This window comes from Rattus norvegicus, chromosome 6 (assembly GCF_036323735.1).
Source record: "Rattus norvegicus strain BN/NHsdMcwi chromosome 6, GRCr8, whole genome shotgun sequence".
Lineage (NCBI taxonomy): Eukaryota > Metazoa > Chordata > Mammalia > Rodentia > Muridae > Rattus > Rattus norvegicus.
The window spans coordinates 117,920,301-117,992,389 of NC_086024.1; the positions used below are offsets into that span (position 1 = coordinate 117,920,301).

Consider the following 72,089-nt stretch of genomic DNA (forward strand, 5'->3'; position numbering starts at 1 on the left):
TCTATTCTCTGAACATTTCTTAGAACACAAAGCTTGCCAAAAACCACTGGAAACATAGCAAGGAAGCCAGGAGCAGAGAGATCAGACAGAAAGCAATTGGCTCAAGAATGGAGCAGGTAGTGGGAATAATGAGGTAGGAAACCTGGGAGATTTAGCAGCAGGTCAAGAGAAAGAGCAACACGCCTTCAGGCTGGTGTTTTCTTGGTGTCCTCTTTTTCAGATTTATATAACTCAGCTTTTGCTCTACTATATATCCTGCAAAGGATTTAGGAAAAGATAATGAAATTATGAGTGCCTGAAGCATTTTTATCTTCCTTTCAATGTATGTACACTTAAGGAATCCATAAGTTTGACATAACATTTACAGCTCTCTCGACTTTCACTGCAGCCCATCAGGAGGCCAGCAGAATGAAATATACCCAAGGAAAGTGCCGTGAGTATAGCCTAATAAATCTTAGACTCACAGACAGTTGAAACCGGAAGACCTGCCGAGCTCTGATGCAGGAGAGTCTAAGCCACTGGATAAATTGTTCCAAGAGAACTCATCCTTGGGAAAATATATTATCCTTATGACAATAGCGAGGCCATTGTCCAAGGCATTTTTTTTTTTTGGCTGCGCAGATGCCAGTATCAGAAGTGAAATATGCCAAGAGACTGAGTGTAAAGAAATAGGTGCTCATATAAAATGCACAGAGATGGAAAGGCAGGCTTCTCTCCTCCCAGTCTTTGATCTGACTGAATTGGGGTCACCCAAACCCATGTCCAGGTATATTTAGAAGATAACTTCAGGCACCTTCCACCATAGTAGTTTAATAATTTATATCAGGGTAAATCAAAGCTGGAAGTCAGAGCAAAGCTTATAGAAAACCATGACACAAAAGATAAATAAATCAAAATTAAAAATAGCAAGATTAAAAATAGATTCAGAAGATAGAACATACCACAGTCTTAGAAGGCCACCTTCCACTTTGCTTAATTTGATGAACACCATTTAAAGATAATTTAATAAAATGTTTATAAAACCATGATTCTCTTGCTTTACACCTAAATTATGTACACAGTGAATTATAAGTCGTGCCATTTTGTGTGTGTGCGTGTGTGTGTGTGTGTGTGTGTGTGTGTGTGTGTGTTTGTGTGTGTGTGTGTGTGTGTGTGTCTCAAAGAAAAACCTAAAACAAAACAACAAAACAGCTGCCCATTGTGGAGGGGGTAGAAGACTATTGAGGTAGCTCTGGGAGTGACCTCCAGTATTAAGATATAATGTTCACCTGCTTTACTGATTCACTGCCTTAAAATCTATACCAAGTGTAGGAACTGTTAACCCAGTTGAATTGAAAACTTGGGTTAAGCTTTAGCTATTTTCATACCTCTGTGAAAAATATGCACGAATCAAGATGGTTGGAGCTTCTTAATGCTTTTATATATATATATATATACATATATATACATATATGTATGTATGTATATTCATATATATATGTATATATTCATATATATGTATATGTATGTATATATATGTATATATATATATATATATATATATTAGCCCCAATAAGTGACAGATGTGTTTCACATGAAAACAAGAAGGTCACAGAGCTTTGCAGGTTGAGAGACCAGGACAGTGCCCTGTGTAGTGAAGTCATATGGTCAATGATGCTATCGGCTTAGCATCACAGTAGTCATTGTAATCTCCTTGACATGTTTGTTTACTAACTCCTCACGGGCAAATCAGCACTGCGACATTATTGAGTAAGGCATTTCTGTTCCAAGAGATTTATTGGGTGGTATTGAATGTGAGTGTGGAGAGTTTGTTCTGGATACTGAACAGAGGGCTTTATGAATGCTAGACAATGCTATTCCAGTGGAATATATTATCAGTCCGGGTGACATTTTTAGTTATTTTTAACTCTGTATATGTCACAATATATGAAGTTCTCAAGGAATTAGTAAAATATATTTTAATATAATATAAGTGATATATATCCACTCAGGTTATTTATAATATATGAAAATGAATATAAATAATATATTAATATACGCACATGATAGGCTTATAGTTTTCTAGACACTCACACATGAAAATGCATAGTTTAGTACAATACAATTGTTTTATGTTCCACATTAACATGATATAATGAACATTTTCACATGGTTAAAGTCTTTTACAGAATTTATAATAGCGTGATATTTTAAAAAATAAACTGTTTTCTTTTCCTTGTTATGACAATCAATGTTGTGTTGATTACTAAAGAAGGCAGAAGATATTAGGAGATCTCTAATAATTTTGGGAAAATATTATCGTGTTAGGCCTCTGGGTTAATGTTTATACATAATTTGATAATTTTGGTACAGCGATGTAGGTTGCTTTCCTAATGATTTAGATAAGTATCTCTTTCTACTTATATCAGATATTTATTTTTTCTTAATCATTCCATTCATTTACATCAGAAGTGACATCCCACTTACCGGCTGTCCCCTTCAACAACCCTCCAATCCCAAATCGGCCCTCCCCCTACTCTTACCCTGTATGAGAGTGCTCCCTCTTCCACCCACCCTCTCCCACCCCACCACTCCAGCCTCCCCCTACACTGCAGTATCAATCCTCGCATGGACCAAGGGCCTCCCCTTCTCCCCTCCTCCCCTCCCTCCCTTTGCTGTCAGGCAAGGTTATCCTCTGTTACATATGTATCTGGAACCATGAATGTCTCCAGGTACACTCCTTGGTTGACGGTCTAGACTCTGGAAGAACTGGGTGGTCAGGGCCATCTTATGCTGTTCTTCTAATGCGGACTCAATCGCCCTCCTCTCAGGCAGTACGTCTGCCAGCCTCCCACCAGGTTCCCTAAGCTCAGTTTGATGGTTGGCTCCAAGCATCCACATCTGCACCGGTCAGTTGCTGGCTGGACTTCCTCAGGACCTGCCGCACTAGGCTCCCATCAGCAAACTCCTCTTGACCACAGCAACAGTGTTGGGTTTGGTGTCTCTAGAGATGATGAATCCCCAGGTAGGGCAGGCGCTGTTTGGCCCTTCCTTCAGTCTCAGTTCCTTTTTTAATCTGTTCTTCTTTTAGACAGGAATATTTCTGTGTTAAAATTTTGAGATGGGTGGGTGTCACCTTCCCTCGAACAGGGGACCATGCTCATCTTTTGGAGGAGGTCTCTACAGAATCTATCTCCCCCTTCTCTGAGCACTTTGGCTAAAGATATCCCCACTGGGTCCTAGGAGGCTCAGGTTTCCCTGGTGTCTGAACCCTCAGGCGGCTATCTCCAGTTCCTCATCTTCCCTGCTACACATTTTTGCTTGATTTCCTGACCCGCTGTACCTCTCTCACATCTCCGGATCATGATGCTGCCACTCTTATTTCCTCCTCCTTTTCCCCCCTCCCTTGCCCCCCTTTTCTTCCACCTCCCATAATCATCCTGTTACCCCCTCAATGCAGGACTGAAGCATCTAAAACCTGGTCTTTCTTCTCTATATGCTCTGTGGGATGTATTATGGGCAATGTGGGCTTTTGGGCTAATAACTAATTATTAATTTGGGCTAATAACTAATGTGGGCTAATATTCTTATTAGTGAATAAATACCATGTGTGTTCTTTTGTGTCTGGGTCATTTCACTCAGGACGATAATTTTCTAGTTCAATCTTTTTGCCTAAGAATTTCATGAAGTCATTGTTTTAGTACTCTATCATGTATGTGTACCACAATTTCTGTATACATTCTTCTGTCAAGGGACATCTAGTATGTTTCCAACTTCTGGCTATTATAAATGGGGCTTCTGTGAACTTAGAGGAGCATGTGTCCTTGTTATATGTTGGAGCATCTTTTGGATATATGCCCAGGAGTGGCATAGCTGGGCTCTCAGGTAGAACTATTTCCAATTGTCTCAGGAACCACCAGACTGATTTCCAAAGTGATTTTACTAACTTGTGATAGCACCAGCAATGTAGGAGTATTCCTCTTTCTCTACGTTCTTGCCAGGATCTGATGTTACCTGTGTTTTTGATTTTGCCACTCTGACTGTTGTAAGGTGGAATCTAAGGGTCATTTTGATTTGCATTTCTCTGATGACTACGGATGTCGAACACTTCCTTAGGTGCTCCTCAGCCATTTGAGATTCTTTGATTGAGAATTGTCTATTTAGCTCTCCTCCAATTTTTAATAATGTTATTTGATTTTCTTTGTATATTTTGGAAATTAGCCCTGTATTGAATGTAGGGGTGGTAAAGATCTTTTCCCAATCTGTGGGTTGCCATATTGTTCTATGGACAGTGTCCTTTTCTTTGTAGCTTTGCAATTTTATGAGGTCCCATTTGTTGATTGCTGCTATGAAAGCATTAGCCATTGGTGTTCTGTTCAGAAAGATTTCCCCTGTGCCCATGTGTTCCAGGCTCTTCCCCACTTTCTCTTCTATTAGTTTCAATGTATCTGGTTTTATGTGGAGGTCCTTGCTATACTTCAACTTCAGCTTTGTACAGGGTGATCAATTTGAATTCTTCTACATGCTGACCTCCAGTTGAATCAGCATCATTTGTTGAAAATGCTATCTTTTTTCCATTGGATGGTTTTAGATCCCTTGTCAAAGATTAAGTTACTATAGGTGTGTGGGTTCATTTCTGGGTCTTCAATTCCATTCCATTGATCTACCTGCTTGTCTAGGTAATAATACCATGCAGTTTTTTGGTTGTTTGTTTGTTTGTTTGTTTGTTTTTGTTTTTTAAATCACTATTGCTCTTTAGTACAGCTTGAGATCAGGGATAGTGATAACCCACGAAGTTCTTTTATTGTTGAGTATAGTTTTTGCTATCCTGGGTTTTTTGTTATTCCAAATGAATTTGCAAATTGCTCTTTCTAACTCTATGAAGAATTGAGTTAGAATTTTCATTGGGATTGCATTGAATCTGTAGATTGATTTTGACAAGATGGCCATTTTTTACAATATTAATCTTGCCAATTCGTGAGCATGGGAGATATTTCCAACTTCTGAGGTCTTCTTTGATTTATTTCTTCACAGATATGAAGTTCTTGTCAAACAAATCTTTCACTTGATTGTTTAGAGTCACACCAAGATATTTCCTATTATTTGTGTCTATTGTGAAGGGTGTGGGCTCCCCAGTTTCTTTCTTAGACCTTTCTTTGAGTAGATAAAGGCTACTGATTTGTTAGAGTTAATGTTTTTATCCAACCACTGTACTGAAGTTGTTTTTCAGCTGTTGGAGCTCTCTGGTAGAACTTGTGGGGTCACTTATATGTACTATTATATCATATGCAAATAGTGACATCTTGACTTCCTCCCAATTTGTATTCTCTGATCTCTTTTTGTTGTCTAATTGCTCTGGCCAGAACTTTGAGTACAATATTGAATAAGTAGGGAGAGGGTGGACAACCTTGTTTTGTTCCTGATTTTAATGGAAGTCCTTTATGTTTCTATCTATTTATATTGGCTATTAGTTTGCTGTTTGTTGCTTTTATTATATTTAGGTAGGTACCTTGAATTCCTGATCTCTCCAATTCTTTAAACATGAATGGGTGTTGTATATTGTCTAAGGTTTTTGTCAGCAATCTGTGAGACGATGTGTTTTCTGTTTCTTTGAGTTTGTTTATATAGTCGATTACATTGATGGATTTTTAAATTCCTGGGAAGAAGCCTACTTGATCAGGTTGGATGATTGATTAGATGTGTTCTTAGATTATGTTTGTGAGGATTTTTTGAGTTTTTTGCATTGATATTCATAAGAGAAATTGGTCTATAGTTCTCTTTCTTTGATGAGTCTTTTTGTTCTTTAGGTATTAGTGTAGCTGTTGCTTCATAGAGAGAATTGGTAGTGTTGCTTCTATCTTTACTTTGTGGAATAGTTTGAGGAGTATTTGTAGTAGATCTTCTTTGAAGGTTTGATAGAATTCTGCACTAAGTCTATCTGGTCCTGGGCTTTTTTTGGTTGGGAGACTTCTAATGACTGCTTGCATTTTTGAGGGGTTATAGGGCGATTTATTTGGTTTATATGATCCTGATTTGACTTTGGTACCTGTTATCTGTCTAGGAAATCATCCATTTCATCAAGATTTTCCACTTTTGTTGAGTATAGACTTTTGTAGTAGGATCTGCCTAAGGGTTTATTATATTGTTGATTTTCTCAATGAACCAGTTCCTAGTATTGTTCCTTATTTGTATAGTTCTATTTGTTTCTACTTAGTGGATTTCAGCCCAAAGTTTGATTATTTCCTGCTATGTACTAACTCCTCTTGGCTGTATTTCCTTTTTTTTTTTTGTTCTAGAGCTTTCAGATGAGCTGTGAAGCTGCTATTGTATATCTCCAATCCCTTTATGGAGGCACTTAGAGCTATGAGTTTTCCTCTTAGCATTGCTTTTCCTGTAAGTTTGGATGTTTTGCGCTTTCATTTTCGTTGAATTCTTTTTATTTATTTATTTATTTATTTATTTATTTATTTATTTATTTATTTTTATTAGATATATTTCTTTATTTTCATTTCAAATGTTATTCCCTTTCCCAGTTTTCTGTCCATAATCCCCCATCCCTTCCCCCTCCCCTATAGGGGTATTCCCCCCATCCATCCCCCTTACTGCCCACCCATATCCCCTGCACTGGGGGGTCCAACCTTGGCAGAACCAAGAGCTTCCCCTTCCCCTGGGGCCACAACAAGGCTGTTCTCTGCTACCTATGTAGTTGGAGCCCTGGGTCAGTCCATGTATGTCTTTCAGTAGTGGTTTAGTCCCTGGAAGCTTTGGTTGGTTGGCATTGTTTTTATGGGATTGCAAGCTCCTTCAACTTTTTCAATACTTCCTCTAATTCCCCCCAAGGGGGTCCTGTTCTCAGTTCAGTGGTTTGCTGCTAGCATTGACCTCTGTATTGGACATGCTCTGGATGTGTCTCTCAGGAAAGATCTATATCCGGTCCCTTTGAGCCTGCATTTTTTAGCTTCATCAATCTTACTAGTTTTGGTGGCTGTATATATATGGGCCCCATGTGGGGCAGGCTCTGAATTGCCATTCCTTCAGTCGCTGCTCTAAACTTTGCTTCCATATCCCCTCCTATGGCTCATACCAATACTGTCCAAACTATTCCACAAAATAGAAACAGAGCACTACCAAGTTCCTTCTATGAATTCTAAAAAGTTTTTGATTTCTTTTTTTCTTCTGTGACCCAAGTTATCATTGAGTAGAGAATTGTTCAGCTTCCATGCATATGTGGACTTTCTGTTGTTTTTGTTGCTATTGAAGACCAACCTTAGTCCCTGGTGGTCCATGATATACATGAGATTATTTCAATGTTCTTGTAACTGTTGAGGTTTTGTGTGTGAGTATATGTTCAATTCCATGAGGTGCTGAGAAGAAGATATAGTGTTTTGTTTTAGGGTGAAATATTCTGTAGGTATCAGTTAGCTCCATTTTGTTTAAAATTTCTTGTAGTTTCACTGTGTCTCTGTTTAGTTTCTGTTTCAATGATCTGTCCATTTGTGAGACAGGGTTGTTGAAATCTACTATTATTGTGTGAGATTGTGTGTGCTTTGAGTCTTAATAGTGTTTCTTTTACAAATGTGGGTGTCCTTGCATTTGGGGCATAGATGTTCACAATTGAGTGTTGTACTTGCTGGATTTTCCCTTCTCCATCTTTTTGATAACTTTTGGTTGAAAGTCCATTTTGTTGGATTTTAGAATGGCTATTCTAACTTGTTTCTTTGGAAACAAGTTTCTAGTTCCATTTGCTTGGATAAATTTTGGCCAAACTTTTATTTTGAGGTAATAGCTGTCTTTGATTCTGAGGTATGTTTCCTGTATGCAGCAAAATGCTGGATCTTGTTTGTGTATCCAGTCTTTCTATTGAGAAATTGAGTCCATTGATGCTGAGAAGTATTAGGGACCGATGACTATTGCTTCCTGTTACTTTTGTTGTTAAGGTTGGAATTATGTGTGTTTCCCTTCTTTGGGGTTTGCTGTAAAAAGATTAATTTCTTGTTTTTTCTTGGGTGTAGTTTCCCCTCCTTGTGTTGGACTTTTCTTTCTACTATTCTCTGTAGGGCTGTGTTTGTGGAAAAATATTGTTTAAATTTGGTTTTGTCTTGGAATATCTTGGTTTCTCCATCTATGTTAATTGAGAATTTTGCTGGAGATGATAGCCTGGGATGGCATTTTTTTTCTTCTCTTAGGGTCTGTATGATATCTGTCCAGGATATTCTGGATTTTATAGTCTCCGGTGAGAATTCTGGTATAATTCTGATTGGTCCACATTTATGATACTTGACCTTTTCCCCTAACAGCTTTCAATATTCTTTCTTTGTTCTGTGCATGTGGTGTATTAATTATTGTGTGATGATAGGAATTTCATTTCTAGTCCCATCTGTTTGATGTTCCTTAGGATTCTTGTATGCTTATGGGAATTTCTTTAGGTTAGGACAATTTTCTTCTGTAATTTTGTTGAAGATGTTTGCTTGTCCTTTGATTTGGGAATATTCACTCTCTTTATACCTATTGTTCTCAGGTTTGGTCTTTTCATTGTGCCCTGGATTTCTTGAATGTCTTGAGATAGGAGCTTATGGTTTTTATATTTATATCCCTGGTATTTATATCCCTGTCTGTTTGTTAATGTTCTTCTTTTCTTTTTCTGCTACTGAGATTCTCTCTTCTCTCTCTTGTATTCTGTTGGTGATGCTTGCATCTGTGACTCCTGATCTCTTTCCTAGGTTTTTCACCTCCATGGCTGTCTTCTTTTAGTTTTCTTTAATGATTCTATTTCCATTTTTAGATCCTGGATGGTTTTGTTCAATTACTTTACCTATTTGATTGTGTTCTCCTGAATTTCTTTAAGGGACTTATTTATGTCTTTCTTAAAGTCCTCTATCAAGTTCATGGAATGAAAGTTTAGTTCTGAATCTTGCCTCCTAGGTATGTTGGGGTATATAGGACATTCTGTGGTGGGGAAACTGGGTTCTGATATTGCCAAATCAAATTGGATTCTTTTGCTTATGTTTCTGTGCTTACTTCTCACCATCTGATTATTTCTAGTATTATCTGGCCTCCCTGTCTCTGATTGGAGCCTGTGCTTCCTGTGATCATGTGATCCTATGAAGCTGGATGTGGCAGAATACCTGGGGAGTCCAGCTGCAACTGGGGTGTGGGCTGCATGAGATCTGGTCAGGCACAGGTATGAACACAGGCACAGGAGGATCTTTGGCTGGGACGATGAGTATCTGCTTCCCCAGGTTGTAGGGGTCCTGGTTCACAGGGTTTGAGGGCAGGGTTTAGGGTCTTACCTGTGAACCTGAGTGTTTCATAATACCTAGGAAGTCGAGCTGCAAGTGCAGTGTGGGCTTCTTGGTATCAATTGGAAAAGGCAGGTGCTCAAGTCTCTGACTGGGCAAGGAATCTGCTCACATCAGATCTTCATACTTAATTTCACATGCATACTTTATGCTTTTATTTGCTAAATAACAATCACAGTTCAATAAGAACATCATTGTAAATTGTTGTGTATTGATTTAAAGAGTAAAAATATTTTAAATACACACAGAATTACATAAGACATATATGTATACATATATGTATAGGAATGCACACATACATGTATAAAGAGGGAGCTAATCAAAGCACACTCAAATAAATAAAAATTATCACTGTACTGAGCCCAAGATTTGGGCTGAAATCTAACTTTTTCCAAGTATCATGCAGTTGTATTTCATGATGAATAGAAAGGTGTTACTCAGGTTCAGCACTCAATGATCAGTACTGGTGGATCCTGAGTGGGCAATCAGGGTGGGAATAGCCTGGGTTTAAGTGACCTCAGGCTGTGGTGACCTTGACAAGAACAGACTCTCAGGAGGCACCTCAAGAGAGACAGCTTATTTCAATGGCGTAGGGGACATAGGCTACATAACATTTGAGAGTTAAGTAGAGACTATTGAGGTTATACATCAATGTCCAGGGCCATGGTGTTGGGGATGTCTCATCAGCATAAAGAGTAATCCCAGGTGCTTGCTGGACATGACTTTATAAGGGGAAAGAAAGATTAACCTGGCTGCTGGCTACATGACTTTGTCTAATGTGGCAAAAAAATGGGCATAGTTCAGGCAAGGGTGAAGGCAGGGGTAGAATGGGGCTGGTCCTACTCCTGCTAATTTCAGTATAAGAGGATACATTTTCTCAGGTTTGGACATACCTCCCCACCAGTCTACTCTTATTTTAGGCCTGCTCTCCAGTTCCATGTTTCCCTGGCCCCAGAGAAAGGTACAATTACTTTTGTGTGGGTTTATAACTATGAACATAAAATTGAACAAACCAAATTAGCACATATTTTTAAGACAAAAAAAAAGCAAAGGTTGACATAGCAGAGGAGTAATGGGCAGTCTCAGGCATAGTTGGATACATAAGAGTATAAGGTGATAAAGTACAAAGTCACTTTGGATGACTTATCTTCAGTAGCTAGTAAAACAATAATGAAGATGCATTCTTTGATTCAGTTATTTGCATTCTAAATACCTACCCTGAATAACTTAAGTACATACACAAGGGGTATGTCTAAGGATAGATAATTCGATCTAAGAAAAAATACTAAACTTTCAATTATTGAACGCCCACACATGTGAATTATAGTACTGTATTACAGATATGACAAATGAGATATGTTGTTTGTTAAATTATGATAATGAGAGATTACATACATTTTTGCAATGTCTATATTGTTATTGATATATGTCAATTTACCACATCAAAGTTCATGCAAATGACTTTAAAAAGCAGCTTAGATTAGATGTTTCCAGTAATTATGAGGGAACAAACTGAAGGACAGGGATTTAACTTTGCTGCTTTGATGTCTACCTCAATGAAGATAAAGAGCAAATAAGCTGTCATACATGACAGATACAGGATGATAGCAATATGGGTACATCTTAGTATATTCTTTCTATACATTTGAGTGTGTGTGTGTGTGTGTGTGTGTGTGTGTGTGTGTGTGTGTGCAATCTATATAAGGCCATCAGCATGTGAAGACCAGAGGTTGACTTCTTCCCTGACTCTAACAATATCTTGAGAATGGTTTGCTCACTGAACCCTGAATTTAACAATTAGGCTATTCTGGTTGCCCAGCTCCTGGCTCCCCCAGCAAGCTTTAGGGATCTGTCCACATCTAGACATTCTCTTCTGGTTTTTGTGGCCCCTGCATTTATGTGTACCAACCCAGACAGCGACTCACAATGGTACAGTCAATTAAAAATAAAATTAAAGAAAAATAGATAATTCCTCAGAATTGAACGATTTGTTGTAATCTCTGTCCTATTCCCAATTAACCTCATAAGCATTATAATCTCAGCCTTCCGGTCTGTGTATTTACTGACTTTCCACTACTATCTATGTAAGCATCATGGAAAAAAAGGCCATTTCCTCCTTCCCCTCTTTCCTTTCCTTACTTCCATTCTTCCTTCCTCCCTTTCTTTCTTCCATGCTTGCTTGCTTTCATCTTGACTGTAGCCTTAAGACTGCTATCTTTAGACAATAAAACTAATACACGAAAATATGTGGAGGGGATGAATAAATGAATGAATGCATAACACATCAGTTGGTAATGACAATCGGTCTTGTGATTCCTAACAGAATCCACAGAGCAGCGACTTCAAATCCTTTCTTCCTTCGAAAACCTGTAGCTACAGTATTGTTGCCCTTGCTGTTAAGAAAAGAACAATTTAATTCATACTGAAATGCAAAATGAGACACTTTTTGTTTTTTCCCTTTCCTTGAAATGTTTCTGTCTTATGCCTCATATTCCTAAATTCTTGTTCTCAAGTAGATTATTGTTAGTGTTTTTTTCATTTGTTAGCATCAACCTTTCCATGACCTGAGAATTAGACACCACTCTATCCAGCTCATCTTTATTTTTTTCGTATTTTTTCTCTTGAACAAATGTGCTTAATCTAGTTACCTATTTATCTATTTACCAACACATTTCTCAAGAACTTCGTCATTAATACCTCTTCAAGCTTCATTCTCACTCACCCTTTCTTCTCTTGCATCTTTGATGATCACTTTAACTCCTCTCACAGAAAACCACAACTTAGGGTCACCATATATTCCTTGTCATCACATTCACTGATCTATGCTAAACTTTCAATTATTGAATGCCCACACATGTAAATTATAGTACTGTATTACAGATAAAACAAATGAGATATGTTGTTTGTTAAATTATGACTAATTTTTAAGTAAGTCCTTCCCTTACTGTTCTAAACTGTCTCTGGTGAACAAAAATTCTGAATATCTATTTGTAGGCTACAAGCCAAGATGTGCCTGCTTATATAGTCTTGCTCAATCATGTCTATAAGACAATGCAGTGAGCTAAAAAGTGGCAAGATAAGGAAGAGCCATAGATTTCTCCAGGAAGTGGTGCATCAATCCTCCTATTTTTTGGGTGGGTGATTTTCACAAAATTGCTGCTGGAATTTCAAATATTTATTATTGTTTTAATAGACTGTGAATGTCTAGTACAATATCATTTCAAAGACAGTGATCTTCTGTTTTGAACTCTGTGCTCAAGAGATACTTCAATGAAGTTTCTTTACCTGATTGAAATATATATATATATGATATTCACAATTGCCAATTCCCTAGAATTTCCTTGGACATTGTTTTTGCTTCTCATGTCTGCTCAGATTGCCTTCCTGGCTTTCAGCATTCCTGCAATCCTCTTTCATTCTGCTTCTATATTTTCACAGCCTCTTTTTCACCAGCTTCAACTCTTTCACCAATTCATGAACAACTCACCTTGTAATCTGCATAATTTGCTTTTCTTTTTAATATCTGTGTCTTTGTCTTTCTTTCCATGATCAGGTGGCTTGTATGCATTTCCCAGATTTAGGAGGATAAAAATCCATTTCCTTCTTCTGCATCTAGGTACTAGTTCTTGAATATTGTTTTAAGGTTTTGTAAGTTGTAAAGTTTTAACTTCTCTGGCAGACTTACCTTCTCCTAGCCTTGGCCTTTTGATCAATAATATTGAGATTTTTTCATTTATCCTGGATTCATACCACTCATCTCCCAATTACCCTGTATATACCTTTTATTTTTTGCCCATTTTTGTTTGTTTGTTTGTTTGTTTGGGACATGGTTTCTCAACATAACTCTGTCTGTCCTGAAACTCATTATGGAAAACGGGCTGGCCTTGAACTCACAGAGAATTCCTTGCTTCTGCCTCCCAAGTGCTGGGATAAAGGCTTGCATCACTACCACCTGGTCTCTTCCTTATATTCAAACTCAGTTCATCTTCTTGTTATCTTTTGAGCAAATAGTTTCATTGCCTCCAGTCATTTCTTCTTACACATTCCTCTTAATTGTCCCTCAAAACTCACTTCTGATCATGTAACTACCAACCTCAAATTTTTATAAAGTAACATAAGACTATAAATCAGAAATATCTATTCTACTCCTGACATTCAGTATATACTTTATACTTTACAAAATCAATGTGATATATCGATTAATTAGCATTATATACTTAAATCATGTTATTTATTTTCTCTCTAAGATTTGCCATTTAGACCCATATATTTGAGCACTCTAATTAAAATACACACTCTTTCTTTGTTCTGAGTGATAATCCCATTCATATGTCTTTAACTACAGATGTAGTCACGGACCCAAGTCTTTTATAAGATAACCCCAAAAGCATTTCACCATGGATAGGGTAGAGATTTATGAAGCTTTATTACTTCCTGAAGTACTATTAGTGGTTATGGGGTGTAATTTCTTTAGTAGTGTAGAAAACGATAAGTTTAACTTTTAAGTTCATTTTTCCAGTAAATAGCCTCTCAGCTATCTTTAGGGAATAAACTTTTATTAAACATAATGGGTCACAGAAAGAAGAGAAACTTATTGAAAAGAAATGTTCTATTAAGAAAAAGGAGGATGAGAGAAGGGAGCAATAAGTGAAAATGACAGAAATTTATCACAAAAAAAGTAGGCAAAAACTTAAAAAATTAACCCACTTTCTATGTAAAAATATCCTAGCAACTACTCAACCCTAATAAGATTTACTCCAACTTTGGCTAGAGTCCAGCTGTAACATATTCCTCTCCCTTTGGAGAACCTGTCTATGCATTGCTTTAAACACATGGATTCTCTTGCCGATTCTTCTTGATAGTCTGTAAGAGCCCAGTTCAAAAGTGAGTACTATATTTCATTTTGCATTCTCCTTCAATCATCAAAACAATAGGGGATGATTTTGGTTCTCCAAAATGCAAGCTGAATTGAATTCCTAAATACTCCGATCAATAGTCACAACATAGCTGCAGAGCTCACTGCATTTCTTTTGTGTCTAGATCCTTATGGTTTCATTGCTCTGTGCTACTCCCAAATCCTAGAACTACCCTCCTAAGATAAAAGGGAAACTATTCCTTCTTCCAGGTTTCCTTCAAATGTCTCCAGGCTACAAAGATTATCTCAACTATATAACTGTATTATTTGTACTTATCCATCCTTCTTTATTTTTCCTTTTTAACTCTTCCTTCTGATACCATATTTATTAATTTAGCCCAGATATTTTATTTATTAAAGCTTCACGTCATTGGAAAATAAATTCCCTAGAGATCTGATTTTTCTTTTCCATTGACGAATTCTAAGTGATTAATAAATGTTGAGTTGAAAGGTGTGGATACAGAGTAGCCATATTAAAATAAAATACCCTGTCAATTTTCAAGTTATTGTCAGGGGCTTTGGTGAATAGTGTGGCATTATGCATATAAGGAGCCCTGATTAAACCATTATCACTTTCTCTTACCACATTATTTTCTGGTTCTCACAGATTCAGCCTCTCTTCTATAATTGGAGTTGCTGCTCCCACTTGCCTTTGCGTCTCTTCAGAAAAATAGAAACAGGGAACTGACTTTTCAGAATTCTGATAAAAATGCATTGCTCCATGGTTGAGTGCACTTAATTCTCTTATATATTAGAAGGTAATGCTTGCATCCCACGTGAAGGCAAAACCGTATGTCAGAAAGTTATATATCCCTGGAGAAAGTTATCCAGAGTCACAAGTTAGCTTGCATTAAGGAGGCCAAGTTATCAAATTCTACTAATGAAAAGATGTTGACTATATTTTAAAAGAAAACAACCCTGTTAAGTTCTCACTGTGAACGCAGTTTTTTACAGTGAAGGTTTTAATGTTAATTAGAATCAGGCATAACATCAGCTATAGTTTAAAACTTTCACTAATGTTGACTGATAGATTTGAGAATATACTTCTACTCAAGTTATTCACACACATACATACACACATGCACACACACATGGTGGATTTCTGGAGGATAAAAAAATACAATTTTTTGAGTTTTATTTTTTAATTTAATTAATTTATACACTCCAGATCTTATTCTCCTCTTGGTCCACCTCCCCCAGGCAGTTCCATATCCCTCCCCCCTGTGTCTCCACAAGGATGTCCTTACCCTACCCACCCCACCCCACCAGACCTCTATGTTCAAAAACCTTAGTGATCAGAGAAATGAAAATCAAAAAAACCCTGAGATTCCACCTTATCAGTCAGAATGGCTAAGATCAAAACCTAAGGTGGCCACAGATGTTGGCAAGGATGTGGAGAAAGAGGAACATGCCTCCTTTGCTGTTGGGATTGCATACTGGTACAACCACTCTGGAAATGAATTTGAATATTCCTCAGACTATTGGAAATAGACCTACCCAAAGACCCAGCAATATCACTCTTGGGAATATATCCCAAAGATGGCCTACCATGCCACAGGGGCACATGTTCCACTATGTTCATAGTGGCCTTATTTATGATGGCCAGAAGTTTGAAATAGCCTATATGTCCCACGAGAGAAGAATGGACACAGAAAATGTGGTTCATTTACACAATGGAATACTACTCAGCTATTAAGAGCAAGGACATCTGAGTTTTGCAGGCAAATGGATGGTACTAGAAAATATCATCGTAAGCGAGGTAACTCAGATCCAAAAGTACATGCATGGTATGTTCTCACTAATAAGTGGATATTACCAAAAAAGTGCAGAATACCCAAGATACAGTCCACACAGAACTCAAAAAGGTCAAGAAGCAGAAGGGCCCAAGTGAGAACACTTCAGTCTCACTTGGGAGGGAGAAGATAGCAACTATGATGGGGGAAGGAGGAACAGTGGAGGGAAAGGGGGTGGGGATAGGGGGACAGGGTAATATGACCTGATATTGAATGGGGGGAAAAGGACTGAAGCCAGCAGAAAGAGTGGAAACAAGTAGCCTCAGGAGGAAAGAGGTCTGCAGGACCCTCCAAAATGCACCAGATACCTGGGAAGTGAGAGACTCTCAGTACTCAAAGGGGAAACACTAGATGAAAACCCCTACAGTAGGAAGAGGGAACTTATTAAATCCACCTCCAGCAGAAAGACAGGGCATCAAGGGAGGGGTGGGACTACTATCCCACAGCCAAAACTCCGATCCATAATTTTTTCTGTCTCAAAAAAAAAAAAATTCAGGGATGGAAGTGGAGAAGAGCCTGAGGAAAAGGAGGTCCAGCAACAGTCCCAAAGTGGGTTCCAGCTCAAGGGGAAGCCACGAGACCTGACACCATTATTACTGAGGCTATGGGGTGTTCCAAAAAGGGACCTATCATGACTGCCCTCCAAACGACCCAACAAGCAGCTGAAAGAGTCAGATGCAGATACACGTACCCAACCAATGAACAGACACTGCTGCCCCCTCGGGTTGAATTATGGAAAAGCTGGAAGAAGCTGAGGAGGAGGGCGACCCTGTAGAAGGACCAGCAGTATCAACTAACCTAGACCCCCAAGATCTCGCAGACACTGGACCACCAACCAGGCAGCATACACCAGCTGAGATGAGGCCCCTAACAAATACACAGCAGAGGACTCCCGGGTCTGGGTTCAGTCAGAGAAGATGCACCTAACCTTCAAGAGATTGGAGACCCAGGAAATAAAATCTTTATATAGCTTCAGAATAGAAAATTCATGAATTTCTGTATTGTATTGACAAGAAATATGGTATAGATAGAATAGTAGAGGGAGAGAAAAAAGAGAATGACCCTGACTCTGAAAGGCAGGACAAGTGCTATACTTACTCCTCAGTAATCAAAATCTACCCAGTTCCTCCTATGTGGCACACTGGGGACATAGAGTTTAAATTCATGGACTTTTGGAGCATCCTGATAGAAACTATAACATCCTGTTCCTACATTGTAAAATTTATTTACATTCCCACTTTTCTGTCTTTCCCCTCATTTTCTCTTTATTCTGTTAAAATGGCAGTGTATCTCTTGGTAAATCTGGTTCTGTATTTCCTTGTGCATGCATATAAAGTAGTGGCTTGCATATAAAGAGAAGAGACAGTGACTAAGATAAAGCCAGCTAATTTTTAAGGCATGTGGGTAGAGATCTATGGGATTGTGACAATATTTGTGGCAATGTTTCTTAATTGCTTCCTGCATCTTCTCTTACCCTGTTCTTTGCATTCTGTCTTTAAGTATTAATCTGAGTTTTCATCACTTTGGTATTTGGGTTGGATTGGTTTTTTAGTAACACTATAAAATACCTGAGAAATAGTTTTAAAAAGAAAATATTTATTGTGAGTCACAGCTTCCAGAGATATGTATTCATAGTTATCTGGCTTCAGTTCATTGGACGTAAGGTAAGGCACAAGATCAACATAGAAGAACCACAGTGGCATAAGTCTACAAATCCCTTGGTACCTGAGAGACATAAAGAACATGGAGGCAGACATAAGATTTTCCCTTCCAAGGTGTATTCCTGTGGCCAGTTTCATTGAAGAAGGAACCAGCAGCTCAACTCCACAGCCTGCCAACAGTGCTATCATCTTACGAATATATTATAGATCAAACCATTGGCTAGGCCATTTCCAAACTTTGCATTTGCTATGAAATTTTTAATAGAAACCCTTTATATCGAAGATGAAGAGTGAATTATTAAAGCCAATTCTCCCTAGTAGCTCAGTAGTTTCGCAACAAACAGTATGTAGGTGTGTTCTGGAAAAACAACTTCTTCCAATGTCCTATATTTTGTTGGGTCATCATTGTTTTAAAGAAAAAAATATAGTTGGCATCATAAGAAAAAACACTGCAGTATTCTTTGTAATTCATATTGCTTGAAAACAGATTCATATTCCATTTTTATAACAGTAATCATAGGCTTTAGGAAAATTTTTCCTTAGGATAAGTAGCGAACAACAGAGGAGAAAGGAGAGGGACAAGATTACCTTTTCATGTTCTTGTGCGGTTGCCATTGACATGCTTCTGGGGACAGAAGCAAAGTCTGCTTTGCAGTTTGTCCCCGAAGCCCCAATACTATAGTGTTGTCAGTATGATGGATGTGAACGGCAGTATGCAGACAAGCAAAATCAGGCTCGTTGCTTTACCACTGGAATTGTCAAACCGTGGGCAAGAGGGCACTAGAATATCTCTAGATATATTGTCTCAATTACCTCAAATGAGACTTTGTTTCATAGTGTTCATTTTTCTGCAAATGTTGTTAGGGAGATATAAAAAACTAGAAACAGGAAAGACAGGGACAGTGAACAAATGTAAACATGCCCTCAGTCAAAAGAGATTCTTATTAGACATTTTGATTAAAGATGTAATAAGCAGGTGGTGAAATCCACATATTGGGGAACTCTCAGATCTATGACCAACAGTTCAATGACTGGAGGGCACGTATTTATGAAGTAATATACCAAAAGCCTTGCTAGGTGTCCTCCTTGCTGACTAGGAAAAGCAGCATTCTCAATGCCGCACTCGCGGCACATTAAAGAGCACGGAAGTGGTACCAGTGAGATGGCTAGGAGTAAAGGCGCAGGATGGTTGCATGAGCTTGGTCCCAGGAATGTCCAAGGGGCAGAACAAAGCTAACTTCCAAGTTGATTAGCAAGGGAATACTGGCCTTCTGACATCCTAGCATGCACACAAGTTCTCTCTCTCTCTCTCTCTCTCTCTCTCTCTCTCTCTCTCTCTCTCAGAGAAATGCAAATGAGCTGGCTTAAAGGTTTTAAGACCCAGACAATCAGAGAATTTGCTGTGGGATTGTATCCCCTAATAGTGTCAGAAGTTATGCCCATAGTCTCACCCATATAAATGCCAACACACACATACATATGAGCTAAACAAGGACAGCAGCAATAGACAGGCTAAAGTGGAGGAGGAAGGAAATATTATGAAGCTTTGCCTCCACACAAAAACTACATTGAAAAATAAATGCTGATAGTGGGAGGTATATTTACCCCAAGGAAGAGCACATAGCAATTGACTATATAGAAATCAGCTCTGAAAATATATATAGCACAGTAATATTTTAAAGCCTGAATAAATTGTAATATTTAGGTACACACACATACAGACACACACACACACGCATGCACACACACACACACACACACACATACACACACACACCCGGGGGTGGAGAGAAAGGGGGAGAGAGAGAGAGAGAGAGAGAGAGAGAGAGAGAGAGAGAGAGAGAGAAAGAGAGAGAGAGACTAATATGCACACACACATGTTTGCAACAACAGCGAATGGAAGAAAGGCTATAAACTTAAAGAGAACAGGGTATGTGGAAGAGATTGGAGTCAGGAAAGGGAAAAGGGAAAGGTGTGATTATATTGTAATCTCAAAAATAAAAGTAATACAAATTAAAATTTAAAGTATCAGGGCATTTGAAGTATTCTACATTCTTCTTATTCCTTTTTTTTCTCATTTGTGTATGTCTAAAATAAAGCATGTTCTCTAAGGTAAGAAGTAAAGAGGATAAGTGAAAAAAGAAAAAGCAGGATTGAATTTAGGTGTTCTGATTGTTCAGATGGAAAAGGTTTTGGTTTCAATGTTACCTTCAGTTACCCAGGGAGTTTAAGGCCCCATATACGTGACCCTATTTCAAAAAAAACTGCAATTTAAAAACTAAGACGATAATTACAGGAATGTCAACACAAAATGGAAAACATACAGCACAACACATTACACTGAAAGTATTTCTTGGCAGACTCATAACATCTTGAAAGAGCAGAGGATGCTGACCACCCAAAACAAAGAAGACAGGCTTTTCCGAAGGGGATATACTATAAAGATTCATTACCCAAGCTTCTGTGAGAAAACCAAATTCCTAAGAATATGATATGTAGGGACAATAGAAAGAAATGTAGGGAGTTGGGTTTCCAAGTTTATTCAATGACATAATTGGTAAATATGGAATTATAATCTCAGGTGATGGTGCAAATGAAACAACCATGATGGAATCTCACTTCAGAGCGTAGTGAATCTATGTGTGCTGGCACTGGTACGGTTGGAGTGTCACCTTCAGGTACCCATGGAGTTTAAGGCCAGGTATATGTGACCCTATCTCAAAAAACTAAATTAAAAACTAAACGGACAATGAAGGAAATGTCAACACGCTATGTAAAACACAGCACATCACCGTACACTGAAAGTTTTTCCCTGTAGATCTGTAAAATCTTAGCAGAGCTAAGGATGGTGTCTCAAATCAGAGGGGACGGACCTTACTTAAGTGGACCAACTACAAAGATGTTATAGAAAATGACTTCCTCAAATATTTTGTTATAAATCTTTACTTCACCCAGAGAATTTATATTAATGTGGGATAGCAATTCAGTCTTTTTCTGATTTATTTTTATATTTTGTATGAGTGCCAATTTTAAGCAATTTTAATGTTTCATTTTTTTTCTGCTCATACAAAGTCTTAGATTTTTTAATTCTATTGGCAATGTTTTCACCAACTGATACTATGCAATTTAACTTTAAATAAAGCCTGTAGGAATTTTTTATTAGAATCAAGAAGTAACAATCTCTCCATTCTTAACAGAACACACCTTCATTCAAGCAGTAGCTTTCAGTTAGCCACAATACATGCAGAAACAAATTAATCTAAAATATTGCATATAGAAATTACCACAATGAAGTAAAGATTGAAATAACACAGCTGATATTAGCTTAAATCAGTTAATCTGTTCTCCCCTGTCCCTTATTCTTCTACTTTTTCTTCACAAAAACAGGTCTATTCCAGTTCAACATAGTGATTAAGTACTACGAATTCTCAGGGCCTCAGCCTGATATGTATGAACTCCTTGATGGTAATAAAGTCTATATAATTTTTGTAAAGTAATATATGTGTTCCCAACTAACAGATAATTGAACAAAAGTGTCTATCTCCAGCCTTTTAAACTTCAAAGACTAAATTTTGGTTGACAATTTATTTCCACAAAACTGTTGATTACACGTAAAGTTGTAGAAATTTTGGACTGAATCAAAAATTATTTTTTCATATTTTCAAAAGTAAAATAAGATCTTTATTAATGTTTTAGTTATGTTGTCATTCCTGATTAAAAATGTATCTTGCAAGGGTGAGGTAATTTTTGCATCCTAACACATCATTTGCATATTTACATTTTGTAATTTTACTTGTATATAAAGCAAAGAGAGGAGAAAGGGTAGTATCCTTTGAGATAGAGGTGACTTCTAAAAAAAAACATAGTGTAATTGTTTTTTGCTATATAATCAAGTTCCAGGATGAGAGGTAGGGAAATAAAAAGTCTAAAAGGAGTTTGAACTAGAATGTGTGTGTGTGTGTGTGTGTGTGTGTGTGTGTGTCTGCACGCGTGCACGTGCCCACATGCATGATGTACACACATTTGTGCAAGTCTCTGTCTCTGTCTCTCTCTGTCTCTCTCTGTCTCTCTCTGTCTCTCTCTGTCTCTGTCTCTCTCTCTGTCTCTCTCTCTGTCTCTCTCTGTCTCTCTCTGTCTCTCTCTGTCTCTCTGTCTCTCTCTCTCTCTCTCTCTCTCTCTCTCTCTCTCCACATGTGTGAATGCAGAGGACTCTGTTCTCCATCTTCATCTCAGAACATACTGTCTTTTAAAAAAATCAAGAATTAGTTTATTTTCAGGAAAATAAAATATTTCCCCTCTCAAGAAACTGAATAAAATTTCCAGAAAGTTTTAGATCTAAAAGCATGGGAATCACTGCTTTATAGTACTGAGATTCCTAATACAAACTGCTTGAAGAGATAAATTTAAAGTAGAAAATGTCATCTGTAGATTAGTTGTTAGGAGTATCTTGAATTTAAATAGAAGGCTTACACAGAGACAGAGAATGAAGGTTAGAAAAAATTCAAATCTTAGGGGAAGATATTCTCTGGGAACAGGACAGTCGCAATTCAACATAGTTTATATTTGAAGCATCTCCTTATAACCCATTTGCTAATGGCTTTATGGAATTGTGTAGCGTTTAGAAGAGGTGGTGGAGCTGGGACCCTGGGACAGGCTGTTAGGGAGGACCTTAGGACTCTGGTCCACTTCCCTCTCCCTTTGCTTGTTGCCGAAGGGAGAGGTTCCCTCTTCTGTTTCTGCCATCATCTTCATCCTCACCATTAGTCAAAACACCACAGAATTAAATTTGGAGTGAAACTCTTAAAACCCCAAACAAAATTAGTATTTCTTCTGTGTAAGTTGCCACTCTTGTCTTTTGTCTGAAGTCAGTTAATATACTGATGTATGCCGTAAATATCCACCGTGGTAGTCAGTGTTTCATTTGTCAACCCGACACATGCTAGAGTCATCTTCTAAGAAGAAATGTCAGTTGAGAGAACTTCTCTATCAGACTGACCTGTAGACAGGAACTAGGGACATTTTTTTTTGCTTGATGTGGGATGGCCCAGTCAACTGTGGGCAGTGCCATCTCTGGGCAGGTAGTCTTGGGTTATATTCCAAAGCAAGCTGAATAGGTCATAAGGAACAAACCAGTAAGTAGCATTCTTCCATGGCCTGTTTTGCAGTTCCTGAATCTGAATTTCTTTTTGAGTTCCAGCCCTGACATACTTTCATGATAAATTGTAAGCTGATAGGTGAAATAAACCTTTTCTTCTCCAAGTTGCTTTTGGTGTTTATAACAGGAATAGAAAACAAAACAAAAACTAAGAGAGAGATAAAGTGCTAAACATGAAAAAGAGAGCACAGCAAGAAACTTAAAAAGGAAAACTGAATGATATTTTTCTGGAGAGAAGATTAATTTAGCAGTAATGGATGGTGATCAGGCATTTTTATTTTCCTTCTTTTTAACTTAGTTTTCAAAATGTACTTTATATCCTGCTCACTGGTCCCCTTTGGGTCACCATTTCCCACTGTCCTTCCCTTCTCCCTTCTCCCTTCTCCTCTGGGCAGGTGAAGCCCTCCCTGGGTATCCCTCCTACTTCAAGTCTCTGTCAGAATAGGGACTTCCTTTCTCGCTTAGGTCAGACATGCAGCCCAGCTAGTTGAACATATCCCTCGTATCCCAAAGGGTAACAACTTTGGGGAAAACCCCTACTCCAGTTGTTCAGGACCCACATGAAGGTCAAGCTGCACATCTGTTATGTTTGAGCAGTGAGGCCTACGATTGAGAATAAAAGTAGACTAAAACAGAAGTGCTTTGGGGGAATTTTACAGATACCCTGGCTACTTTGAACCTACAATTCTACTGGTCAAAAATAAGCTTTGATTGTTAGTCAAAGGGTTGATATTGCAAATGCTTTTAGCCATGCCAAGACATTGTGCAAATTTTACCGTTTATTAGATTTCTACTATGTTCCCATGATTTGTCTATTTGCTCTAGATAATGAGGAACCAGTTAAGTTTCGCATTGAGTTAGTCACATATTCCTGAGCTGAAAGCAAAACAAAACTTGCAATAAGAAAAATGAAGAATAAAAATAATTCAATTTTTTTCCTCAATATCTATTCTGGGCAAAAGTATAAGAACTTTAGGCAGGTGACACTGCTGATACTAGAAGAATTAGTTTCTCCCAGGTTCGCTTTTACCAATTGATCATCCAGTCAAGGTACTGAGCAACGAAGTCATCTACACATAAATGCCCCAAACAGATACAGCAGGTTGTGTTGTGTGTATGTATCTGTGTGTGTCTGTGTTTGTGTGTGTGTGTGAAGCAATAATGAGTCATTAGTTAGAAAGGTAGTGATGGGAATAGGAGAGAGATTAGAGAGTGGAAAGGGAAGTATAAGAAGTATAAATTATGTAATTAAATTTTGTTAAAAATATACATCAAGGTAATATATATATATATATATATATTAAAGTATTGAGTCATCACTAATTTACTTTCAACTCTTCACAATCGTACCTCAGATAACTTCAAATTTATTTGACAGGTGGGTGTATACATGGGTTTCACCTCTCTCTTTTTGTCCCTCCCTCCCTACTTTCCTGCCTATCTTCTCCCTACTCCCTTTACAGGTTCTCTGATTCTGTGATAGCAAAAGTACTACAAAGTCTCTCTTAATTAGTGTCCCATATGGTATCTCATTTAACAGCTGTTGTAGGTTGTTTAATGCTATCATAGTTAGAAGAAGTCCTAAGGTAGCAATTGACTTTGTAACTAAGTCAGTTTGTATTACTATTTCTTTGTTTAAGTTCATCTTTGCTACAGTAAGTAGATCTCTTCTTACCTCCTTAACATAATTTGGTCTATTTATTTTCTTGTTTCAAATTACTCTCCTTTTCAAACTTCTCCTGGTAATTCTGTCCCAGGGTATGTTTGCTATTTGAGTAGAGCATGTCTTTCTTTTTCCTGCTGGGATTCATAATTGTTTCTTGGCAGATGAATTCTGGAATGTCTAATGATTATACTGTACTTTCCACAAGTCCAGTTAACAAACACAGTCTGCCTCTCAAGGAAATTTGAGAATAACCTTCCGTGAGTTTTTAAAGTTGTGGTGAGCTCACTATTTTTAGGGCATTTTATAATTATAAATCATTTTTATCTATGAATCACTTAATGACAATATACTATGGTCCTTATACTTCTGACTGTAGATGAGGCTATCACTTATTAAAGAGAACTGACCAAACACAATAAATATTTGCCAGAGATTAGAGGATGGAAGTCCTAATATTCTAGGCAAAGATATTTAATTGAAGTAGGATAAAATCAAAGAGGTCTAAAACTCACCAAAATCCTTTCCAAACAACATCTGAATGAAAAGTGACTAAGTAAACAAAGAATCAGAATGTAAGATGTCATTGGTACTGCTTTACTGTTCTGTGATACACACTGCTTCCAAGGTAGATAATCCCACATGATACATCCTCAGATTATCATGGGTATTCTACAGACATGATTTATTTTGTTAGACAGGCTAGTTTAACGCTCTGTGTCAGATGTGATCCGCACTCTATGCCTCATCTGAGACAACATGTTCTGTTTCATGATAGAGTCACAGAAAGATAAGGCGAGTGACTGGGTGGACACCTTGACTGTGCTATTGGGTGTTGGGAGTAGAACTGCCAGATAAACTTCTGGTAAACATCATCTTCAGGAAGCCATGGCTGAGATTTGTTTGTGGCATCTCAGAAAACAATCGAACAAAAAAACCAATTGAAAAAAATATAAGTGAATACAGGAAAAGCAGTTAGTTATTAGATTGCATTTCAATTTTTCTGTCTTTCTTTTACTAAAGATTATTGTTAGGTTCCAAGAAGAGATTTTACATGCTCGCTTTGGCAGCACATATACTAAAAATTAGAACGATACAGAGAAGATTAGCATGGTCCCTGAGCAAGGATGACACGTAAATTCATAAAGCGTTCCATATTTTTACCTCACAGAGTCATACTGATTAGATTTGATAGAGGTAGACTACCTGAAAAAAATTGAGTCAAGAGAATCAAACAAGATATCTCGATTCTAAACTTTTGTCTTGAGAGTTGTATTTTGCAGAGTGTGCCTACTTGGTTTCCTGGTCTCAAAGACTTTCAGCTGGGTCCAGTCAGGACACATCAGCTACAGGCTACAGCATTTGCTTCATTCGTCCTACCCCCCTACCCACAAAGATATATCTCAATGCCCATGTACAGCTTGAAGAAGTTATGGAGGAGTCGTCGCCCCAATTCCCTGGACTTTTGGGGGACTGAATGTGGTTATTCTAATGTTGTTTTATGAAGAATTTAAAATTGGTTGTAATTTAACAGCGAGGAATTAGCTAGATTGAGTTGTACAGTCATAATCCCATTTGGTAACTAAGCTAAAAATCATATCTTTGCTTTGGTATAGAATTTATTTGTCAAAAAAGTTTAAAAGTACAAGGTTTAGAGCCAGTCCTCTTGATGTCATTACAAAATTCTGAGTTGATTACACATGTGATTTAAGGACCAAATAGCAAATTCATGGCTCTGAGTTTGTGAGAGTACTTTCAAGATAGTATTTAAGATATAAAGGCAATAGTCTAGATTGCCTTATATAGATAGATTGTTTTCAAAAATGTCAGAAATCCAGAAAATATGAGATTTAAAGTTATTATCTTTTGTTGAGACCTATCTGCTCCTAACAGTTCCCCTTTAGCAGATTTAACGAAGTATATGAACATCTTTATGTCCAGGTGAGGCAATACTTTATGGCTAGGCAGCCACTGGACAAAACTGCCTGTTTCATCTGCAGAATAATACTGTCCAGAAAAGGAAAAATTATGCAAAATAGTTGACTGATAAACTCTGCCAAGACAGGGTGGTCAGCCCTTCAAAAGTCTGCATTTAAAGAGTCTGTCAGTTGATTTTGGGCCAGAAGGCTGAATACTTGTGCTCACACGTTGCTAACAGAGAACTGTGCTAGTGGAGATTTGTCTCTACAACCTCTCAGTTCTGGAAGTTGTGTTAGGCTTCCTATGTATATAGATATTTGGTCATTTTCAGATTTCTGACAGGATTGAAGACTGATTATTGTTTCATGGCCTATCAGGCTGTTAAACTCTGAAAATACATATTTTATTAGATAGTTATTAGATAGTATACAAGCTAGCCAAGATGTAATAAAGGTTTAAAGCCTTTCTTAAGCTGGAATGGATAACTAAATGTTCGGTTTAACTGATATAGTTATAGACTGGGTGTTGAGTATATCATATGTTTTATAAATTGTAGAATGGTAATAATTGTACTCAATTTATATATAAGTGAAAAGGCCTTTTAACTGGACAAAAAGGGGGAAATATTGTGGTTTGTCCTAGAGTTATCTGTATTTTAATGCTAATTCCACTGCCCTAAGTACAGCTGCCTAGTCACATACTCAGGACTCAGGTGACTTCACCAAAACCTTCTCCACATTGAATTTGTAAAATACAGGTAAGGGGCAGGTAAAGGATAGAATGAGGCCTGTCATTGGAGGAGAAGGAAGAATGAGTGGGAGAGAAGTTTGAAGGAAGAGGAGAAGACTGGAATGGAAAGGAAGAAGAGGGAGAAAGGTGAGAGAGAGAAGGGAGAGGGAGAGAAGGCATGGCAGGTGATGTTAAGATTCCGCTCTGTGGAAGATTTACAGGTTGTTATTAATGCTCTTAAGGGATGGATTGTACTGGGTTTTGTATGTTTAGATGGGCAATTATATCTTACAATTGGATCTAGAAAAAAAGAAGAGATTTTATTAAAATCTCTGAACCATTAATATTATACTTGAAAATTCAAATTTTTCTTTAATAACTATGTAGTTTAACAAGTAAATTTTTATATTTTTGGAAGCAACACTATTTCATTTGTCAACCATAAAGATGATTAGTGCAACCTGAGTATTACCTTGTTTAACCTTCTTACATAAGAAGAGTAGAGAGTAACTAGTTATATTTGTATTTATACACATTAATGCATACTTAGTGGGATCCCATCAAAACATAGTAAGTTGTGAGTACCAAAGAATCAACACTAAAATTATATGAAGAGACATGCCTAAAACAGCCTAAATAATGTTGGGCAACACCAAAACCCAACACTGATTGTGGTCAAAAAGAGACAACCACTGTATGAGAATTGAGTCCTCCCAAAGACCCACACAAATACAGTCAATAGTTCTCAAGATGGAAACAGGGACAATAAAATTAGATAAAAGATAATCCTATCATCCAAAGGTACTGGAACGATTTAAGAGCTGTGTAAAAAGAATTTTAATCCAGAACCCAAAATAAATGTTATTTATAATACTTATTTTAATTATATTATTATATTTATATATTATTATAATTATAAATTCTAATATTATAATCTAATAATAAATATAAGCATTATTTATATTTTAGTGATTACAGGAGTTTTGTGGTTTACAGTCTCCCAAAGACAAACTTTTAATGAATAAAAAAGTAGATGGTTTGGGAGTTGTGTTAATTTTCCATGGTGACAATCCAACATTGATTAACTTGAGTAGTTAATTACAAGAGTTTTCAGTTTTGTTTTTGTATTTTTGTTTTTGGTTTTTGTTCGTTTTTGGGTTTGTTTGTTGTTTGTTTGTTTGTTTGTTTGTTCTGACCCTTAGAAACACACCTTTATTAGGGATACTGTGACCCTGTTCTCCTCCAACTCTCTCTATTCCATTACTGCCTGCTTCCACCATGGCAGAACCTTGCCAGGAGCCAGAATGCAATGAGGTCAACTGACTGTGTGCCTAAAGCTTGGAAAATCTGAACCAGGTCAATCTCATTTAACTGAATTGATTTATACCGATTGTTGCATAAACAAAAAGCTGAACAAACTGCTGTGTCCAGCCATCACTTCTGTAAGCCCGTGAGACCCCAAAGGCCACTGACTGTCTCTCAACCATGGTAATACATTTGTCCACCATTAGACTTTAAATCCCCTCAAATCTACCTACCTCATCCATCCATCAACTGCCTACTCATCTCCATTTTCAGTGGGTGTGTATCCCTTAAATGACTCTGACTATCCCATGAGTCCCTCCTTCCTCTTATCTCATCCCCTCCTGCTCATTTAATACATTAACCTATAACACATTCTCAGTACCATCATCGTCTTTTTTTTTTTTTTTTGGTTCTTTTTTTTCGGAGCTGGGGACCGAAACCAGGGCCTTGTGCTTCCTAGGTAAGCGCTCTACCACTGAGCTAAATCCCCAGCCCCCATCATCGTCTTTTGTACATCATACAGCCTTCAGATTGAGGCTAGATTCTCAGATTTGTTAGCCCTCCGTTATCTGACCCTTCCACCTCTCTCCTGAGCTGTCACTCACAAGTGTTTGCCTTCCACAGGAAACATCATCAAACCATGAACTGCTTTGAGGTCCAAAGCCGATTGCACTCTCTTGCGTGAGTCTTAATCCATTCCTTGCCTGCACTGACCTCTTTCCCCATCCAATGGGCTCATTGTTTTAGACTTCTTTCCTTAAGCCCCTCCCGCATTGGGCGCTCTTGTTCTTCCTGAACCCCCTCTGTCTCACTCTTTCTCTGCTCTTTTTTTGTAATTGGATTTTTTTTAAATTTACATTTCAAATGTTATTCCCTTTCCTGGTTTCCTACGCATAAATCCCTATCCTGTCCTCCCTCCTCATTCTTCTATGAGGGCATTCCCCCACAACCACTCACCCCTTCCCACCACGCTACCCTAATATTCCCCTACACTGGGGGGGGTGTCCAGCCTTGGCAGGACCTAGGGTTTTTCCTCCCATTGGTGCCCAACAAGGCCATCCTTTGCTACATATGCAGCTGGAGCCATGGGTCTATCCTGGGTACTCATCTGGTTGGCTGGTATTGTTCTTATAGGACTGCAAACCCCTTCAGCTCCTTCTATCCTTTCTCTAACTCCTCCAATGGGGACCCAGTTCTCAGTTCAATGGTTGGCTGTGAGCATCTGCCTCTATATTTGTCATGTTCTGGCACAGCCTCTCAGAAGACAGCTGTATCAGGCTCCTTTCAGGCTGAATTTCTTGGCATCAGCAATATTGTCTGGGTTAGGTGACTGTCTGTATATGGGCTGGATTCCTGGGTGGGGCAAGTTTTGAATGGCCATTCCTTCAGTCTCTGCTCCAAACTTTGTCTCCATATCTCCTCCTATGAATATAAGGAGTGAAGCATCTACACTTTGTTGTCCTTGAGCTTCATGTGTTCTGTGGATTGCATCTTCGGTTAATTCGAGCATTTGGGCTAATATCCACTTATCAATGAGTGCATACCATGTGTGTTTTTTGTGATTGGATTACCTCACTCATAATATTTTCTAGTTGCATCCATTTGCCTGTGAATTCCATGAAGTCCTTGTTTTAATTGCCGAGTAATACTCCATTGTGTAGATGTACCACATTTTCTGTATCCTTTCCTCTGTTGAAGGGTGTCTAGGTTCTAACTTATTGCTGCTGATGGATAGTGGTGTGGATTTTCATACTGTAGTGTATCCTATACTTTCTCTCTCTAACATTATATATAATATGCATTACATATCTGTAGAATCATCAGTGATATAGTCAACCAAATATGGACATAATATTTAAAAATACATCTGTGCACAATACTCATAAAATTTCCCTTTTTCTCAATATTGCCTATACAATGTAGTAAAAAACTGTACACCATTTACACTTTATAATGGGTCTAGGTCTTCCTGAAGGGAAGAAGTAGACAAGTTAAATATAGCTATTATACCTTTTTATATGAGTGTCGAATAGCAAAAATTTTAGTGTCTGAGGGAATCCAAGGAAACATATCTCCATGAATACAATAGAATGATTATGTTGGAAAGTACTTGTGACCTAGAAGGTTTATATGATGCTATAGTGATCCTTAGAATAAACACTTCCTTGTTGGCAGATAGAGAATCAAAGTGGTGAGGAAAACAATGTTGCCCTAACAAGAGTAATTCTTTTCTCCATTCTCAAGGGTACTGCCTGGGCAGGGTTCATAAAACAATAATAATACGGCCAAGAGTCCTTGGAATGCTTCTGACTAAACCCAGTAATTGACTCGAGTGTGTATTATCCAGAACACAGATAATGGGACACATTTCTCATTATTATAGAACACAAACAGAATGTATGACTTAAGATCAGAGAGGCTCGGTGGCTCATCTAACTTCATGTCTCACCAATGAAGGCTGTGATCTTGGGAAAGAATTCTGCCACCAGTAAGGGAGCAAATCGTATTGCTCTCAGAATTTTCAGTGAGAATTTGTTGAAGAAAAGTTATAACTTTGAGATTTGATTTTTTTTACTTCTCTATGTGTTTGTATTTTTATTTTTCATTCATGTATATTAATTATCTGTAATTGGTTTCAAATGTCTTTATATATGTATAATATATAATGTACTTATATTCACCTCTATTACTCTATCACACACACACACACACACACACACACACACACACACACACACACATTAATCACTGTCCCACTTCTCGATTCCTCCCTCACAGAGACACAGTGTGAAGCATTCTATGTTTGATACTTTCTACTGGTGTAATAAGCTGATTTAAACAAAATTATTGAGAATAATGTGGCAATAAATGACAAGGGTCATTTTCAGGGGGAAGTAGAAAAGAAGATGTACACATACTGTTCCAGGAATATCAGTTTTCTTCCTATTAATTTCTTTTTTATTAGATATTTTATTTATTTACATTTCAAATGTTATCCCCATTCTGAGTTTCCCCTCTAGAAACTCCCATCCCGTTCCCCTTCCCCCTTCTTCTGTGAGAGGGCTCATCCATCCACCCACTCCCTCCCACCTCTCTGCCCTGGCATTCCCCTACACTGGGGCATCAAGCCTTCACAGGATCAAGGGCCTCTCCTTGATGCCTGCCAAGGCCATCCTCTGCTACATATTTCGATGGAGCCATAGGTCCATCCCTGTGTTCTCTTGAGATGGAGGTTTGTCCCTGGGAGCTCTAGGGTGTCTGGTTGTTTCATATTGTTGTTCTTCTTGGGGGGTTGCAAACCCCTTTATCTCCTTCAGTCCTTCCTTTAGTTCCTTTATTGGGAACCCCTTGCTCAGTCCAATGGTGGCTGCAAGCATCCGAACATCTGTGCTATTTATTGGTCAGTCTCTGGTAAAGCCTCTCAGGAGACAGCCGTATCAGGCTCCTGTCAGCAAGCACTTCTTGGCATCCACAATAGTGTGTGGGTTTGGTGTCTGTATATGGAATGGATCCCCAGGAAGAGCAGTCTCTGGATAACCTTTCCTTCAATCTCTGCTCCACACATTGTCTCTGTATTTCTTCCCATGAATATTTTGTTTCCCCTTCCAAGAAGGACTGAAGCATCTGCACTTTGGTCTTTCTTCTTTTTTAGTTTCATGTGGTTTGTGAACTGTATCTTGGTTTTTCTGAGCTTTTGGGCTAATAACTACTTATCAGTGAGTGCATACAATATGTGTTCTTTTTTTTATCTTTATTAACTTGAGTATTTCTTATTTACATTTTGATTATTATTCCCCTACCCGGTTTCTGGGCCAACATCCCCCTCCCCTTCTATATGGGTGTTCCCCTCCCCATCTTCCCACCATTACCACCCTCCCCCCCAACAATCACGTTCACTGGGAGTTGTCTTGGCAGGACCACGGGCTTCCCCTTCCACTGGTGCTCTTACTAGGCTATTCATTGCTACTTATGTGGTTGGAACCCAGGGTCAGTCCATGTATAGTCTTTGGGTAGTGGCTTAGTCCCTGGAAGCTCTGGTTAGTTGGCATTGTTGTTCATATGAGGTCTCGAGCCCCTTCAAGCTCTTCCAGACCTTTCTCTAATTCATTCAATGGGGGTCCCGATCTCAGTTCAGTGGTTTGCTGCTGGCATTCGCCTATGTATTTGCTGTATTCTGGGTGTGTCTCTCAGGAGAGATCTACATACGGTTCCTGTCAGCCTGCAATTCTTTGCTTCATCCATCTTATCTAATTGGGTGGCTATATATGTATGGGCCACATGTGGGGCAGGCTCTGAATGGGTGTTTCTTATGCCTCTCTTCTAAACTTAGCCTCCCTATTTCCTGCCAAGGGTTTTCTTGTTCCCCTTTTAAAGAAGGAGTGAAGCACTTGCATTTTGGTCATCCTTCTTGAATTTCATGTGTTCTGTGCATCTAGGGTAATTCAAGCATTTGGGCTAATAGCCACTTATCAATGAATGCATACCATGTGTGTTTTTCTGTGATTGGGTTACCTCACTCAGGATGATATTTTCCAGTTCCAACCATTTGCCTATGAATTTCATAAAGTCATTGTTTTTGATAGCTGAGTAATATTCCATTGTGTAGATGTACCACATTTTCTGTATCCATTGCTCTGTTGAAGGGCATCTGGGTTCTTTCCAGCTTCTGGCTATTATAAATAAGGCTGCGATGAACATAGTGGAGCACGTGTCTTTGTTATATGTTGGAGCATCTTTTGGGTATATGCCCAAGAGAGGTATAGCTGGGTCCTCAGGTAGTTCAATGTCCAATTTTCTGAGGAACCTCCAGATTGATTTCCAGAATGGTTGCACCAGTTTGCAGTCCCACCAGCAATGGAGGAGTGTTCCTCTTTTTCCACATCCTCGCCAGCATTTGCTGTCACCTGAGTTTTTAATCTTACCATATGTGTTCTTTTGTGACTGAGTTACCTCACTCAGGATAATATTTTCAAGTTCCATCCATTGGCCTAAGAATTTTATGAAATCATTGTTTTTAATAGCTGAGTAGTACTCCATTACGTAAATGTACCACATTTTCTGTATCCCTTCCTCTGTTGACGGACATCTGGGTTCTTTCCAGTTTCTGTCTGTTTTAAATAAGGCTGCAATGAGCATAGAGGGCCATGTGTCCTTGTTATATGTTGGAGCATCTTTTGAGTATCTAGATTATATAAATATTTTTACCTTCCTAGAAATTCTAACACTTTATATTAGCCTCCCTGAGTGAACAAGGATCCAAAATGCAGAGGACAAAGTTCTGTGGATGCCTCTTTGATCCATTTCTTAATTGGTCATCTTAACACCATTAAAAGTATCCTGTGTGTGTGCCATTTATTAAAATTAACAACTGATGTTTTAGAACAATGTTCATAACAAAAGTAAAATTATATAAAAACTTAGGTTAATTACCAATTATTTAGGATGATCTTAGGGAAAAAATATAATGTAATTTATCTTTTCATTCCTGGGATATTTGAACTAATGTCACTCAGGTCAGGATTTCCTGACTTAAATTTAAGATATTGTCTTATCATAGAAATCATGTAACTCCCCTGCAGAACGAAAATCCAGAGAATGACACATTTTAAAGGAAAAAAGGTGTTTTCTGTTCAACCAATTTGGTCCTAACAGGTTGGAAAAGTGAATTTCTATTAATACTGTATGTTAGTCAATCTTCCACATTCTAAATTCACTGTATATACCTAATTTAATGTTTTCCTAACTTTTACATTTAAAAAAATCTACAGGGAGGATCATCTGTATATAAAACATACCTATCTCCTCCTGGTCCGTGCCTCCTGTGGATCTTATGATTTATCCATCACTGGCTTCTCTTTCCCTCCTACTTACTGTTTAAGGCACCCAACTCAGACAGACACCCCAAGATCAACCAAAGGCTATGCCTTCCAGAAGAACAGGTAGCCTCCCCCATGTACGTTCTCTACTGTCTTGTTTTCCAGACCCAATCCTCTGGGTTGTCCTTAGTGCTTCCACAGAAGACTAGCTGTTGCCTCTTTCCACCCTATCCAAACAGCCTGAGCATCTTACATAAACTGTCCCTTCCCTGCCTTCTGTTCTCTATATTCACAATAGAATAGTCAAGCAAGCCAGTAAAACAGGCAACACACAGCCAACGATCTTTGAAAACACAGAAAGGACAAAAGAAATCAAGAAACAAAACACTCACCTAAAAAAGGCAAACTCTGAAATCAGCACCTAAGAGCATAATCAATAACAGCCAAGGCAATGTTTTCACCAGAGCCCAGCTTTCCTACCACAACATGTTATAGACTATTCTAAGATAGCTGAAGGTCTTGAAAATTCCAACATAGGTGAAGCACAAGAAAAAGACTTTAAAGCAATTAATTGGAGATGGTAGAGGTCCTCAAAGTAGAAATTAATAAATCTCATGAAAAATTCAAGGAAAACACAAGTGATTAGAGAAAATGAATAAATGTCAAAGAAAGTCAGAAAACACACACACACACACACACACACACACACACACACACACATTAGAGGAGAGGAATACCTTAGAGATATTCAGCTGAAAGAAAATAATAAAACTATTGAAGATCTGACAATGGATGTAGAAGCAAATAAAGGACGCAAACCCAAGAAACAAAACATTTAGGAATATGAATAAGAAATATACAGGTGAGCTTCAACAATAGAATACAAGAGATGGAAGACAGAATTTGAGGCCTTTAAGATATGATAAAAGAAAATGTTAAATTAAAAAAATTTTTCACACAAAACCTCCATTGCAGACACTGTAAAAAGACCAAACATAAGAATAATAGGAGTGGAGAAAGGAGAATTCTGGCTCAAATGCCCAGAAAATATTTCAACAACATCATGAAAGAAAATTTACCTAACTTAAAATAGAACATAGTTATAAAAGTCTAAGAAGCTTATGGAACACTAAGTAGATTGGACCAGAAAACAAAACCTGCTTGCTACATAATCATTAAAACACTAAACATAGAGAACAAAGAAAGAATATCGAAAGCTTCAAGGGAAAAATCAAGTAACATATAAAGGCAGACTTTTCAGAATTTCCCCTGACTTCTCTAAAAGCCAGAAGTGTTGTGCAGATGTGTAGTAGTCTCCAAAAGACAACAGCCCAGATTACTATACCCAGAAAAACTTTCAATCATCAAATATGAGGAAAATTAGGTATTCCATAATGAAGTCAATTGTAAGCAATATTTATCTACAAATCCATCTCTATAGAATGTTCTAGAAGGAAAAACTACATCCCAAGAAATTTAACTAGTCCTATGCCAACACAGACAAAAACAAAAAAAGGAAATGCACACACATACATACCACTGCCGCCGCCACCACCACCACCACCACCACCACCACCACCAACAACAACAACAACAACAAAAGCAACAACAACAACAACAACAAAGTAACAGAAATTAAGTACACCTGATCATTGATTTCTTTCAATAACTATAACTCATCTTAATTCCACAAATAAAAAGGTACAGACTAACAGAATGGATAGAAAAACATGATCCATCCTTCTGCTATATGTAAGAAACCCATGTCAACATCAAGTGCAGTGGTTACATCAGAGTAAGGTTTTGAAAAAAAGATATTGCAAGTAAGTGGATATAAGATCCTACCTGGTGTAACCATTTTAATATCTAATAAAATATACTTTAAGCCAAAATTAATCAATGTAGATGGGGAAGAACACTGCAAACTCATCAAAGAAAAGAAGTCTACCAAGATGGTGTTTCAATATCTTTGCCCAAACACAAGAGCACTCAAATTTGTAAATGTAATACTACTACAGCTTAAATCACATATTGACTCTCAAACACTGGCAAACATACGAGTGGCAGTCTTCACTACACGACTGTTAGCAATGGAGAGGTCATTGAGAGTAAAGGTAAATAGTAATATTGAAACTAGCAAACATTATAAGACAATTAGATTTATAGATATTTACAGAACATTTAAACCAAGAAGGCTTTGTCCTAGATATAGGGATATCTCAACATTTAAAAAAAACAGTAAATGTAATCACATAAATAAACTGAAAATATAAAAACAGACAAACAAACAAACAAAAACAGAAAAACCCCTGCAGGACACAGGATCCTATGTTTAGATATAGAAAAGGCCTTTGAGAAAAAACTTTTGATAAAAGTACTGGAAAAATTAGGAATCTGGATAGATTAAGAATATACCAGGTATATCTAAACATAAAAATGCAATTTAGAACAAGCCTAAAGTCAACATCAAATTAAATGGAGAGAAACCCAAAGCAATTCTACTAAATCAAGAAGGAAAGGTTATCAGGTGTCTCCATATCTATTCAATATAGTACTTAAAAATTAGGGAGAGCAGTAAGACACTTGATGAAGATCAAGGAGCTACAAATTGGAAAGAGAAGTCAAAGTATCATTAATTGTAAAAGATATAATAATACACATAAGTGACTCTAAAATTTACATCAGGGAACCACTACAGATCATTAACACTTTCATCAATGCTGCAGGATAAAAGACTAACTGAAACAAAATAAAACAATAACAAACCAGTCACCTTTCCATATGCAAATGAGAAATGAGTAAGAATCAAATTAGAATTATGGAAAAATAACACTTCACAATAGCCTCAAATAATGTAAAATATTTTGGATAACTATACCCAGCAAGTAAAAGTCATGTGTAAAAATAAAAATAAAAAACAAACAACAATATCAACAACAAAATCCTTCAAGTCTTTTAAGAAAGAACTTGAAGATATCATAAGATAGAGTATCTCCCATGACCATCAATCAGTATTATACACGTAATCAAAGTGACCATCCTATCAGAAGCAATCTACATATTCCACGCAATCCCCATCAAAATTCCAAAAGTCTTTATAGACTTTGAAATGACAATAATCAACTTTATATGGAAAACAAACAAACAAATCCAGGATAGCTAAAACAATCTGAAAAATAATAAAGAACTGCTGGGGGTGTCATCCTCCCTAATTTCAAGTAGTACTACAGAGCCATAATAATAAAACCCACATGAGGTACTGATCAAACTGGATGTCTGAATGTAGATGCAAAGAAATCCATGTTTATTACCCTGCACAAAACTCAAGTCCAAGTAGATTAAATAAGAGTAGTAGATCTAGACACAATGAGAGAAAATAAAACAGAAATAACCTTGAATGCATTGGCAGGGGAGACAAATTGCTGAACAAACCACTCAGAGTGCAGGCACTAAGAAAAGCAATTAATAAATGGAATATCAGTTAACTGAAAAGCTTCTGTAAGACAAAGTCTGCCATCAATTGGACAAAGCAGCAGACAGCAGAATGGAAATAGATTTTTACTAACTCCACATCTCATAGAGGATAATATCCAAAATATATGAAGAACTAAAATCTATGTAACATAAAATAGTATTTCAATCAAAACTCTGGGAACAGATCTAAACAGAAAATTCTTAATAGAGGAATATCTAATGGTAGAGAAACACATGTTCATCATTCTTAGCTATCAGAGAAAGAAGAATCAAAACTATTTTGAGATTCTGTCTTACACTTGTCAGAATTGTAAGATTAATCTGATAGTATATTCTGGGAAGGTATGTAGCAAGGACATCACCCCTTTATTGATTGTCTAGTGCAATCCTGTATAGCCACTATGGAAATTATTATAGCAGTTCCTCAGAAATATGGAAACCAATCTTTCTCAATATCCAGCTATACTACTGAAAGATACTTCATCCTATCCTACAGATACTTGATCTACCACGTTCATTGCTCCTCTATTCACAATAGCTAGGAATTAAAAACAACCTTGATGTTCCTCAATAGAAGAATGTATAAAGAAAAGGTGGTTCATTTAAACAAGAGTATTATTCAACTATTTTTTAAATATCATCATAAAATTTGTACGCAAATAGATTCAACTAGAAATCAAAACAAAACAAACGAAACGATAGCAACAACTCCAGAAGTAAGCCAGGCTCAGAAGACAAATATGGTATGTTTTCACTTATAAGGGTATTTAGCAGTAAAGCAAATGATAATCGAGCTTAAATGCACAGACAAAGATATTTTAGATGAAGAAGAGGGATACAGAGACAGATAAACAGAATAGATTTTACAAGTGTACTTGGGGAAGCTAGGGACAGGAGCAGGAGGGAATCAGATGTCTTGGAGGGCAATAGTAGGAGAGAGTGCAGGAAAAGATGACTGGAAATGGGGGGGTCTACTGGGAGGCAGTGTGGAAATCTAGTACGGTGGAAACTTTCTGTAATTTATGAGGATGACCCTAGTGAGGACTACTAGTAATGGTGAATAAGAAACCTGAATTGGTCAATTTATGCAGCAAAGCAAGGCTTTCCATGTTGTATTTAGTAGAGTTGTTGGTTGAGTGTTGTGTTTGTTAAAATTGTTGGCTGAGAGGGTTCCATGAAGATCATTGAGACATATAGGGTGATGTGAGCACAGAGAGTAGCTCTCTAAAAATCACAGCACAGGCCTTTTTTGTAAAGTATAACATCAACACATCTCATTGAACTTAAAGAACTTCCAGCATGGAGCCTTCGCCAATATGTTATAGTATGATGAAGAAAGATACTTTGAAGGCTATCCAAAAGAGAAACATGATCACCAACCTAGCCACAAAACTGTCCGTCTGCAACATGTCCTGACTGAGGGATGTGCCCGAGAAATAGGGGCACAGAACTTGTAGGAATGACCAATCAATGTTTGGTTTACTTGAGGTTCATGGCATGAGAGGGAGCCCATGCCTGACACTAACTGGAGGGTTAGGAACTGGAGACTGGATATCCAAGAGACCTCAGATCAGTGCCTTATTCAATTTTCATCAGAAATCCTTCATCAGGAAGTAATTGAGAACATTTAGAGATCCATTAAGTGGGAAGAGACTCTGAATTGGAAGTCTCCATAAGGTCCCTCCACTCAAAGCTCAGGGAATCCTATTGGAGTAGAGGAAGAGGATTTGTGGGAGTCTAAGTAGATGGATGACACAAGGACAACATGGTCCACTGAATAAGCAAGACTCATATGAGTTCACAGAGAATGAGTAGATAGGTTTGGGGTTTGCATGACCCCTCTGCATGCATGCTATGGCCATTACCTTGGTGTTTTTCTGGGATGCTAACAATGTGTCTCTGAATCTTTTACCTGCTCTTTGGACATTATTTTTTTTCACTTGAACTGCATTTTCCAGCCTTGGTGTTAGGGCTTTTACCTTGTCTTATCACCCCTTAATTGTAGTTGGTTGTTGTCTCCTGGAAGCTTGCTACTTTCTTAAGGAAAACAGAGGGAAAATGGACATAGGAGAAAGGAGAGGGAGGAAAGAAGGGAGAAGAAACTGTTATCAGGATGTACTCCATAAGAGAAAAGTATATTTTCAATAATAATAATAAAAAATAATAATAACAACAACAATAATCCACAAAACCCAAAGTAGGTAGGTGGATAGATAGATAGATAGATAGATAGATAGATAGATAGATAGATAGAGATAGATACATAGATACATAGATACATAGATAACATAGATACATAGATAGATACATAGATAAGTAGGTAGGTAGTAGGTAGGTAGGTAGGTAGGTAGGTAGGTAGGTAGATGGGTAGATAGCTAGATAGCTAGATAATTAGAAATGCTAGGCCTGGGCTATTCCAGAGCATTTCCTTCTCTATTCTAAATATTCTTGGGCCTGAGCTTAAAAGTATCTAAGCCTATGTAAAGTCTAATCTACTAAGATGGCTGGTTCAATAGAATCTCTTGGTTTCTGACTGAATTGTTCTACTTGGTCTCATACTAATTTTGGAAATCTATTCTAATCTTATGACTCCTTCTTACTCTGTCTTCTTCTGTTTTCATTCATGTCTAGCTTATTCTCTCTGCAACCTATCTTTCTAAAACTACCCAATCCCCCTGCTCTTTCTTTAGATGCTCTTGAGAAGTCAGCCTCTCCTTCCTGAGATGTTCTCCTTTGAGTTAGACATACCCTATCTTATCTCTGACTCATTCTGTCCAATATTTCTCTGATTCGTCAATTTAACTTCCTCTCAATTAGAGATTACTTTCAAACATGGCAGTTTCCTTCTGCAAAATAAATTTACCTTCGTTCCTTCATTGCTAGGGATTAAAGGTGTGGACTAAGGGTATTTCTTTATCCCCACCAGATCATACTGTAATCTAGAACATGTCTGCATTCTGGCCTAATCATATAGATGTAGAAGGATTTTCATTCCATCACATGCCATAACACCCATGTTGCTGGATTGAAAATCCTCTACAGATATTTGATTTGAAAAAAACTTCATTCAAAACAATCATCCACCATGACCAAGTAGGCTTCATCCCAGGAATGCAGGGATGGTTTAATATACGGAAAACCATCAACGTGATCCATTATATAAACAAACTGAAAGAACAGAAACACATGATCATTTCATTAGATGCTGAGAAAGCATTTGACAAAATTCAACACCCCTTCATAATAAAAGTCCTGGAAAGAATAGGGATTCAAGGCCCATACCTGAACATAGTAAAAGCCATATACAGCAAACCAGTTGCTAACATTAAACTAAATGGAGAGAAACTTGAAGCAATCCCACTAAAATCAGGGACTAGACAAGGCTGCCCACTCTCTCCCTACTTATTCAATATAGTTCTTGAAGTTCTAGCCAGAGCAATCAGACAACAAAAGGAGGTCAAGGGGATACAGATCGGAAAAGAAGAAGTCAAAATATCACTGTTTGCACATGATATGATAGTATATTTAAGTGATCTCAAAAGTTCCACCAGAGAACTACTAAAGCTGATAAACAACTTCAGCAAAGTGGCTGGGTATAAAAATAACTCAAATAAATCAGTAGCTTTCCTCTACACAAAAGAGAAACAAGCCAAGAAAGAAATTAGGGAAACGACACCCTTCATAATAGACCCAAATAATATAAAGTACCTCGGTGTGACTTTAACGAAGCAAGTAAAATATCTGTAAAATAAGAACTTCAAGACACTGAAAAAGGAAATTGAAGAAGACCTCAGAAGATGGAAAGATCTCCCATGCTCATGGATTTGCAGGATTAATATAGTAAAAATGGCCATTTTACCAAAAGCAATCTACAGATTCAATGCAATCCCCATCAAAATACCAATCCAATTCTTCAAAGAGTTAGACAGAACAATTTGCAAATTCATCTGGAATAACAAAAAACACAGGATAGCTAAAACTATCCTCAACAATAAAAGGAATTCAGGGGGAATCACTATCCCTGAACTCAAGCAGTATTACAGAGCAATAGTGATAAAAACTGCATGGTATTGGTACAGAGACAGACAGATAGACCAATGGAATAGAATTGAAGACCCAGAAATGAACCCACACACCTATGGTCACTTGATTTTTGACAAAGGAGCCAAAACCATCCAATGGAAAAAAGATAGCATTTTCAGCAAATGGTGCTGGTTCAACTGGAGGGCAACATGTAGAAGAATGCAGATCAATCCATCCTTATCACCCTGTACAAAGCTTAAGTCCAAGTGGATCAAGGACCTCCACATCAAACCAGACACACTCAAACTACTAGAAGAAAAACTAGGGAAGCATCTGCAACACATGGGCACTGGAAAAAATTTCCTGAACAAAACACCAATGGCTTACGCTCTAAGATCAAGAATCGACAAATGGGATCTCATAAAACTGCAAAGCTTCTGTAAGGCAAAGGACACTGTGGTTAGGACAAAACGGCAACCAACAGATTGGGAAAAGATCTTTACCAATCCTACAACAGATAGAGGCCTTATATCCAAAATATACAAAGAACTCAAGAAGTTAGACCACAGGGAAACAAATAACCCTATTAAAAATGGGGTTCAGAGCTAAAGAAAGAATTCACAGCTGAGGAATGCCGAATGGCTGAGAAACACCTAAAGAAATGTTCAACATCTTTAGTCATAAGGGAAATGCAAATCAAAACAACCCTGAGATTTCACCTCACACCAGTGAGAATGGCTAAGATCAAAAACTCAGGTGACAGTAGATGCTGGCGAGGATGTGGAGAAAGAGGAACACTCCTCCATTGTTGGTGGGATTGCAGACTGGTAAAACCATTCTGGAAATCAGTCTGGAGGCTCCTCAGAAAATTGGACATTGAACTGCCTGAGGATCCAGCTATACCTCTCTTGGGCATATACCCAAAAGATGCCTCAACATATAAAAGAGACACGTGCTCCACTATGTTCATCGCAGCCTTATTTATAATAGCCAGAAAATGGAAAGAACCCAGATGCCCTTCAACAGAGGAATGGATACAGAAAATGTGGTACATCTACACAATGGAATATTACTCAGCTATCAAAAACAACGAGTTTATGAAATTCGTAGGCAAATGGTTGGAACTGGAAAATATCATCCTGAGTGAGCTAACCCAATCACAGAAAGACATACATGGTATGCACTCATTGATAAGTGGCTATTAGCCCAAATGCTTGAATTACCCTAGATCCCTAGAACAAACGAAAGTCAAGACGGATGATCAAAATGTGAATGCTTCACTCCTTCTTTAAATGAGGAAAAAGAATACCCTTGGCAGGGAAGGGAGAGGCAAAGATTAAAACAGAGAATGAAGGAACAGCCATTTGGAGCCTGCCCCACATGTGGCCCATACATATACAGCCACCCAATTAGACAAGATGGATGAAGCAAAGAAGTGCAGACCTACAGGAGCCGGATGTAGATTGCTCCTGAGAGACACAGCCAGAATACAGCAAATACAGAGGCGAATGCCAGCAGCAAACCACTGAACTGAGAATAGGTCCCCCGTTGAAGGAATCAGAGAAAGAACTGGAAGAGCTTGAAGGGGCTCGAGACCCCAAAAGTACAACAATGTCAAGCAACCAGAGCTTCCAGGGACTAAGCCACTACCTAAATACTATACATGGACTGACCCTGGACTCTGACCCCATAGGTAGCAATGAATATCCTAGTAAGAGCACCAGTGGAAGGGGAAGCCCTGGGTCCTGCTAAGACTGAACCCCCAGTGAGCTAGACTATGGGGGGAGGGCGGCAATGGGGGGAGGGTTGGGAGGGGAACACCCATAAGGAAGGGGAGGGGGGAGGGGGAGGTTTGCCTGGAAACCGGGAAAGGGAATAACACTTGAAATGTATATAAGAGCAGAGAGCCCGTGGGCAGCACCCCAGGAGCGAACTTGAGCCCCGGGACCACAGGTAAGACCAACTTTTCTGCTGCAAGAAAGCTGCCTGGTGAGCTTGGGACACAGGGAAGCAGAATTCCTCTAGGACCGGGCACATTCTGTGTTTACTGGAAGTCCCACACCCGCGGATCCCGGCCCGCAGCAGCTCTCTGCCCCCAGAGCCTGTGAGAGAGAGAGACCCAACTGCCTCGTCAGGTGGACACTCCTGAGGCTGCAGAGCAGAAGAGACCACCAACACTGCTCACCCCTGCCCACATCCCTGGCCCAAGAGGAAACTGTATAAGGCCTCTGGGCTCCCATGGGGGAGGGCCCAGGAGCAGCAGGACCCCTACCTGAGACACCAACAGAACCTGAAGGAAACAGACCGGATAAACAGTTCTCTGCACCCAAATCCCTTGGGAGGGAGAGCTGAACCTTCAGAGAGGCAGACAAGCCTGGGAAACTAGAAGAGACTGCTCTCTGCACACACATCTGGGACGCCAGAGGAAAAAGCCAAAGACAATCTGGAACCCTGGTGCACTGAAGCTCCTGGAAGGGGCGGCACAATTCTTCCTGGATGCTGCCGCTGCAGAGAGCCCGTGAGCAGCACCCCATGAGCAAACTTGAGCCTCGGGACCACAGGTAAGACCAACTTTTCTGCTGCAAGAAAGCTGCCTGGTGAACTCAAGACACAGGCCCACAGGAACAGCTGAAGACCTGTAGAGAGGAAAAACTACACGCCCGAAAGCAGAACACTCTGTCCCCATAACTGACTGAAAGAGAGGAAAACAGGTCTACAGCACTCCTGACACACAGGCTTATAGGACAGTCTAGCCACTGTCAGAAATAGCAGAACAAAGTAACACTAGAGATAATCTGATGGCGAGAGGCAAGTGCAGGAACCCAAGCAACAGAAACCAAGACTACATGGCACCATCGGAGCCCAATTCTCCCATCAAAACAAACATGGAATATCCAAACACACCAGAAAAGCAAGATCTAGTTTCAAAATCATTTTTGATCATGATGCTGGAGGACTTCAAGAAAGACGTGAAGAACTCCCTTAGAAAACAAGTAGAAGCCTACAGAGAGGAATCGCAAAAATGCCTGAAAGAATCGCAAAAATCCCTGAAAGAATTCCAGGAAAACATAAATAAACAAGTAGAAGCCCATAGAGAGGAGACACAAAAATCCCTGAAAGAATTACAGGAAAACACAATCAAACATTTGAAGGAATTAAAAATGGAAATAGAAGCAATCAAGAAAGAACACATGGATACAACCCTGGATATAGAAAACCAAAAGAAGAGAGAAGGAGCTGTAGATACAAGCTTCACCAACAGAATACAAGAGATGGAAGAGAGAATCTCAGGAGCAGAAGATTCCATAGAAATCATTGACTCAACTGTCAAAGATAATGTAAAGCAGAAAAAGCTACTGGTCTAAAACATACAGGAAATCCAGGACTCAATGAGAAGATCAAACCTAAGGATAATAGGTATAGAAGAGAGTGAAGACTACCAGCTCAGAGGACCAGTAATTATCTTCAACAAAATCATAGAAGAAAACTTCCCTAACCTAAAAAAAGAGATACCCATAGACATACAAGAAGCCTACAGAACTCCAAATAGATTGGACCAGAAAAGAAACACCTCCCGTCACATAATTGTCAAAACACCAAACACACAAAATAAAGAAAGAATATTAAAAGCAGTAAGGGAAAAAGGTCAAGTAACATATAAAGGGAGACCTATCAGAATCACACCAGACTTCTCGCCAGAAACTATGAAGGCCAGAAGATCCTGGACTGATGTCATACAGACCCTAAGAGAACACAAATGCCAGCCCAGGTTACTGTATCCAGCAAAACTCTCAATTAACATTGATGGAGAAACCAAGATATTCCATGACAAAACCAAATTTACACAATATCTTTCTACAAATCCAGCACTACAAAGGATAATAAATGGTAAAGCCCAACATAAGGAGGCAAGCTATACCCTAGAAGAAGCAAGAAACTAATCGTCTTGGCAACAAAACAAAGAGAGTGAAAGCACACAAACATAACATCACATCCAAATATGAATATAACGGGAAGCAATAATCACTATTCCTTAATATCTCTCAATATCAATGGCCTCAACTCCCCAATAAAAAGACATAGATTAACAAACTGGATACGCAACGAGGACCCTGCATTCTGCTGCCTACAGGAAACACACCTCAGAGACAAAGACAGACACTACCTCAGAGTGAAAGGCTGGAAAACAACTTTCCAAGCAAATGGTCAGAAGAAGCAAGCTGGAGTAGCCAGTCTAATATCAAATAAAATCAATTTCCAACTAAAAGTCATCAAAAAAGATAAGGAAGGACACTTCATTCATCAAAGAAAAAATCCACCAAGATGAACTCTCAATCCTAAATATCTATGCCCCAAATACAAGGGCACCTACATACGAAAAGAAACCTTACTAAAGCTCAAAACACACATTGCACCTCACACAATAATAGTGGGAGATTTCAACACCCCACTCTCCTCAATGGACAGATCATGGAAACAGAAATTAAACAGTGATGTCGACAGACTAAGAGAAGTCATGAGCCAAATGGACTTAACAGATATTTATAGAACATTCTATCCTAAAGCAAAAGGATATTCCTTCTTCTCAGCTCCTCATGGTACTTTCTCCAAAATTGACCATATAATTGGTCAAAAAACGGGCCTCAACAGGTACAGAAAGATAGAAATAATCCCATGCGTGCTATCGGACCACCACGGCCTAAAACTGCTCTTCAATAACAATAAGGGAAGAATGCCCACATATACGCGGAAATTGAACAATGCTCTACTCAATGATAACCTGGTCAAGGAAGAAATAAAGAAAGAAATTAAAAACTTTTTAGAATTTAATGAAAATGAAGATACAACATACCCAAACTAATGGGACACAATGAAAGCTGTGCTAAGAGGAAAACACATAGCGCTGAGTGCGTGCAGAAAGAAACAGGAAAGAGCATATGTCAGCAGCTTGACAGCAAACCTAAAAGCTCTAGAACAAAAAGAAGCAAATACACCCAGGATGAGTAGAAGGCAGGAAATAATCAAACTCAGAGCGGAAATCAACCAAGTAGAAACAAAAAGGACCATATAAAGAATCAACAGAACCAAAAGTTGGTTCTTTGAGAAAATCAACAGGATAGATAAACCCTTAGCCAGACTAACGAGAGGACACAGAGAGTGCGTCCAAATTAAAAAAATCAGGAATGAAAAGGGAGACATAACAACAGATTCAGAGGAAATTCAAAAAATCATCAGATCTTACTATAAAAACCTATATTCAACAAAACTTGAAAATCTTCAGGAAATGGACAATTTCTTAGACAGATACCAGGTATCGAAGTTAAATCAGGAACAGATAAACCAGTTAAACAACCCCATAACTCCTAAGGAAATAGAAGCAGTCATTAAAGGTCTCCCAACCAAAAAGAGCCCAGGTCCAGACGGGTTTAGTGCAGAATTCTATCAGACCTTCATAGAAGACCTCATACCAATATTATCCAAACTATTCCACAAAATTGAAACAGATGGAGCACTACCGAATTCCTTCTACAAAGCCACAATTACTCTTATACCTAAACCACACAAAGACACAACAAAGAAAGAGAACTTCAGACCAATTTCCCTTATGAATATCGACGCAAAAATAATCAATAAAATTCTGGCAAACCGAATCCAAGAGCACATCAAAACAATCATCCACCATGATCAAGTAGGCTTCATCCCAGGCATGCAGGGATGGTTTAATATAAGGAAAACCATCAACGTGATCCATTATATAAACAAACTGAAAGAACAGAAACACATGATCGTTTCATTAGATGCTGAGAAAGCATTTGACAAAATTCAACACCCCTTCATGATAAAAGTCCTGGAAAGAATAGGAATTCAAGGCCCATACCTAAACATAGTAAAAGCCATATACAGCAAACCAGTTGCTAACATTAAACTAAATGGAGAGAAACTTGAAGCAATCCCACTAAAATCAGGGACTAGATAAGGCTGCCCACTCTCTCCCTACTTATTCAATATAGTTCCTGAAGTTCTAGCCAGAGCGATCAGACAACAAAAGGAGATCAAGGGGATACAGATCGGAAAAGAAAAAGTCAAAATATCACTATTTGCAGATGACATGATAGTATATTTAAGTGATCCCAAAAGTTCCACCAGAGAACTACTAAAGCTGATAAACAACTTCAGCAAAGTGGCTGGGTATAAAATTAACTCAAATAAATCAGTTGTCTTCCTCTATACAAAAATGAAACAAGCCAAGAAAGAAATTAGGGAAACGACACCCTTCATAATAGACCCAAATAATATAAAGTACCTCGGTGTGACTTTAACCAAGCAAGTAAAAGATCTGTACAATAAGAACTTCAAGACACTGAGGAAAGAAATTGAGGAAGACCTCAGAAGATGGAAAGATCTCCCATGCTCATGGATTTGCAGGATTAATATAGTAAAAATGGCCATTTTACCAAAAGCAATCTACAGATTCAATGCAATCCCCATCAAAATACCCATCCAATTCTTCAAAGAGTTAGACAGAACAATTGGCAAATTCATCTGGAATAACAAAAAACCCAGGATAGCTAAAGCTATGCTCAACAATAAAAGGACTTCAGGGGGAATCACTATCCCTGAACTCAAGCAGTATTACAGAGCAATAGTGATAAAAACTGCATGGTATTGGTACAGAGACAGACAGATAGACCAATGGAATAGAATTGAAGACCCAGAAATGAACCCACACACCTATGGTCACTTGATTTTTGACAAAGGAGCCAAAACCATCCAATGGAAAAAAGATAGCATTTTCAGCAAATGGTGCTGGTTCAACTGGAGGGCAACATGTAGAAGAATGCAGATCGATCCATGCTTATCACCCTGTACAAAGCTTAAGTCCAAGTGGATCAAGGACCTCCACATCAAACCAGATACACTCAAACTACTAGAAGAAAAACTAGGGAAGCATCTGCAACACATGGGCACTGGAAAAAATTTCCTGAACAAAACACCAATGGCTTATGCTCTAAGATCAAGAATCGACAAATGGGATCTCATAAAACTGCAAAGCTTCTGTAAGGCAAAGGACACTGTGGTTAGGATAAAACGGCAACCAACAGATTGGGAAAAGATCTTTACCAATCCTACAACAGATAGAGGCCTTATATCCAAAATATACAAAGAACTCAAGAAGTTAGACAGCAGGGAAACAAATAACCCTATTAAAAAATGGGGTTCAGAGCTAAACAAAGAATTCACAGCTGAGGAATGCCGAATGGCTGAGAAACACCTAAAGAAATGTTCAACATCTTTAGTCATAAGGGAAATGCAAATCAAAACAACCCTGAGATTTCACCTCACACCAGTGCGATTGGCTAAGATCAAAAACTCAGGTGACAGCAGATGCTGGCGAGGATGTGGAGAAAGAGGAACACTCCTCCATTGTTGGTGGGATTGCAGACTGGTAAAACCATTCTGGAAATCAGTCTGGAGGCTCCTCAGAAAATTGGACATTGAACTGCCTGAGGATCCAGCTATACCTCTCTTGGGCATATACCCAAAAGATGCCTCAACATATAAAAGAGACACATGCTCCACTATGTTCATTGCAGCCTTATTTATAATAGCCAGAAACTGGAAAGAACCCAGATGCCCTTCAACAGAGGAATGGATACAGAAAATGTGGTACATCTACACAATGGAATATTACTCAGCTATCAAAAACAACGAGTTTATGAAATTCGTAGGCAAATGGTTGGAACTGGAAAATATCATCCTGAGTGAGCTAACCCAATCACAGAAAGACATACATGGTATGCACTCATTGATATGTGGCTATTAGCCCAAATGCTTGAATTACCCTAGATCCCTAGAACAAACGAAATTCAAGACGGATGATCAAAATGTGCATGCTTCACTCCTTCTTTAAATGAGGAAAAAGAATACCCTTGGCAGGGAAGGGAGAGGCAAAGATTAAAACAGAGAATGAAGGAACAGCCATTTGGAGCCTGCCCCACATGTGGCCCATACATATACAACCACCCAATTAGACAAGATGGATGAAGCAAAGAAGTGCAGACCGACAGGAGCCGGATGTAGATCGCTCCTGAGAGACACAGCCAGAATACAGCAAATACAGAGGCGAATGCCAGCAGCAAACCACTGAACTGAGAATAGGTCCCCTATTGAAGGAATCAGAGAAAGAACTGGAAGAGCTTGAAGGGGCTCGAGACCCCAAAAGTACAACAATGCCAAGGAACCAGAGCTTCCAAGGACTAAGCCACTACCTAAAGACTATACATGGACTGACCCTGGACTCTGACCCCATAGGTAGCAATGAATATCCTAGTAAGAGCACCAGTGGAAGGGGAAGCCCTGGGTCCTGCTAAGACTGAACCCTCAGTGAACTAGTCTATGGGGGGAGGGCGGCAATGGGGGGAGGGTTGGGAGGGGAACACCCATAAGGAAGGGGAGGGGGGAGGGGGATGTTTGCCTGGAAACCGGGAAAGGGAATAACACTTGAAATGTATATAAGAAATACTCAAGTTAATAAAAAAAAAAGAAATACCCAATTTAATAAAGATGGAAAAAAAGAAAAAAAATAAAAAAGAAAACAAAACAAAAAAAAAAAGAAAAAAAGAAAAAAACTTCATATGCATGGCTGTCAATCATTTTCAGGTTTTTTTTTTTTTTTGTAAATCTTTCCCAAATTATAAGACATCCAAATATTGGAAGAGGAGGGCATAAACATCTCAACTCATTATCTTTCCTTTTTATTCAGGATTTTTTTCTCCTTGCTAATTTCCATTATTGTGAGATTATATTGTTTTTTGACTGATAATTACTGGATTAATCTGGAGTAGCAATGCCATCCCTCTTGTTCAAAATAATATGTATCTCTTTGATTTCAGCATAATAGAAGAACATAAGAACTTGTCAATCAAGCTGATTTTGTAGATTGTTTGTTTGACATTTCTAGGGATCATTAAGACAGAATGATAAAATATTTTTGTAATAAACAACTCTCAAAAATGTCTGAAGATATCCAATAATTATTTCAAATAATGAAAATATCTGTATCTTGTTAAAGGAATTAAACTACATTAAAATCAACCTGATAATGAAATCCTTATCTTTGTAGTAGACTTAAACGTGTTCCACAGAAGCAAGCCCATGTAGAGAAAGAAATAAATACCAAGTATCTTTTAAAAGTTACCATCAGGATGGTCATGTCTTATCTACTCAGAATTCATTTATAACAAGATATAGAAGGAACGACTGGAAATAATTCAGAAATGTAAAAAAAGAAATCATAGTTCAGGAAGAGTCTCAAGACTTCACTAAGAAGGTAAATAGTTAATTCCTAGTAATATAATGGATTACACCAAAACAGATACATGTATTATTGTCTATTGTCATTTTATAAATTACTGCAGATTCTCTGAAAATATTACTTGAAAGAAAAATATTCATTTCACAGTTTATCCAGGTTAGAAATTCACAAATGCTTCTGACTCAAGAGCATTTATGAAACTCCAGTAGGATAGGATATAGGATGAAAAATTAATATAATACGATAAAAATAAAATGAAATAAAAACCCATTTTCTATTTTTTACAAGTTTAACTATAACTAGATTTATTAAAGATACTTTTCATAAACTATCATGGTATTTCAGGCAGGACATGGGCAGACAATGTATATAAGAACATCCAAATTCCCTTCTTGTATAGACTACCAAAATCAGAAAGCCACTATAAAACACAATGAAATCTTCATTTAATGCTTTGAAAAAGGGGAAGTAGCTTAGAGTGAGGATTGACATTTCACATTAAGGAAGTTGTATAATGACTTTTCACACACAGACCCCAGCTTTCAGGATCTGAACATGGCAGAATCATCAATCTGAAGAGACACAATCTTTTATAAAAGGAACCAGCGATACTCAGAGAACATTGATGAAGTCACTGCGAAGTCCACATCGCCCAAATAGACTAGAAATCCAATTTTGGGAGTCAGATTCCTTCAGGTCTCTGGTTTTAAGAAAATTAAGTCTATGTTGATGGTAAAATGGAAAGAGGATATAAAAATGAATTTAGAGTTTTCTGAGGCATTTTGTGCCTTGGTGGCCACTTATGCAAGAACAGGATGTCTCTCCTGGAAGCCAACAGGAGCCTTTCAAAATTATCAAGCAAAGAGATGTTCTGTCCTCAATTCAACTTGGGTGATATTTATAAGTGACACTTGATCCTCCTCCTCCTCAACAATGAACTGTTCTGTGTACTAACAATATAGTTTAAAGAAAAGTAAAACAAAATTCTGCAATTTTATAAAACTTGATGAGAAATAGTATTTCAAACTGTAAAGTCACCAAAGGTACACAGTTATCAAAAATGCACACATGTCACTTGGCATCTCCAGCATCTTCAGCTTTCTGTGACTGGTGTTTGGGCATCTCCATTTTCTGCAGGGTTATTTGCATCCTTACTGGCTTCCCCTTGGGTACCTTCTCTCCTTTATTTGCAGGGCCCTTTCTTTATAGGCTTGGGCTCTGGCTTCGGAGGAGCAGGTTTCTCAAGTAAGGATGAGGTAATGGAAGCATTCACACAGCAGACGACCTTGCAGATCTTTTCTGTGGCTCTTCCTTCACCTTGTGTTTGTCTCCTTTTGTATCCCCTTCAGCCTTTCTTTGGGGCATGGAAGAGGTAGTGGACATGGATGCTCAACAGGGGATACAGTCCTGTGCAGGTTTGGTCCATCTGGGGGTTATCCTCTCACTTCTTCACACTGCTCCACTGGCAGGGTTTGCTGAAGGAGGCAGAGACAGGAGGATCATGAGTTCGAGGCCAGCCTGGGAAGCCTGTTTCTAATGAGAGACAAAAAGGGTGTGGAATCTGATGGTAGGGCAACAAGTAAGATAGATCTCAGTGGAGTTGGTGGAGAATAAACTACAATCAGAATATACTTCATAAAATATGTCCACTTCCGGGCTGGAGATATGGCTCAGCGGTTAAGAGCACCTGACTGCTCTTCCAGAGGTCATGAGTTCAATTCCCAGCAACCACATGGTGGCTCACAACCATCTGTAAAGAGATCCAATGCCCTCTTCTGGTGTATCTGAAGACAGCTACAGTGTACTTATATATAATAAATAAATAAATCTTAAAAAAAATATGTCCACTTCCAATAAAAGAAAGCAAATAATTTCAAGAAAATGTGTTTGGATAACAAGTTGATGCGCAATATATTTGTGATTGTTAACTTTATTGTTAACTGAGAAGTCATAGGATATTAGTAGATCACATTGCTGAATACATCTATGATGATATTTCAAGAGATTACCCTAAAGTGGAAGATCTGTAATGAATGCTCATGGAAATATCACACAGGCTGGAGCATGTATGGACATTGTGTCTCTCTTCCTCTTGGCTGCAATGATGTAAAACCATTATGTTCTGCCATGCCTTCACCTGCTAAGATGAACTGAAAGAATGGGCCAAAAATAAATACTTCCTTTTGTAAACTAAAAAAAAAAAATTAAACCAAACCAAAATAAAAAAAGGATGAAGTTTCTGGTATCTTAGCCGTATTTGGAGTTGGTAACCTCTTTATACAGGGACACAATAACATGTAAAGCAGGTTAAGAATCTCTCCCAGGAAAGCTTTCCAGCAATTCTCAGAAACTCCTTAAGGCATGAAGATTAATTAGTCCCAAGCAGATTAAACAATGAAGGAAGAGATGGAGTGTATACTCTGTCTTCTCATTTCAGAAGGCATACAGATAAGGACTACTGGATTTTGGCAATTAGATTTAAAACAATAAGCCAGAAGATAAAGTTCAAAAATGTGTAAACATTTTAACCCCCGAATCATAATCCCTCTGCCACAGCCTCTTCAGTGCTTGCATAAGTCACATTAACAAGGGTTGTAGGTATAGTTTAAAACCACTTAGCCCTAGTCTGTTGAAGTGGCATGGCAGGTCTCCAAAAACAACCCAAAAACACGAGAAAGGAGACAAATTCACAAGGAATTCAAGGAAATTGTAAAGAAATAATGGATGACACTCTTAAGATCACATATAAAGACTATTTAAGTAATATATTCAATGGTTTAAGAAAAAGTGTTGCTATTATGTGCAAGCAGATACAGTATGCCTCAGAAAGAGTTTTCAAACATCCAACATGATCTAAAATTGTTTTCATCAGGCTATATTTACTGAAGATATGGAGAGACTCGTTATACAGATATATAGAGAGTATCACTCTGAAGGGAATGGGGAATAGTATAAAGATAAATGGGCAGAATAAAGGCAATTTGTGGTTATATCTAGATATTACTGATCATTCAGAATACTGGTGGGGATTGCCAAGTTAGTTGGCACCGAATAACAGAAATGAAAATGTGGAAATTAAAGCATTGTAAGGGAAGAATGCTCAGTAAAGTGGTGCTGCTTGGCTCTTGATTGTGGTGTCATTAATAATTTAGTCCTTCAAATATATTGTGAATATTAGAAGCAAATACAGTCTCTGCACGAGAAAATAGTGTAAATATGACTATAAAATTTATGAACTGTATTCAGAATGTATAAATTGGGATAGGAGAAATAAATGTTACTAATTATGAAAACTTGTAAGCTAAGTAGTCTAGTAAATTAATAAAATAAAATATTATCACATAGATATTATTAGTTTATATTGTCAAATTAAATCAAAGGCCAAGAAAGTAAGAAATTAAAAGATAGAGAAGACAGACTAGTTGCAAATTAAGTAATAGACTAGAAGATCAATACATTTGGCAGATCAGTATCCTAGGTAAATGTTATCCCTTTTAAGGATCTAAGGAATGCTGCAGCCTTTTCTGAAAATTTCAATAATAATTAATGGGTTTTCAGACATGGAAACATACTTTATACATCACAATGATAAACAGTACAAAGTTAAATCATTTATAAGTCTATAATTGAACATGATTATTAAAAATAATTAAATTAGTATATATTCCCATTCCATGAAACTATAGACTATAAGCTTTTTCAAATGTCACTGTATTTGTTCATTTACTGTAATAGACACAGACAGATAGATTATGAAGATGATGGTATAATGTGTATGTCTGTTCCCATTGAGCATAGAGAGAATGATCTAGGAGGGGCTTCTGGCTAGCAGAATTACAAGCAGTGATTTGCAGCATGTGGTAAGCAACAAGAAGCTCATATGTCCAGATTTCCTCCCTTTTATTATAAAGCAAATGGCATTCAATGAGGGTTCTGTCTGGATGACTTTTAAAGATCTAACCTCTAAATACCATAGCTTGATTAGACTTTCACCTCCTAAAATTGAAGAAGGGGCTGACATTTAAACATAAATTTTAGAGGGACAAGCTCTGCTGAAAATAATTAAAAATTATTTTTAAGTATTTGTATTAAAGGACTCTCAACACAAACCAAAGAATAGGTATTGTAAATTTTGTGTATAAATAAGAGTATATATTTAATAAATAATAACTTCAAAAATTTTGAAAAGAAAAATTATCTTTTTCCTCAAATGTCTTTTACACACATACACACACACACACACTCACACACCCCACATGCACACACACCCCCCACATGCACAAACACACACCACATGCACAAACACACACATAGACATGCACAAACACATACATAGACATGCACCAACATACACATAGACATGCACAAACACACACATAGACATGCATGGATGCATGAAACACACCCACATTTAAATATTTATAAACTCATGTAGCTTTCAGATAATAACAAATTATTTTAAAGGCTATCATTTAATGTATGGCTGCTTTGGGATAAAATTTGAAAAGTGAATAAAGTAAATGAAAATAAAAGTTCAGAAATAAGGAGTACACATTTTAAAATTATATCAAAATAGAACCAATGGGAAAATTTTAATCTATAGATAAAGAAAAGGCTATTCAATGTAGTGATGAGACAACTAATAGTCTATATGATTAATAAATATACACCGGCAGAGATTCAGTTCACTGGAAATAACAATCATTTCCAGACTAATTAAAGGCATACATCTGAAATAAATACTCCATACTCTGTCAGAAAAAAAGAAATTGTCACCCCAGTCTTATTAAAGGTATGAGTTTCTACATAAATAATAAAAAGTTCATAAATGTTACTTTATCAGCATACATGACATGAAGAGTGGATGTATTAGCATAAGAAATAAGACAAAACTTTTCAGGCCTTCAGGCCAAAGAAACAGCATCCCTGCCTGGAATTCTCCCATCTAAGTACCCAGCAGGTCCACCCTGCTTAGCTTCTGAGATCAGGCATGTTTAAAGTGATTGAAAGGAAATTGACAAATAATGATGAAGACAAAGCATCTTGTCAGCAAATAAAACTTCTATTACCAAGATTGGGATACATCAAATTGAGTTGTTGATCAACACAGGCTGCTGCCAAGACTATAAATAGTTGTCCACAAACTGACCACAAGACCCTATTATTGAAGAGAATACCCACACTACACTGAACAGTGGAAAGTCAAACTGGTGCCAACTAGAGCCTTCAGCCCTACAGGCTCATGGTCATGTACTAGAAGGTACTATCTGTCTATAAAGATAATGTACTAACTCAGCTAAAACCTTTGATTTACGATGGTGACCTGTCTGCAAGATATTCTAGGGCAACGGTGGCACAAAGCTCTAAGGAGGGAGTAGTCAACCAATATGAGATTTGACTTAAGGTCCACTCTATTGTATGGAATACACACCAAACACTGCAGGGGTGGCCAGGAATCTGAGACTAAATAGAACAGGGGTCTACTGTAAAACTAAATGCTACTACAAAAGGAATAAGGCGACAAAATGACTTCTAGTGACATTCTGATACACTCAAATATCAGTGACTTGCTCAGCCATCATCAGAGAAACCTAGTCCTGAAGCAATTGTTCACAAATACAGAGACCCACGGCCAGACAATCTACAGAGAATGAGAATCTGTAGAACACTTGACTCTAAATGTGCTGATTTGCAGAAGCTCAAAGAACCCCGCAGAAGAGGCAGAAAAAGCTTAAGACCCAGAGGGGATGGAGGACACGGAGGAAACAAGGCCTTCTAAATGCAACAGGACTAATGCACTGGTGAATTCACAGACTAAAGCAGCATGCAGAGGCTCTGAGTGGGTCCGTGCCAAATGTCATAGAATTGAAAGGAGAAGTGGATATGAGCTGCCATCCCTAAACTAGAAGCTACCTTCAATTTTTAACCATTTGCAAATGAAAATTCAGTTTTTTTCCAAAGGAGTCTCAATGGGGAAATAAACCATTCCTAAGAGTAGGCCATCTGCCGGCAATAGATGGCCAATAGAAAGCCAACACAATGGCATTTGTAAAGGTTCCTAGTTTCATGCCATGTCTCAGCTTTTTCTTTTTTTCTTATTTCATCTTCAAAATGTTATGCATTTATTTTTAGTTTTAGTTTCTCTCTCTCTCTCTCTCTCTCTCTCTCTCTCTCTCTCTCTCTCCAGGTACTGTGCACGTGTGTGTGTGTGTGTGTGTGTGTGTGTGTGTGTGTGTGTGTACTCTTCTGGATTTTTATTTTTTATGAGACTCCTGAATTTCTACAAGTGCAACAATTCCTGCACCTACATCTATTCCCTGTGTATCTTATTTTATTATATTTTACTTTATTGTTATCCCTTATTAACCTGTTTATTTTTCTAATGATGACAGAAATGTGGTGGGTATGGATGGAAGGAATGGGCTCGTGTAGAGGGAAGGGAAACAGTATTCAGAATATATTATACAAAACAAAAAATCCATTTCCAACAATAGAAAAAGAGGAGGAAAGATAGAAAAGTCAGTGACATTTAGGAGAAAAATATCAACAAAATGGAAAAAAAAGCATTAGTTTTTATAATTAGTTGAATCTTACCAATTAATGTGAATGAGACAAAAAGCATTTCTTTTGTAGTATGCTACATCTTACAAATTAATATGTAAGGGCACAGCTGCAAGAATGTGTGGGAAAAAGTGGTATTCTGTTCAAAAGCAAAGTCAAACAGAATCAGGCATTTGTGAGCATAAATAAATACATTTAAATACCATTAATACTCATAAGATGCAAAATAAAACAACATCAAAATATAATTTTCATACCAAAAACCTTTACATCTCTATGAATGTATGCCTAATACCATGTACAAAACTTTTCTCAGTATCAGCCTGCTTGTTTTCTATTTCTTATAAGAAAATTATTTTAAAAAATATTTTAGAGGATAAAAATAATGGTTAAAATTGGTACATCTCAAATGTGCAAAGATCTAAATGTCATTAGTATATTTGCTAAATGGTGAGATGTCAGTCAATCCAGTTTTTAAAGAAAATTAAGATTTACCTCAACTCATTGCAGCACATTTTATTAACATTTTGATATTTGATACTTATGTAGGTCATAGTGCAGGAAAAATTCCAATCTGATGGCCTCCATGAGGTCACTTAGCATTTCACTGGAGAAGTGCTAAATTTTTTGTTTGTGTTTAATTAAAGTTGTTTTTCTATGTTCTATAGTGTGATCACTTTAACTCATGAATTAATATAGAATGAAATCTAAATTTTTAATTGATCTTCAAAGAAACTTGGACAGATTTGAGTTTTAACAGTATTTATTTTTCTCTAATAAATTACATGCCTTAGGACTGTTTGCAGATGTAAACTTGATTTTAGTTATATGAATGATTTTCTTTCTTCTAATATAGGCAATCTAAGCAAATAATTGGGCAATAGTTTAAGTACTATGAATAGTGCAGAAATGGTAGGGGACTGATTTCCAATGAAAGTGCAGCCATACAGAACTTTCCTGTTGCTCCCCTACTTATTAGAAGGTAGGCTGCTTGGTCGGGATGCTCATTTTCATACCCTTTGTTAAAAGTCATTTCCCAAGATTGTTTCAGAACCTTGTTACCATGGAGATTGTGACAATCAGCTAATATGCTAACACTCTCCCATCTTTTCCTTCAGCCCATTGTGTATTTTTAATTCATGGCTCACAAAATTGCCACTTGAAATATTTTTTATTGATTTAAAACAGCTATACATAATAGAATTCGGCGCGGGTATGATAAAGGCATGCTGTGGCTTCTAAGTGCAAAGGTGGACAACTTTCTCCTTTGACTCACTTTTCTGCCAATACGATTAAGAAAAATGAAGTTCTATATGTTTTCTTTTAAGTTTTTCTTTGTGATTCTTTCAAAATTATGAAATAATTGTAACATTTCCTCCCCATCCCTTTCCTTCTTCCAAACTGTCCAATAACCTTTTACATTTATAGTTGCCTTTTTCAGTAATTTTCATTTGACGTATATAAGTATATGCATATACAGATATATTCCTAAATATACCTGCTCAGTATGGGTAATGCTATCTGTATGTATATGTCTTTAGGGATGAATAGTTGGCATTGGATAACCAATGGGTATGCAATTTCTTTTTTTTTTTTTCCGGAGCTGGGGACCGAACCCAGGGCCTTGCGCTTCCTAGGTAAGCGCTCTACCACTGAGCTAAATCCCCAGCCCGGGTATGCAACTTCTTGAGGAAGACTTTCTCCTGAATAGACTTTCTCCTTTCTATAGAATAGGGTCTTTCCTAAACAGACTACAAACTCTCTGTACTTACAGGTGAGATTAGTATTTAGTAAGTAGGAAACTGAGGTAAACTGAAATAATTTCTATCTTACATCTGTCCTGCTGCTAGCAGAAATCAATATTTTTTTTCTGAGAACCAAATGAGGCCACTGGCAGCTGTAATTCTTCAATGACACACTGGGTCTACCTTGGTCTGCTGAGAACTGAAGACTGACACTAAGCCAGAGTTCTTCATTCCATTTATGTAACTGGGAAAATGAAAGCAAACACAGAGTGATAGGCAGAGTCTAGTTAAACTCCAAGGCAGGAGAGCACAAAGACAATGGAGGAGAGCCTGGTACTGCACCTAATCAGCTCTAGAGTGGTTTTCAAAAAGTCCATTAATTCTCTTTTCACACTATGATTTATAATGTGTGTGTTTTCTATTTCAAATAAAAACCAGGAAATAAATGTTGGCAATCCATTGCACATAAGCACTTTTATTCTGATATCTCTATTCATACATGAAGCTTCTATATGACTACATAGAAATACCCTAAATAATACAAAGATTACATACCCTAGGTCATACAAATATACATTTCAAATCTAAAAATATACAATCAAAATTGCACAGAAGATACAGACTTGTAACGTTTGGGAGTCCAAACATTACATGTTAAGGAATGTTAGTGTGAGAGAAACAAGTACAGAGCCCATGGGAGTTTATCCTCTGCTTGTTTGGTCGTATGTCTGTCTTTGTATTTCACGTATCACTTCCTGCTTCCAGGTTCTAAAACTGAGGAGTGGTGAAGACAAGAGATGCTGAGAAAAGTTCACTTGCAGTTTGCTAGTGCATGTAAAGGACCTGGGTTAGAAAACCATGCCTTAGAGATAGATGTCCAAGATGTCTTCTAGTCATTGAGTAATCATGGATCAAAATTAAGTTAACCTATCCCAAGGGTCACTCTCTCTTGCAATTCTTTTACCAACTCTTAACATAAAACATAAGTCTACTATATTAGCGATCCTATTTTAATGGTATTTTGTTATTATTGTCATTGCTACTTTTTTTCTCCATATTTATTAACTTGGGTATTTCTTATTTACATTTCGATTGTTAATCCCTTACCCGGTTTCCGGGCCAACATCCCCCTAGCTCCTCCCCCTCCCCTTCGATATGGGTGTTCCCCTCCTCATTCTCCCCTCTTTACCGCCCTCCCCACAATAATCAGGTTCACTGAGGGTTCAGTCTTGACAGGACCAAGGGCTTCCCCTTCCACTGGTGCTCTATTCATTGCTACCTATGAGGTTGGAGCCCAGGGTCAGTCCATGTATAGACTTTGGGTAGTGGCTTAGTCCCTGGAAGCTCTGCTTGGTTGGTATTGTTGTTCATATGGGGTTTCCAGCCCGTTCAAGCTTTTTGAGGCAGTTCTCTCATGTACATGTTGAAGTCTGAGGATAACTTTGTAGAGTTGTCCCTTTCCTTCCACTTTTACGTGGGCTATGACTATTAACTAGGTTGTCAAACTTTAGTGACAAGCTCTTTTACCCTTTTAGACAGCTCCAGGGTACTCATTTATTTTTTTTTGTTCCTCATTTTTATTTGTCTTGGGAATCTTGTATATTCATAGAGCTTAAATGTTGAATCAAAGTTATGAGATAACATTTTGGATGGAAAAAGTGGTGATTTATTTTAGAGTAAGGAGGTGAAACAGAGAGTTAAAAAGAATGAGCCTGTCAAGAAATTTTCACAAAGTAAAGCCACAACATTTTGATTAAAATTTGTTCCTTCTTGATTATTCAGGAAATGCGGCCATGTCTACATTTGAAGCAGGTGTTTCAGAGTTCTGCCATCTGTTTTTCACATGAGGGTACAATGGGATATTGAACAAAAATGGACACTGATTTATTCATGAATGAAGAGGGTTTGACTGGCCCGCCATCTGCTTACCAGTAACATGAAAAACTGAGAGAAAAGGCAGTTTCTCAATAAGGACCAATGTCTCAGCTTATGTAATGACTTCGTTCTGATCACATGCTTCCTCTGGGTCACTGAAGGCAGGGAATCAAAAGCTGGCACTGAGATTTGCTACCCAATCTAAGCATTCGTACTTCGACTGTCTATCAAGATCAGTGGTGTATTGATATAAATTTATTTGCACTATTTCTTAACAATATGTGCTTTGAGGACCATAAAAATTAAATTTTAGAAATATATACACAAAATTTAATAAATTATAATTTTCCTTGATTTTTCTCTTCATTTTGTATTATGAAGTATATGCGTTTCAAGTCTGTATTAACATTTGGAAATATAACAATTGAATAAATCGTTTTATTGTTATAATTTTAGTACCAACTTCAAAGTTATTATGAAGGAAATATATTATAGTAACTAATTTTAATTGCTTATAAAAGTTCACAATTTTCACATAAAATTTGACTATATTTATGATCAACCTATCACAGGGTTAGTAAGATCCCTAAACAATATATTTACATGTTGGTGCAATGATTATGCGAAGATTAGAACTCTGGTTGATTCCATTAAGAAGGAAATGAATTTGAAACAAAAGGATATGGTGTGTCAGGAATAAAATTACAAGAGGTTCACTGATGATTCACAAATTTAAACGAGTTAGATATACTCTTTACAGGCAGGGACACTCATCTTCAAGACATTGATTGTAATTTCAAGTTGATTTAGGAGTCTATGTTTGCCATCCCAAATCTGTGATCACAGTACTTAGGACACTGGGAATGGAAATGGAGTCTAAGGTTATCCTGGACTACAGATTAAGGTTACAGTAGCCAGCTGACCTCTTAGGAAATTTTTTCATAAAAATAAATTAGCACATAAATATATAAGTACAATTTTATATAAGTGGCATGTTTCATCAATACAAGAAATTACACTATAGTACTTATAGACATTTCCCTAATCTTGGCTTTAAAACTAATAGGTCAAAAGTAGAAATATCAAAGAGAATGAGGTATATAATGACAGGGAATAGTTTCGTATATGTATGAATATGTCGTAGTTATGATCATAGGTTTGATATCCATTAATTTAGTTGGATTTGTGGAGGATCCCCATGCTCAACACAGGCCATTTGTGCTTTAATAATAATGCAGTCTTAATTATTGCTTCGATTCTAACATAACACTGCCTCTTCCTTCCCTAAATGTCACATTTAATCTGAACATTAACACACACACACACACACACACACACACACACACACACACTCTTGGTTGTGATAGTAACTTCTCATAAACCCATCATGATACTACCGGCTGATATGATAGCATCAGTTTATGGAAAGTTTTTCATTTGTAACCCTATTTTATTATATCTTATGTACAATATAGATATGAGAGAGCAGAGACAAGAAGGAAATACATATAAGACATTTTCACATTGATAGGCTATAAAAGAGAGGCTATTTCTTAGTTTAGAATAATAGTGTTTTAATTCATCACAGTTATCTCTTTCTCTTTCCAGTTGCAGTCAGACAAGCATTTCCAAATGTGTTCTAATGTACAAATCAGCATCACTGTCTTTCTTAATCGGGTCTACTAGAAAGTCTAATTTCTTTGCTTTGTTTTTTCTTCTTTGACTAAAGTCTTTAAGGTCTTATGATATTCCTCAAACAACAACAACAACAACAACAACAACAACAATAACAACAACACACTTGTGATGGGAAGATGGCTTAGCATTGAGAGGACTTGTTGCCCTTGTAGAAGATCTGAGTTCTGTTCTCAGCATCAACATGGTAGGTTCACAGCTGTCTATAACTCTACTTACAGAGATCTGCTGCTGTCTTCTGATCTCTGTACACACGTAGTGAGAAGCATTTATAAACACAAAATAAATCCCAAAAGTGTTCAAAGTACATACATACATACATCAATAAAACCATCAAATTATTGGTAATCTATATTCATGTCTTTTAAATTAGAATTTTCCAGTACTTTTGAAGAATATTTGAGTAAAACACCATTCCCACTGTTTTATCAACAAAAATCATCAAAAATTCAGTCCAGAAATTACAATGTATTTTTTCATCAATGATATTTGCAAGCACAGTTGTTTATTTGAAATATACTCAAAAGGTTCATCTGCCTTCATTATTTTCCTTAGCTTGCATTTTCATTTTCCTGGGACTACAGGCACAAGGGTGGTTCTGGAAATATATTCATCAATAATACCCTGTAGGCTTCCCTACCAACCAGTCTGTTAGAAGAAATTCATCCGTTAGTTGGCTTCTTCAGAGGTGACACTACCTCTTGTCAATTTGACAAAATATGAATCAGCATTGCATGGAACTAGAATAGTCAACAATTTAACAACTCCAAAAATACATCCTTTTTTCTTAGAGCACAAAAACTAGCAAAAGGAATTTATTTTCATATTTACCTTACTATTAGTTCATATTGGAAGTCTGTTTTCTACTGCATATTTATTTTTATTTGTTTATTGTCTGGGAACACATGTGCATATGGTTTTTATGTGGATTGTAGGGATTTGACTGCAGGTTCTCACTATTGCAAGACAACTGCTCTTAATTGCTGATCTATCCCACATCCTATGAGGTCTTTTAGGTAGCAGATAATAAAGAAGTGTAATAATTCACACACTCATTTATAGAAAAATCTCTTACATATGTATATGTGTTTATTTCTAAGTAAACTCTATAGTAGTGAAATATGGAAGGATACTTCATCACTACCATTACTTACTCAAAATTCTTTCACATGAAGTCTTGTTAATAAAAAGTGTTTCTTAGGATGGGAAGATGGTGGCACACACCTTTAATCTGATCACTTGGGAGGCAGAGGAAGTGGCAGGCAGATGGTCTACGGAGTGAGTCCCAGGAGAGTCAGGGCTACATAAAGTTAACTCAATCTACAAAACAAACAAACATAAAAGGAACAAAAAGTGTTTCTCCACAGATTAGAGTATAATTCACAGGTAAGAAACATGTTGAAGATAACAAAATTTTTTAAGAGACTCTCAGAAACATACTGTCAGCATTTCCAGGTTTCATTATTCAATATTCATAATACTAACAACTATAAAAGATAATTTTCTAAGAATTGGAAGGACATCATAGGTTGGCCTAACTACTGAGTTCTCCCAGAGTCTAGCCCACCAACCAAGGAGTATACCTGGAGAGATCCATGGCTCCAGATACCTAGCAGAGGATGGCCTTGCCTGACAGCAACAGGAGCTGAGGCCCTTGGTCCTAGAAGGTTTGGTGCTAGGCACAGGGGGATGCTGATGTATTTGGTTGGGAGAGTGTGAGTAGGGGAGCATTCTCATACAAGCAAAGGGGAGGGGATATGGGATGTGGAGTTGGAGTTGGAGTAGTAACAGGAAAGTGGGATATCATGGGATGGGGGTGGTTAGTGGAGAGGGTAAGCAGGAAGTGGGATATCATTTGAGATGTAAGTGAATGGAATGATTAATAAAAAGGAAAGAAAATTTAAGTACATTTAAAGATTACAAGTAGTACCTGAATTTTGAGAAAACAACATGTTAATGACAAGAACAAAGGATAACTGTTTTGCATGTTTTCGTGCATGTGCAAACACATGACTTTCTGCTCATTTCTTTAGTTGGATAGCAGAAAAGAAAAAAAAAACAAATGCAGACTATCTAATCTTTAGCATGGAGTTGAACAAAGAATGGTAATTAACAATAAGAGAAATACAGTTGAATCAAATAGAACTTTATGTGTACTTTATAGAAGAATAGGCTTTTCAAACGTAATGGAAAATATCTTATGCCAATGGTAGAGGCTGTTTCTCTATATTAATAGAAAGCATTTTTAGTAAGAATATTGAATAATGGATTTCTGTAAAATATGTGTGCACACATCAGCTCTGAATCCAACCATTCTTCGAACATTAAGAAGTACGCCCTATAGCCCATTAGAATGCAGGCCCCAATACAAGATTAATAGGAATCATAAAATTGAATGCATAAAATAAAGTCACAGAGCTAAATAGTAAATCTTACTTAGTATAAAACTTATTTGAGATAAAGTTGAACTTTTACATTTAGAAGAAGACGGTACAATTGCAGGATAGCCTTTCATTTTTTATCCCCACTGAAGGAAGCCTCTAAAAGTTCAGTGAAGACTATAATGACAGATTTGATCTTCTGACTCCTCTGTTTAGAAATTAATTTTATTTTGTGGGAAAAACCTGCTGTGTTAAAATACTGTATTTATAATGTGTTTAGGTAAAGTATTTTTTAATACCTTTAAGATATTTGCTGAAGATTGCATTGGTTTACTTTAACTTTGTCTGAAAAATTTTTTTTCAGAGCTGAGGACCGAACCCAGGGCCTTGTGCTTGCTAGGCAAGCGCTCTACCACTGAGCTAAATCCCCAAGCCCTTGTCTGAAAATTTTAAAGCTCTTTTTTTGACGTTTTCATAAGCAGTACTTTCACTGACATCCTAAGATATATGTATGCCATTCATATCCACATATTCACTGGCAATTTCTAATTTACTGGAGATTAATCAATGATATAATAATCAAGAAGGAAAAAGATTAGTTCAATTTCAGAAAAAAAATCCAAGGCAAAACTTATTTCAGATAATATGCTATGTCCCGCCATCTGTTCTCTGATATTATTTTGGTAACAAGTAGAAATTTTGCAATCAAATTGCCTATGATCAAATATTGACTGTAGTTATCTATGCTTCATGAGATTATTTGATGTATTCAGTGTATGAATATCCTAACTCTTTCCTCTTTTAAATTAGCATAACAATAGTAAGCATAACTTGTTTGGAGGAGTAAACAAATTGATTTACATCAAATGGCTATAATAGAGACTGTTACTCAACAAGGTATTAAGCAACCTAAGCCTTTCTGGACTGCTTTTGTTCTTCAACTTTTGATTAAACTATCTTATGTTGCAAAATTTCTTTATCTTACCAGTTCATTATGTGGGATTGTACTTCTATTTGCCTTGACAATGTCTAGCATGAGTCCTGTATCATCCACTTACATACCATATGTTTCAGGCATAACAATCATCATGTAGCAACCTAGAAGCATCTTGTCATGGCTGCATCCACCAAGAAGATATTAAAGCCATTTCTTTGCTCACTTTCATTGCTTCTCTTGAAAAATTTCAAGTCTTTGTGAACGATTATTGGAAATTTCTCTGTCATTTGTGAATTGCTGTGTTGCAAATTATAACCTTCTGGTCTTCAAGTGTAGGCATACACTTTCAAAACTTAATTTAATTAATTTAACTTAATTTAAAGGGTTCCCAAATTTGTTTACCTCTCTTCTAGCTTACAACCAACCAGACAAAATGGAGAAGAATGGTTAATAGGGGAAGGGGGGGATGTGGACCTGTGTAGAAATAGTTCTTTGGTTTGATTCCAATCTTCAATGTCAGGATAGCAGCAGTTCACTTCACATAAATCAGCAGCAGAAGCTTGATACACTTGCAAACAGTATTCACTAATCAGCAACGCTAGCTCAATCCAGAAGAAATCACAAGGCTCTGCAAATCAGGCCAAGTCCACAGAATTGGCAAGAAACCACTGGAATATCCTGAGTATATTTTTCAGTGCATTTCTCTCTAAGAAATCATGATAAACAATGACCAGTGAAGAAGTTGAACCAATGCCACAGCGTCATATACTGTCTGTTGCCTTATACTTATATTCTTTCCAAACACAATGTATTCTCTCAAGCATCTGCTCCAACACACATCACATGTTCTTTTAGGCAGCTTCAGAATAACACCATGTGTCTGCTCCCAGCAAGACATCCTGTTTCATGTCTGCTTCTGCAACACATCCTCTCATGAGACGGTTTCCAGAAAATCATCGCATGACGCAACTGACTCTCCGAGGAAATCAGACATGCACATTTCTACTTCAACCAAATCTTGAGTTCACAGTTTCTTTGAGGTAGAGGTGCAAACATAAAACCAATGAGTGTTCCATTCCAGGTAACACAGTATTTCTCTGAAGGTGTTAACTGAAGTTATACAATAATGAAAGGCTCACAGTTTTTTCCAGGTCCTCTGGATTTAGCAGGAGTTATCTCCATTCCATTCTCTAACTGAAATGCTGTTTTCTTGATAATTCTTGGCCAGAACTCACTTATGTCTGATGTTGAGGATCAAGACCACTCTTCTCATTGGCAGTTTGTTCCCTCAAGTCCAACATAACAGTGACTTGTGCTGCTTCTTGTCAGGTGTATAGCAGTAAATATTAAAAAATAATATTCCGTCCCATGCTATTGCTGACACTGTTGGGCCACGTGACATCTGAGGGATATTTTCATCTTCATCAGCAAAGCTTCTCAACCCAACTCGCTAAGTTTCTAATTTTCATCCCATGCTCTGCAGCGATCTCGTAGCCATGGCTAGCCCCACATTGTAGCCTACTCTCTTGCCCCAGCAGCAGCCACCCTATTGTACTCTCTGCTGTGAACTCTGTCCACAGTCCCAGCATATGTCCCCTGTGGTTATAGTCATAATTCCCAGTAACTTGTTAAAATCAAAACTCAATAAGCTTGTAATTTATCAATCAGACTTACATTAGTAAATCTTCACCCTACAAAATGTCCACACAATAAACTCTAAACCAATTAACATTAATATAAACTGCCTACCTAGATAAGACAAATTTGTCCTATAGAAATCCATCCCTCATGAAATATTCATAATTACCTGTGGTCCTTTAAGGCCACACAGATCTGGGTCATCCTTTTCCCCCCTCCATCTCTCCAAAACTCTGTGCCTGCCTTACTTTTTCACTGCCCAATCACAGGCCTTGCCTTACCTTGTGCCCACCTCCACCTGCATATAGACAACAATCCACGCAGCTGAATTTCCCCTAATTGAATAAATAAAGCTGATAAGAATCCAAACACTGGGCAAGGAGGATGAGGGTCTTCTCCGTCTGGGGAGAAAGAGAGAACACAGGAGAGAGAAACTTGCTTTTGAACTGTGGGAGCAAGGCTTGATATAGACCATAGGCTGTTAGTTCAGGTGGTGGATCCACAAGATTTCTAACTTAGAAGAATTGGTGAAAATAGGGTTCTAGGCTCTGCGCCCAGCGTTTGTGTTATCGGTTGATTTTAAACTAAGGTTGTCCAGCGTTTTCTTTCTTCAGATGATTCAGCTGAGGTCCAGGGAAAGGAAACCACAGCATAGCTTGGTTTTGCAAGAGTGCCTCCCAGCTAGCTACAGAAATTTGGGGGGTGGGACACTGAGCAGGTTTGGCAATAGACAGCTGCGGGGAGGAGACTGCTGTTTAAGGGGGTCTGGGGAGGCAGTGCGAACTTTGGGAGGGCAGGCTTCGACAAAAGGGAAAGAATACCACCACAACCTATAAGCAGGCCTGGGAACAAACTGAGACCACTGGCCAGTGCCTAGCTAGAATTGTTGTGGATTGTTTTTTAATATAACACACTTTAGTCAGGTCTATCTAGGCTGAACTCCATTTCATTAACAATGTCAAATAATGGATTAGGGACTTTAATCAAATCTGCAAGAAAGCTGTTTTTAAGTAACATAAGGTTACTTATAGTGGTAGATTATAGTGATAGGTCCTTAATTTTTACAGACCCTGAGTAGAGTCAAAGGGAGGGTGGTAAGACAACCTCTACAATCATGGAAACCTTCAATCTGCCTTTCATGGCGGTCTATGAGCTTCTGTAACATAGGATTCATAGCCAATAATGTGCCCTTTGCCAAGGCCTAGTAAGGTATTTTGACTATATTTGTTGAGCAAAAGATAAAAAACAAGTAGCAACTGAACGAATAAGAAATGGGCTAGCCTTTTCTGAACAGTAATGCTTCAATGCAAAGAGTAGGTGCAAGGAACTAAGGAGAGTGTCTGTCACCTGCAGACTGGGACATGAGTACTTTTGCCAAGGTGTTATATTTTAAGGTAAAATGATGTTTTATACTTTTTCTTGGATCATAGTTGGTACGGAGCAGCCTTTTGAAGTTCTAGGCCTGTTGGGGTATTTTTCTTTTCTACATTAAATAAGAGGTCTGACATCACTATGAATTTTCGAATCAGGTTCATTCTTCCAGCCTATTCAGAGACAGTGATTTTTATCTTTAAAGCCTATTTTGGTTTGCATCCCCAACCTCTCTGAATGGGTAGAAGCTTCCAGAATGGTGTGGTTGTCTGACTTCTATATTGTTTAGTACTAAAAGAGAAGGACTACAAATCTACGTACGTATTTTGACAGAAGCATTTGCAAACTAAACATCTAAATGTCTGACCTACTCCTATTTATAATAGTAGGAAACAACCAAATGTAATTGTGACAGAATAGAAAAGTATGAATGACTGCTTTGATGTGCTATAGGATATGAAAATCTCTATTGTAGTGCTTTTCAAGCCGTCCAAGATCCCTTCACTGGCATTGGCTAAGGTCATGAGAAAACACAGATACTTACACTCTGCTTCATAGAAAATTACAGTTATGAAGATGGAATGAAAATAATTTTATGTTTGTGGGTCAGCAAAACATGAAGAATGGTTATAAAAGGGCCACAGCCTTAGGAAGGTTGAGAAACACTGATCTACTGCATCCGAGAATAGCAAAATGAAGGAAATGACTATAACCAGCTTGGTTAGATTAACATTATATTTTTGGGATTTTTTTATGACTTATTGTTTGAATGATTTGCTATCTATCTATCTATCATCTATCTATCTATCATCTATCTATCATCTATCTATATCTATCTATCTATCATCTATCTATATCTATCTATCTATCATCTATCTATCATCTATCTACCGATTTATTTATTTTTACACTCCAGATTCTATTCCCCTCCTGGTCCACCCTCCTAACAGTTCTATATTTCTTACCTCATCCTAGTCCCCCCCACCCCCTGACTCAATGAGGATGTCCCCACACACACACCAGAACTCTAAACGTCCTGGGTCTTCCAGTCTCTTGAGGGTTAGGTATATCTTCTCTAACTGAACCCAGACCCAGGAGTTCTCTTCTCTGTATGTGTTGGGGATCTCATCTTAGCGGGTGTATGCTGCCTGTATGGTGATCCAGTGTCTGGGACATCTTGGGGGTCCAGGTTAATTTAGACTGTTGATCCTCTTACAGGGTCACCTTCCTCCTCAGTTTCCTCAAGTGTTTCCCTAATTCAACTACAGGGATCAGCAGCTTCTGTTGATTGCTTGGGAACACATATCTGCCTCTGACTCTTTCAGCTGCTTGTTGGGTCTTTCAGAGGGCGGTCATGATAGGTCCCTTTTTGTGAACGCCCCAGAGCCTCAATAATGGTGTCAGGTCTTGGGGCCTCCCCTTGGGCTGGATCCCACTTTGGGCCTGTTGATGGACCATATTTTCCTCAGGCTCTTCTCCATTTCCATCCCTGTATTCTTTTCAGACAGGTAGAAGTGTGAGTCAGAGTTTTGACTGTGGTATAGCTACCCCATCCCTCACTTGATGCCCTGGGTTTTGCTAGAGGTGGTCTCAACACGTTCCCTGGCCCCACTGTAGGGCATTTCATCTAGGGTCTCTCCTATGAGTCCTGAGAGTCTCTCACCTCCCAGGTCTCTGATATGACACTCTTTATGTTTCTTAAATCCTAAACAGTTGCCTTCTTCATTTCAAAATGCAGTAGCATTTACGCACAAGGTAGAGAGACACTTCTAACTTCCTAACTATAACATCTTCAGGAGAGTTCAGGAAAACGTTAATTCAATCTTGATTTTCTCTTCTCCCAGAGACATGTCTTTTAATCCAAATCATAGGCCAGGACCACTTCCATTTTTCATTGTTTTGAGGAAAATTCTAAATCTACCTTCCAATGAGCAGGGACTAAAATACCCTGAACAATATTTTTAAAACAAACATAAAAACAATAGCATTAGAACACAAATTAGAGAAAGGGTAATAGTGCTTGAACATGGCTTTCCCCTTTCTTTTGAATATTTTTTCTTATAATTGGCAATTAACCTTCTTTATATTTCTAAGCTTTTCAACTTTAAACTAATTTCCCTTTCCAAAAAGGTAGAAAGATGTTTCAAAGCATCTCTATATTGAAATCCTGATGTGGCATGCATTGAGAATAAGAGGTGCGCCCAATGTCTCAGCCTGGAATATTTTCATTCTAATTTGTGTTTTGAAGAAGCTACTTCACTGTAAGTCAGTTTAGTGGAAGAGTATAGTTAGTACTACGTTTCAGATTTTTTATAAGATATATTTTTAATGAACATACCATTGCCCTGCTTTCTAGAATTGTGGCAATTTAGAACACCTGGGCTCCTCATCTTCTCATCCGCCCTCAGGAATCGTAAAACTTCGCTCCTGGCATACTCAGTTCTACAGACCATCACCAACAATGAGTACACAAAATTGTCTAGAAAGTCCTGTAAAATTACTTTCTTAGCTATTCTCCTGGGAGCTGGATAGATCTGTTTTAGAACAGATTTTCAAATATGTTTGACGGAGTCATACTGGGTTATCTTAATGTATGTATGTACAGGGTTAATATTATCAAATGATTCTTGAAATGATGACTGGGTCTATGCTTTCAAATGGCTTGGGCAAGCAGAGAAATAGCTTTGTCAAGATATTCAATAACTCAGAAACTGTACTAACCATTCAACTTGTTTTACATGTTCTTTCATTCATGATCATGCAGGATGTTTATAGGTAAAAAGCAGTGTTTCTGAATATTGGCTGGATGCTCAAATATCATCGACTGATAAGACTTCA

The 72,089-nt window shown here is 37.7% G+C and overlaps 1 non-coding gene and 1 pseudogene across 1 annotated transcript; one reads left to right on the top strand and one right to left on the bottom strand.

The window, feature by feature from the left end:
- The first annotated feature begins 25,519 nt into the window (after positions 1–25,519).
- Positions 25,520–25,627, top strand: LOC120093287 (U6 spliceosomal RNA). Its single transcript, XR_005486395.1, has one exon. It is a non-coding gene; the product is annotated as a U6 spliceosomal RNA (small nuclear RNA).
- A 26,492-nt stretch (positions 25,628–52,119) lies between these two features.
- Hmgn4-ps1 (high mobility group nucleosomal binding domain 4, pseudogene 1) lies at positions 52,120–52,413 on the bottom strand (annotated as a pseudogene).
- Between the last annotated feature and the right edge of the window lie 19,676 nt (positions 52,414–72,089).